Source organism: Chanodichthys erythropterus, chromosome 18 (genome assembly GCF_024489055.1).
Source record: "Chanodichthys erythropterus isolate Z2021 chromosome 18, ASM2448905v1, whole genome shotgun sequence".
Classification (NCBI taxonomy): Eukaryota; Metazoa; Chordata; class Actinopteri; order Cypriniformes; family Xenocyprididae; genus Chanodichthys; species Chanodichthys erythropterus.
The window spans coordinates 36,635,476-36,707,564 of NC_090238.1; the positions used below are offsets into that span (position 1 = coordinate 36,635,476).

Genomic DNA, 72,089 nt, shown 5'->3' on the forward strand with positions numbered 1-72,089 from the left:
AGGAACAGAGTAATGATGAAGAAATTAAAGTGCAGTATTAATGACTCCAGAACAAGGATATGCAAACGAGCTCTTGTTATTGCTCAAGTGACACTCTTCCTCACGGCAACAGCGGCACTTTCATTTCTGCTGCATGTATTTATTTGACCAGGTCCTCAGGCAAGAAAATCTGTGAGGTTTTTGAGATTACATATTACATATTTTGGTTCGTAGATAGGTTTGTTTAAGAGAGCTGGCATTCCCATTCATCTTAATAGCAGTTACATAAGGATGTGCTGGTTTTAAGGCTGAATGGAGAAGAATTGTGTAGTTACAGTATTTAGCAGCAGGGACTAATTGCTTAAAAAATATTTTAATTTAACATGTATATTATTATGATTCATTATTTATTTATTTACAAATATATGCATATATATATATATATATATATATATATATATATATATATATATATATATATATATATATATATATATATATATATATGCATATATTTATGATTATTATTTATGATTATTATTATTTATGCATATTATTATGATTCATTATTTATTTATTTACAAATATATGCATATATATATATATATATATATATATATATATATATATATATATATATATATATATATATATATATATATATATATATAATTAAAAAACGTGAAAAAATTATATATATATATATATATATATATATATATATATATATATATATATATATAATTTAAAAAATGTGAAAAAATTATATATATATATATATATATATATATATATATATATATATATATATATATATATATATATATATATATATATATATATATATATATATATATATATATATATATATATATATATATATATATATATATATATATATTTATTTAATGTGTGTATTATGATTGATTAATTTATTATACATTAATATATATATATATATATATATATATATATATATATATATATATATATATATATATATGCTTTTATAAATTATATACTGTATATAGTTTTTAACATGTATATATTTAATCAAAATAATATAAATAAAAAATTACCTATAATAAATTAATTAATAATATACGTTACATTTTAAAAATATATAATCAATAATTAATCATATATATATATATATATATATATATATATATATATATATATATATATATATAATTGTGATTATTTGTTTATTTATGTATTTATTTATGAATATATACATATATAGAGTATATAATTTATGAAAGAATATTATATATAATAAATTAATTAATCATAATAATACATACATGTTAATAAATTCATAAATAATTTATTATCATATATAATATTACTTCATAATATTATTATTTATTAATGATTATATGCATATATATATATATATATATATATATATATATATATATATATATATATATATATATATATATATATATATATATATATATATATATATATATATAAAAGCATATATATTCATAATAACATATATAATTGTTGAGAACAAGCTGTGAATAACGGCTTCATTTACACTGAGAAAAATATTTTACTTTCATTCTGTTGAGCATGTGATAAATTAATAAGAGAAGTCATATTCACACACACAGAACAGCACTCACACCTGAAGGGCAGAGCAGGAATGAATGATTCTCACATAGACAAATATGAGATGAAGTGATGCCCAGACATTCAGATATACTTTATTATGTTTCATAAATGGCTTGTAAAGAAGAATGTTTGTCATTCTCACAGTGTAAAAGGTTAATGTCCTATAAAACACATAATGAAAGACCTTCAGCATTTACATCGAACTGCTGTTATGCAACGTGACATTAACCATATCGTAAAAATGAGAAAATGAATTCATTTCAGGAAAGGTTGATGGGCTGTTAATTCATCATCAGATGTGATGACATTTCCAGCGGTTTAATGGTTTAACACATACAGATTGTTATTAATTGAAACTGATCAATACATGTGATTTATCATAATAATTACACTTAATATCAAAATTTTTCACTATTTAAATGTAAAAAAAAAAAGAGCTCTGCATTTGTAGGCTACATTTTCTAGTGAACAATTAAAATGTGTGTGTTTTGTCATTTTCCACTAAATTAACCCTTGTGTACAAACCCCACTAAGTGTCTAAATGTGACAGGTGTCTCCAGACATACTGTGAACTCCATGAGGTTCTTCAGACTGACACAGTGTGTTAGTTCACATGAGTGCTTTCACACATGTGAGTTTTATTAATAAATAAAGTCATGACAAGAGCAGCTCGCTGGATGCCTGATGACATACGGGCTAATTGCACCGTAACTCAGCGGAAATGTCACCCGTATCCTGGTGGAGGCGAGTCAGGCGCTCGACTAATAAATGTCACCTGCTTGCTTTGGGTTCAGATTTAACACTCCCGAACCCACCGTATAATATTAGCGAGGTGTGCGTGGGAAATAATAAAAAGCAAATCTATTAGTATCTTCCTGGTATGATGGCGACGCTTTGAAAACAAGCACACAAGAGTCTGTTTAATTGGATTTATTGAGATTAGCTTGAAGAACGTCTGATGTGATTAGTTTTATTCATTTTCACATTACAAAAACAAATCTTTGATGGCTCGCAAAAATTTTAGGATAAAATATTTCATGAAAGATGCATCTTTCACTGTGCGAAAGTATTTGGTCACTTATTCATTTACCACTTTCCACATTTTATTTATTGAAAGTGTGTTAAGTACACTAAATAACAAGTGCCTTGAAAGTGCAATAAATAACAAAATATCAAAGAAATGCTTCAACAGCTTTTAACAGAAATACCTTAACATTTTGAACCTGTCATAAAATGATTAAATAATTTGATATTGTTTTACTTTTAACTTACACACAATCTGTGATGTCATTTCCTGTTGTTTTTTTGTCGTCACATGACAACACAATGGCTTCCTATATGTGAGTTACAACCTTTTGGTATGATTTGGCAGACATTTTAATATTAATATTTCAAAAAAATTTTTGTAAAGAATTACCATAAAAAGATTATGAAAAACTGCTTAAAATAGTTTGATTTTAGCCCTTTAATGAGATTTTTTTCCCATTATGAACTTTAAACTCCACATAAAATATCAAAGTGAGGTGTGTTCAAGTTATTGTCAGTACGAAGTGCACTTTTAATATAATTAAATTTATAATAATATATTTATTAATCAATCAATGGATTTGCATTAAAAATATATGTCAATATTATATAACACTTTTACGACAATGCTCTGTATTTGTATTAAACTGCTATCATAAGATGTACAGTACACTCTAAAAAATGTTGGGTTAAAAACAACCCAAGTTGGGTTGAAAATGGACAAACCCAGCAATTGGGTTGTTTTAACCCAGCAGTTGGGTTAAATGTTTGCCCAACTTGCTGGTTAGTTTTATTTAACTCAACTATTGTTTAAAAATTAATTAAAATGAACCCAAAGTATGTTGGAAATGAACATTTATTAATGTTCAATGAATAATTATTAAACAATAAACATTTATTAAATTGCTTATTAATAAATTTATATTAATAAACTATTAAACTATTAAATTTATATTAATAAAATATTAAAGCTTATGAATAAACATTCACCTTTTGTCTATTATTGTTGCCTATAATTGCATCTGGTTTTTAATTTCCCAACTATTTTGGGTTCATTTTAAGCTAGCCATATAGCAATTTTTAAACAATAGTTGAATTAAATAAAACTACCCAGCAGGTTGGGCAAACATTTAACTCAACCGCTGGGTTAAAACAACCCAATGGCTGGGTTTTTCCATTTTCAACCCAACATGGGATGTTTTTAACCCAGCATTTTTTAGAGTGTAATTAAAACAAGCACCTACAAATTCTATACAGTATGTATTCATAATCACATTAGCTCTTCACAATAATGGCATCTTTGGCATATTGACAGGACATCAAACACACGAGACAGGCAGTTGAAACTGGTTTTCTATCCTAATATTCCAGAGAAAATCACTTACTAGTGAGTCAGTTTGATATGTTTCCAATAAATGATAAAACACCAATCATTAAATATACAAAGGAGGAGATCAAAGTCATATCAACTTCAGAGGAACTTCAGTGAGGTCTTTTCTGGTCAACGGCATCTTTAAATGAGGTCAAAGTGCATCAGTTTTCTCTTTACACACAAGTGTGTGTCTGCATGAGTGATTTTATAGTCTCTTTAATCATAACAACAACCATACCAAAGGTTTTACATATTCTGAGGAAAATATGAGTATTGTTTGTCCATGCAAAACTTATTTAGTGATTTTAAACAATTCAACAACTACCTAGAAACATGATGGTGTGTTTTGAACAGGCAACCGCTCGCATGCGAATGTTCTCACAACTTTACCTAATGAGATTCTTTCAAAGTTTTGAACAAACGTTCTTCCAGTAACATTAATAGAACGTTCGTTCAATATTAGCTGGTCTTTAATAATGTAGCACAAAAACGTTTATGGAACATTTTCTCTGAAGCGCTGGATGTTTGTCTAACATGTTTTAAATGTTACTTCTGTCAGGTATGGAAGGAGGACGAGGACTCAAATGCAGGTTAGAAGGGCATTTATTAAGCAATAAAAAATAAAAACAAAAACACAACAAAAACAACCCCGTGGGGGAAAACAGACTTGACTTGACTTGACTTGACTTGACAAAAGGAAACACCAGGAAAAATATGACAACGAACCAGCACAGGACTGCAAACACAAGGAGAATAAATAGGAGAGCAAACAAGGCAGGTAACAAGGGAGGACAGGTGGGGCAAATCAACCAATAATGAGGTAACAAGGTGGGCGGGGTCAAGACAATAGACGTGAGAGCACATGGCACAAAGAAACACATGACAAGCCATGTGCTCACACCAAAACAAAACAAAGACACAAGCACATGGCCAATGAAGACAAATCACAAGCCATGTGCTTACACAAGACGAGACATGAACACGTGACTATGAAAACTCATAAGCCACGTGTTCACACAAAACAAGACAACATGAGAGCACGCAGCCCGTGAAACACAGACTGCGTGCTGCACAAGACAACACCACAACATGAAAGCACGCGGCAGGTGGAAATCACCGCGTGCTACACAAAACATGAGACAAGAGCGCACGGCAAGTGAACATACACACAAACCGTGCGCTCACAATAAAGACAGGACTGGGAGCGCGAGTGTCCGAATCCCGACACGAAACCGAAACCAAACTAGACACGAGTGCCGGGATCCGAACGCCACGCTCCCAACATGAAACAAGGCACGCAGACAAGAGAGCGCACAGCCCCGAGAACCCTCGAGACCGTACGCTCACACAAAAACACGACAAGAACGGGAGTGTCAGAGCTCTGTCACAAAACCAAGAAATAAACAAGACTGAAGTGACAGAACCCTGACAACTACTTCTTTCAGAATGTTCAGAGAATGTAACATTCCCAGAATGATAAAACAGAATGTTCCCTTAACATTCATATAACCAAGAAAAAAATGGACGTTTTAAACATTCAGAGAACATTCAGAATTAATGTTTTCATAAGTTTAGCAGAATATTCTTAGAACATATTTTTGTTAGCTGGGAATGTCAAAAAAACAGGCTTGTTTGAGATGCATCGGCGCAGACCGATTGGTCACGTGTGCCATCAAAGTACCACAAGAGTAAAATGAGACCAGCCGCCTAAGTCAGGCGCTGCAGTTAAAATGAGCTGTGACAGCCTTGATGGCGACACACTGTATTCTCATTGCTCAGATACTCTGATGACAAGGATGACGTGTGTTGCCTGTTTTTTCATAGTCAAGTTCCTGTATTTAAAGGGTTAGTTCACCCAAAAATGAAAATTATGTCATTAATGATTCACCCTCATGTCGTTCCAAACCCGTAAGACCTCCATTCATCTTCAGATCACAGTTTAAGATATTTTAGATTTAGTCCGAGAGCTTTCTGTCCCTCCATTGAAAATGTATGTACGGTATACTGTCCATGTCCAGAAAGGCAATAAAAACATCATCAAAGTAGTCCATGTGACATCAGAGGGTCAGTTAGAATTTGTTGAAGTATTGAAAATACATTTTGGTCCAAAAATAACAAAATCTACGACTTTATTCAGCATTGTCTTCTCTTCCGGAATCCTTTCCATTGAACTGATTCCATTGAATTGATTCTATTGAACTGATTCAATTGAACTGATTCCATTGAATCCTTTCATCTGTCGGCGTTGGTAATGCACTTTTACGTCGCCGTGGTTGTTTTTGGCGATTAGGACATCCGCGACATTTTGAAGCATCAAAAATAAATTTTGGTCCAAAAATAACAAAAACTACGACTTTATTCAGCATTTTATTCTCTTCCGGGTCTGTTGTCAATCCGCGTTCACGACTCCGCTTCTTCTTCTTCCTCTTTCCTGTTTTACAGTGGTTGGCATCCAGCTTATTGGTGCATTACCGCCCCCTTCTGCTCCGGAGTGTGGTTCACGACTCCACAGTGACGCTGCTGATGTAAGACGCTGCTGACGTGTTATCCGGTGCGCCAGAGCTTCGTTTACAGTCTGAGGGAGACGCACGCTGTATTCAAGCGACTCTACATTGTTTGTATTTTGGCATTGCTATATTTTTTTAAATGGTGCGTAAGTGTGAATGTCACGGATGTCCTAATCGCCAAAAACAACCACAGCGACGTAAAAGTGCATTACCAACGCCGACAGATGAAAGGATTCAATGGAATCAATTCAATGGAATCAATTCAATGGAATCAGTTCAATGGAAAGGATTCCGGAAGAGAAGACAATGCTGAATAAAGTCGTAGATTTTGTTATTTTTGGATCAAAATGTATTTTCGATGCTTCAACAAATTCTAACTAACCCACTGATGTCATATTTTATTACCTTTCTGGACATGGACAGTCTACCGTACAAACATTTTCAATGGAGGGACAGAAAGCTCTCACTAAATCTAAAATATCTTAAACTGTGTTCTGAAGATGAACGGAGGTCTTACGGGTTTGGAACGACATGAGGGTGAGTCATTAATGACATAATTTTTGGGTGAACTAACCCTTTAACCAATCTGATATTCAAAACGTGAATTTCAATCGCATCCACTTCAATGCACAAATCTGCCATGAATGACATTGGTTCAGCACACTACAGAAAACACAAAGTGTCTACTCCTCGCCAGCTGGTGAAAGGCTTGTGTAGTTCATCTCGAACAAGCCTTAACCATGATGATGTGAAGAAAATTGAAAAGTACTGTGTGACATAATCGAGTTCATCTCCCTAAAATACTTAGGCCCTGTTTCCACCTGGTATTAAGATGAATTTTGGTCAATTGGATCACAAGGGGACGATACTAAATACCGATGTAAACTGGGTTTTGAGCTTGTGAATGCTTTTGAACGCATTTGACCGGATTGTGTTTGTAGTGTAAACACTCATGTGGCTGAATGTGTTCGAACAGCCGCTAAAGACTGTCTACTCTCCACCTAATGCGTAAACATTATGGGAAGTGCGTTAGCCAGACGGGACTTTGTCGGCTGAAGATTTGGTTTGAATCATTCCAAGCACAATGTTCTCTCACCATTCCTGATTTCTAAAACACACTCACCGCTTTCGGACAGTTTTGTGGCTGTCAGAGCAGAAATGAAAGCTGCTGGTGATCCGATCGACCAAAATGCATCTCAATACCAGGTGGAAACAGGGCCTGAAATAGTGTATCGAATATTTTGCAATAAACTTAAAATATATTGTTTCTATATATAATGCATTTACCAGCTATTTGCATTTTGGATTTTACTTGCCTAAAGTTTAATCAAAACAAACTGTAAGTAACTTTGCAACTAGATGTCAACTAACTCTCATTAGAGTATTAGTAGACTGTCTGCTTAATATCTGCTAACATTTTGATGTAACTACTCTGCAACTATACATGTCAACATATTACTAACCAGAACCTAAGAGTTTACTAATGCTCTAGTTGACATGAAGTTGTAAAGATGCTTATAGTAGAATGTCTAAAGTGTACCATTGAAATAAGGCGTAATCATTTTTTGTATCTGGCTGCAAATGCACAACAATGTCTCATATGGGATCGATGAAGTACCTCCACACACAGATATGGCTGATACGGAGAGTCCTGACAAAAGTAAACCGGACTTGATGATTGGATATGCTGCTGACATATAATGATAAAGTATAATAATGATGAGTCTGTAGAGTGCAGTTCTACTCCTGACGCTTTTTCAGAGCCGAGAACAAGCAGGCGTTGATTTCAACTCTCCTCTCTAAAGAAAAGATATGAGAACACAGCACTGAATAATTCACACGGTCCAGAGAGCCCGTTCTGATCTGGATTATGAGTAAAACTCATGAAAATACTTGAAATATTTAATAATAAATGGTCAAAGATGATGCAAGACACAGATCTCCACAAGTCTGTTTACAAAGAACAACTTAAACTGAATTATGATTTTAATTTAGGAAATAAATGAATGTCAAATGTAATTGAAACTTATTGTTATTTCATATCAATTAATTTGGATTAAAGAAAAGTTATATAGTATACTATAGTAAAATACAAATGTCATATTTTGTGGATCATGATCATGCATTGCAGAAATATTGCAGTGTGTTTGCCCTGTACTGTTACTAATCACCATGAATAATTGCTTTTAGTCTACTCAGTACCAAAATCTTTATTTTGTGAATTAAAATAAATTGAGTCAGTTTGATGTGTTCTTAAAATGAAAAGACACAAAATAATGTACAAAGGAGGAGATTGAAGTCATATCAACTTCAGAGGATCTTCAGTGAGGTCTGTACTGGTCAACGGCATCTATTAATGAGGTCAAAGTGCATCAGTTTTCTGTGATTTTATAGTCTCTATAAAACTGTATAGTCTCTAGTCTCTAATATTGGTAGCACTTTACAATAAGGTTCATTAGTTAAACATTAGTTAATGTATTACTAACATGAACTAACCATGAGCAATACATTTGTTACTGTATTTACTAATCTTCGTTAACGTTAGTTAATGAATATACAGTTGTTCATCGTTTGTTCATGTTAGTTCACAGTACATTAACTAATGTTAACAAGATTTTAATAATGTATTAGGTAAATGTTGAAATTAACATTAACAAAGATTAATAAATGCTGTAGAAGTGCAGTTCATTATTAGTTCATGTTTACTAATGAACCTGATTCTAAAGCGTTACCCTAATATGAATTATTATAGTCTCTAATATGAATTATATCATTGTTCTAGATTGGAATAAAAGATCAATTGACTTTGTTCAATGGGCTCTTTTATAACTTTGTGCACAGTGCCACCTACTGACCACTTACTATTAAACCACTAAATGTCATTTTTGAAAGTGTTATTTTAGTATCATTAAAACACTATATACTAGATTTTATTCGTATTTTCCATTTTATAGTAATTTTGTTGTCATTTTTATTGTTTTTTTTTAATATGTCTATATAGTTATTAAATGAGAAATGAGAATGAAATTAATTTTTAAATGAAAATGAGAAATCCTGAAATAAAATTATTTACTTTTTTAAACATTTTATTTCAGTTCATGTTTATTAAAGTAAAATGTTTTTTTATGGGTTAGTTGTTAAAGTCCCCATGTAGTCAATAATTTTATCCTTTAAAACTCATCTTTGATCACCAAAATTACATATTTAAATGTTTTTTCCTGTGAAAAAAAATTCTTAATGCCTTAAAATAGCTTGAATGTAACACCCTTGCCTCATTTCATATACACGGATCTATGAATATGTTAATTAGCCCCGCCTCCACTCACTCGCACAAGCTCAGACAAGATCCACTCGGTCAACTTACTGAGGTAAACGCTGTACAATGGTATCGATTACAACATCGATTTTGCTTGACTATGTTATCCACCCAATTATTTATGTTATCATTATCTACCCAATTTTTCATATCAACAGAAAAATATACCGGGATTTCCTTCTTTTGAGACTCCCTTGCACAGTCAGTTAATGATATGCTAAAGCCCGCCGGCACGGTGACGTGATTGGCTACAAGGTAATCTGTGACATCACAAACACCAGCGATTTCAAACTGAGACTATCTTTGGTTTACTGCAGTTTTAAAGAGAAATACTCAGCAATGGTGTTGACATATTAATTTTCACATGGTTTGTCTTAAAGAATGTTAAAAACACCAGATAGACATATAAACAACATTAAAAACTTGATTTACACCACATGGGGACTTTAACTATAATAACTATTGAATAAAATATGAATGAATGCATAAACAATGGATCTTTCCTTCCACTCTGGAATATAAATATTGGTAAACATAGTACACATTAAAGAGTATTTCATCTGTTGGGGTTAAGAACTCAATAAAGACAAAAGGTGCATCCCAATTCGCGTACTTATGCACTATGACATTTTTAAGTATAAATAGTGCTAGTAGTGCATTCACACTGAAATTTCCAAAAAAGAAAAAGTACACTTTAAATATGGGTGATGCACTAAATTAAAGGTCCCGTTCTTCGTGATCCCATGTTTCAAACTTTAGTTAGTGTGTAATGTTGTTGTTAGAGTATAAATAAAATCTGTAAAATTTTAAAGCTCAAAGTTCAATGCCAAGCGAGATATTTTATTTAACAGAAGTTGCCTACATCGACTTGTGGAGATTAAAGAGTTCAGTCTCTCAGGAATTATTGTCTTTTGTGTTCATTCGGCACAACACCACAATAATCCACATGTAAAACTATGTGCAGCACACGTTATGGTTAGAGGCGTGACCTTTCCGGGCAAGAAGTGCTAAGCTGCTGTCGAATCACAACACAGGAACCGCTGGCACAATCAGAACTCGTTACGTATTTCTGCAGGAGGGACCCGTTTTTATGACAGTGGAAAAAGCGGTAAACAGATAAGTAAATTATGTGAAAAATACTGTGTTATATTGCACACTATAAACACAATCAAAGCTTCAAAAAACCACGAAAAACGGGACCTTTAATGGAAAAAAATTAAGTGTGGAATGTTGGACACTTCATGCACTCAACTGTTGCAGTTTAATTACGTAGTGGAGGGGAAGGGGCTGTCAGACTCCGATGTTAAAGGTGCCATAGAATTGAAAATTGAATTTATCTTGGCATAGTTGAATAACAATAGTTCAGTACATGGAAATGACATACAGTGAGTCTCAAACTCCATTGTTTCCTCCTTCTTATGTAAATTTGATTTGTTTAAAGACCTCCGAAGAACAGGCAAATCTCAACATAACACCGACTGTTACGTAACAGTCGGGATCATTAATATGTACAACCCCAATATTTGCATATGCCAGCTCATGTTCAAGGCATTAGACAAGGGCAGCCAGTATTAACGTCTGGATCTGTGCACAGCTGAATCATCAGACTAGGTAGGCAAGCAAGAACAATAGCGAAAAATGGCAGATGGAGCGATAATAACTGACATGATCCATGATAACATGATATTTTAGTGATATTTTTAAATTGTCTTTCTAAATGTCTCGTTAGCATGTTGCTAATGTACTGTTAAATGTGGTTAAAGTTACCATCGTTTATTACTGTATTCACGGAGACAAGAGAGCCGTCGCTATTTTCATTATTAAACACTTGCAGTCTGTATAATTCATAAACACAACTTCATTCTTTATAAATCTCTCCAACTGTGTAATGTTAACCAAAGCCCGTTAGCCACGTAGCATAGCCTCAAATTCATTCAGAATCAAATGTAAACATCCAAATAAATGCTGTTCTCACATGATCCGATGTATGTATGCAGTATGCATGACGAACATTTTGTAAAGATCCATTTTGAGGGTTATATTAGCTGTGTGAACTTTGTTTATGCAATGTATTAGAGTCATGAGCTCGGGGGCGGGGAGCGTGAGGATTTAAAGGGGAAGCAGCCTAAATCTGCGCATATATAATGATGCCCCAAAATAGGCAGTTACAAAAATTAATAAAAAAAAAAATCTATGGGGTATTTTGAGCTGAAACTTCTCAGACACATTCAGGGGACACCTTAGACTTATATTACATCTTGTGAAAAAGCATTCTAGGGCACCTTTAAATGACAAAATACAATTCACGCACTACATGGATAAGCACATAGTGCATAAGTACATAGTGTGTAGTGCGTCATTTGGGACGCAACTAAAATGACTTATTGGTTGTTATATTGTTATGACTGTAATCAAGGTGCAATGAAAGACAAACTGCTACTGTAAGCATTTTGATTGCTTGTGCTGCCAAAAACATTCTTCTTTTATTAATTTATAACCCTGATCTGTGGTTTCAGATTCTTTGAAACCTTTGCATTGAAATTCCACCAGTGTTTATAAGTAACACCTTCCTTGTCTGCAGGATTTATTATGAGGTCATTATATGAGGTTCAGACATATATGATGATGAAATATCATGTGAAGAGGTTTTTCAGCATGCCACTGTGCTGCTCTTTGATCTGTATGTTCTCCATTCAAATAGTGACCTAAAACTCATAAAGTTACATCACACCTGGATGAGTGGGCGGAGTCAGATATTAAAAGGGTTCTTCTGAGACGTTGTCCTGTCAGAAGTCCTCCTGAGTCTTACAAGGGTACTTGTGAACTTACATGGGTAAATAAAGAACTGGTTGTTTCAAGGTATTTCCTTTACTCATTACCTTTTATAGACATTTTTATACATTTTTTAAAGTAAAAATGAATGTATTTGAGGGCTGAGATGTGGGAACAGTGAAGACAGAGAAGGCAAACATTTTGCAGATTAGCTCAGTATTTCCAATAAAATTATATGATGTTCATATATAATGATGATACATCATGTGAAGAGCTTTTTCAGCATGCTACTGTGCTGCTTTTTGATCTGTATGTTCTCCATTCAAATAGTGACCTAAAACTCATAAAGTTACATCACACCTGGATGAGTGGGCGGAGTCAGATATTAAAAGGGTTCTTCTGAGGCTTCGTCCTGCATGCTTTTTTCATCAGAAAAGACTGAATAATCTACCAAATTCAATAAGAGAGAGAGAGACGGTATGATTTATCATGCTATCATTTCAGTTTTGCATGGAATATTCATGCATAGATGCATGAATATACATTCTAAGTGTAATGATGGATCAGTAGACAGTGGATCCATTTGCAGCTTTATTAAAAGGCAATTGTAACAGACAGGGGCAAGACAGTACCGTTAACAGGGACAGGCAAAGGTCGAGGCTGGCAGCAATGGAACAGAGTCGGGTCACAGGCAAGGGTCGAGACAGGCGGCAAACAATCACAGAATCAGAGAACAGGCAGTAATCAAGGCAGGCGGCGGTGGTTCAGCAGAGATAAACAGTCCAGGTGATAACAGAAGATCAATCCACAAAGAAACGCTCAGAAATGATCACTTACAGCAAATCAAGACTTCGCGATGGTGTGTGTGTGTGTGTGTCTTAAATAGTGAGAGTGTGAGTGTGATCGGATGCAGGTGCGGAAGTGATCAGTCCCAGGAATGCGGGCCTATGGGTAATGGAGTCCAGGTAGCTATGAGTCAATATTCGGGTGATGGCTCCCTCCGGTGGCCCGGAGGATGCACCGGGGGAGCTGTATTCGTAACACTAAGATTATTATATACATTTTGCACGTCTGTATATTTTAAACAAACTTTAAGTTTATGTTTAAAGTTAAATAATAATGTATTGCATTAATTTCATTTGCTCTATAATTATGCTTTTCACAATGTAATTCTAATAAAGAATAGATCTGATCCACAATGCCAACACCTGGTGTGTGTTTAAACATTTTGTCAGAGCGTAATGTCAAAGATGGACAGGGATCTCCCGACAATCCGGAAACATTCCTGGATCAGGACTTCCACCGGCTCAAGCAGTTCCGCCTAAAGGAAAAGCTGAGGTTTATAGACAACTTGTTCCCTCCAGAGATGAAATCTCTCGGTCTGGGCTCTCTGACACATGAAGACCTCCAGAGAGTGGTGTGGAGACGACCACATGTACGTATTTCTACTTGATAGCCATTTGTGATCTGCTGTATAGTGTGAAATAAATCATCTCTTTCCTTTTACATTGTTCAAGGAACCTCGAGGTTTGACATCATCCAGGGTGTGTTAGGTAGGTCTGCTGTGCTGTACATTATTAACACAAAATAAACTTTGGAATTGATGCGCTGTACGTGTAGCTTTAATGAGTCTAGAACTAAATACTCTCTAATCTCTTGCATGTATCATTATGTGTCCACAGTAAGCCACTTTATCGATAAAGTGGAAGTGCAATAAAGCAATAAATCAGTCAAACACACTTTAAGTGAATAATTTAGCCACTGAAGTAGAAAAAAAAGTGACTTATGAGGATATTACCCCATGTCCCCATTTTTCAAAAGGCTTATAAATCATACAGAATGAGTTTTTTTGAGAGAGTAAAAATGTGCACAGTTTCCTGTGATGGGTAGGTTTAGGGGTAGTGGTAGTGTAGGCAGATAGAAAATACGGTTTGTACAGTGTGTGTGTGTGTGTGTGTGTGTGTGTGTGTGTGTGTGTGTGTGTGTGTGTGTGTGTGTGTGTGAAGGTAACTGCTGGTTTCTGGCATCGGTTGGAGCTCTTACATCTCAAAAACGAATTATGAAGCAGGTTATCCAGGACGAACAAAATTTCTCTATGGATTATGCTGGAATATTTCCCTTTACAGTAAATGGTGAAACCATTTTTGATTAAACAATTCTTTAAGAGTTGAAGCTTCTGTATATGTTTAATAATAGCTTAACCTCTAACATGTTTTGTTTTCAGTTCTGGAGATTTGGATCATGGGTGGATGTGGTTATCGATGACAAACTACCAACTATTGACGGCAGACTCGTCTTTGTTCGGTCTAAAAGACCAACTGAATTCTGGCCTGCTTTGTTAGAGAAAGCTTATGCTAAGTATGTTTCAGTTTAATATAAGACTGTTTTATATTCTGGAAATGGTGTCTTGATTATTGTCTTTATCTTTTCCAGAGTGAAATCTTATGCGGATATGGACGCAGGAAACATATCAGAAGCTATCATGGACTTCACTGGTGGACCACACATGACCATTAAACTGAGTGAAGCATCAGACAAGCTGTGGGACGCCATGAGACGAGCCAGCCAATCAGAATCCCTGATGGGATGCGGCACTCCTGGAGGGGTAAAGGCTGTGATCCTGAACCTGTATTTAATGTAGTCTTTGTGGTATTTTTGTTCACTTCACAGGGTATATCCGTACTTTCACAACCGTAGAAAAGTAACTGCAACTTTTAACTGCTAAGTGTCACTCTAACCTTAGACTTTCATTAAATGGAAAGTGAACGCGTTAAAGATTCTAGGGTGCTTCTCAAATGGAAGGCTGCAAGTTAGGCCCCGTCCCAAATGGCTCCCTAAATACTCACATTCTTCCTATGAATCCACACTTTTGTGATGTAACGCCGCTTTGACTGTTGGAAGGAAGTCTTCTGCAGGCTTTAGAATTAGTTTAGAATTAGCATTTTTAAAATTAGACTCAAATTAATACATTTCAAAGTAACATTTAATAACCAGAAATGCAATACTTGCTTTTACCAACAGATAAACTTGCACCTGTTTGATTGGTTGCACACTGTCAACCACAAGATTTGTATCCTGCCTTTAAAAAAGTAGTTAAAGGTCCAGTTTTTCATGTTTTTTTGAAGCTTTGATTGTGTTTATAGTGTGCAATATAACATGTGTTTATGTTTCGCGTTTAAAAAAACACAGTATTTTTCACATAATTTACTTATCTGTATACCGCTGTTTCCACTGTCATAAAAACGGGCTGATGACTTCCTTGTTCTATGAAGTCCCTCCTTCAGAAATACGTAACGAGTTCTGATTGTGCCAGCGGTTCCTGTGTTGTGATTTGACAGCAGCTTAGCGCTCCTTGCCCGGAAAGGTCACGCCTCTTACCATAACGTGTGCTGCACATAGTTTTACATGTGGATTATTGTGGTGTTGTGCCGAATGAACACAAAAGACAATAATTCCCGAGAGACTGAACTCTTTAATCTCCACAAGCAGCGACAGAAAATGTACATCGTTAGCACTCACTCAGAAGAGTACCTCATACGGAAAACAGCCATATACATAAACATAGTCCCCTCTTGTGGCCATTATGTGCACTGCAGTCCAACATTAACTGTTGCAGTAAGGATACCACAATTATAATTTTCGGGAACCGAGTTAAACATAAATTGTAACCATTGATCTCTAAGTACAGCGTCCCTGGGAAGGCCAAACAAAGGTGATTGGACTGCGGGATGAAAATAACAGTGTTTCGACGACATGGCGACAAACACACTCTACAAACGCAACTCTTGCTCTTCTCTGTGGGAGCGCAACAAGACCACGCCCCCTTTTTGTGTATTCCTGTGGGCGGAGGTTAGTCAAAAAACTGTTTTAGTGACATCATTAAAGAAGGAAGTAGAGGGATGTAGTCCAAACTGGCCGTTCGATGTAGGCGACTTCTGTTAAATAAAATATCTCGCTTGGCATTGAACTTTGAGATTTAAAATTTTACAGATTTTATTTATACTCTAACAACAACATTACACACTAACTAAAGTTTGAAACATGGGATCACGAAGAACGGGACCTTTAAGCCTTTTTTGATTTTATTATTTGCATTTAGCATAGTTTTTTGTGCATTCAGAACAGACCGGTGACCTACCTGTAAAGGAGCAGTCATACAATATATAATGTACAATAGGCCTACAGAAGTCATAAAATCACTTTGTTCCCTTTAGCAAGCAGGTCTGCTGCAAAATAAAGTGTTACCCAATGGCCTTGTGGAAATGCATGCGTACACGGTCACAGGAGTAGCAGAGGTGAGAACTTTTTATAAAACATTCTGTTGCATCTTGTGAACTTGTGATGTGAACTTTCTTGCTGGATCTTACTCTTCAGCCTGGAAAACTGAAGTGCACAAAGGCCAGTGGGTGATTGGAACAACAGCTGGCGGTTGTTCAAATGACCTAGGTAAACTAACTCATTAAGGGTTCAAGCGTGTAGCTTGAAATTTTAAATTCTCCACGGATCCAAACCATAAGTCATAAAGACTTGAAACTTTGAGGGCTGGTAGTACTCACACCATCTACAACGTCACCAAGGCTCACCCCGATCGACCTGAGGGGGGCGCCACAGCAGTGAAATACGAAATCGCTCATTACTCCTAAACCGTTAAGCGTACTTTGGGCTATATCGTTGGAATCCTTTGCTCAAGACGGACATAATGCATGCCTCGGATTTGAAATTTTGGGGTATTTTGGATTTTTTGAAAAAACCTACTTTTGCGCACGTTTTTTTGGCCCAATCAGAACCAAACCAGAGAAGTGAGATTCTCTGGAGTCTGATTGTCAATAATTATCAAAAAAAAGTTAAAATTTTGATGAATGGTCTCTAAGGGCCAACAAAACGTTTGAAGTGGGCTGAGCCACTTTTACTAAAATGGCTATAACTCGTGAATGGAATGAGATATTTTCACCAAACTTGGAACACGTGTGTACGGGCTCAATCTTTGGTCACCTGAAAAAAAATTGTGGCGACTGGCCACTTGTTGGTGCTATAACTAGAAAAAAAAAAAATTAAAAATGGCTATTATTACTATGCAAACCCTGTCTGATTGACTTGAAAATTGGCATGCAATATCTTTGTCCAAGGTGCCAAGACTGCCTTTGAGGACATTCGCGTATCTCGATAAATGCGTCCGCCATTGGCCAATGAAGTTTGAGCAGCTATCAAACAAGGTTAACGGAGGTCGATCGGAATGAAACTTGCTTGGCCTGTTTGACTCAAGGCCTGTGAGAATTTTTGAAAGAAATCGGCCTCTAGGTGGCGCCAACTAGTTTTACGCATTTATGCGAGTTTCACACATACACACAATATTCATATCATTTAATAGATCTTCTCATGCTGAACAACTTTGCCTCAAGAACCATTGCTGTCAATCAAATTGTTCATTAAATATTTGCGGTTATGTAAAAAAAAAATAAAAATTAAATATCCTAAGTTTTTTGCTCAACCTCAATAAATCCAATCAAGTCAAGTCAAGTTAAATTTTATTTATATAGCACAAATTTAACACAACTGTAGTTTATCCAAAGTGATTTACAGTAAATCAGAAATTAAAATAGAAAAGGAGGGAAAAAATGGAGATAAAAGTCAAATATCAAAGTCAATCAAACAAATTGTATACATACATAACATGGAACACCAACTATATTAAAAAAAATTATATATATATATATATATATATATATATATATATGTGTGTTATTTTTATATAGTTGGTGTTATGCACAGCATCACTCGAATGTTAAAGAGTAAAAATAAGTCTTTAAACTGGTTTTAAAAACATCCAGTGATGGAGAGGCCCTGATACACAAAGGTAGACTGTTCCAGAGCTTTTGGGGCTGCTACAGAGAAAGCTCAATCATCTTTTGTTTTGCAACGAGAACGAGGGACAGATAACAGTAACTGATCATAAGATCTTAATGACCTAACAGCTGTGTATGGCTTAATAAAATCAGAAATATAATCCGGGGCCAAGTTGTGCAATGCTTTGTATGCGAAAAGAAGGATCTTAAAATCAACTCTAAAATGCTCCAATGCAGTACTGGACTCTCTAGGTCAGTAATTATTAAAAGAAAATGTTGATCTTTACCCTTTTGGTAGCTAAAACAGGGTCATTTAGAAAATGGGCGTGGTTAAATGTACAAATAAGCCCGTAATTCCTAATCATAAACTCAGAACTTCACATAACTAGGTGAGCACATGTGACATATGGCTCTAAACAAGCATGCAGACTTTTAGGGAGGTAGGACGATGGGTGGCGCTATAACATTTCCTCCTTAGTAAACTGCCTGTATTGGCTGTAAGTGGTCATTTACATCTCTGGTCTAGGTTATTACAGGCTTGTACAACAACTATTTTTACTGATACTGTTTAAGCATTTTACAAACAGCAATTGCACTTACTGAATATTAAATAGTGTTTATATTACAGCTTTGTCTTTGTTTAAATATCTTAGCCTGGTGAAGAGATTCAGAAGTGTCTCCTTTTTTTTGCATTCGTAGAGAGTTTTTCAAAAAATCCCCAGTTTCGTGTGACTCTAAAGCAGACTGTTGAAGACCCAAGAGATGAAAGCTCTCCAAATCTCCTTGTGTCTCTCATTCAGAAATCTCACAAGAGAAACAGGCACTTGGCAACCAATTTACATATTGGCTTTAAAATATATGAGGTTTGTAAAAAAAGCATTTTGAAAACTTGTAATATCTGTTTTAAGTTTGCAAAAGAACTTCATTTGAATACAATATTGAGTTTTTGAAAATTTATATTTGTTTTCTGTAACTCTTGCAGGTGCCAGCTCATGTACGTATTGAACATGTTCCTGATACATTTAGTTGAATTTTGAGTTTGTTTTGCAAGGACATAATAATGAATGTTTTTGCTTATTCATCAGTTAAAGGACCGGAAGGAAAAATTCCCTGCCTCTTTCTTCAAAACCAATCCTGTTGGAAAAACCAAATCCTACAACAATGCTCAGGAAATCATGGAGTTTTTCAGATTCAAAGCAGGCGACTACGTCATTGTTCCTTCAACTTTCAAGCCAAATGAAGCTTCATCCTTCCTTCTGACAGTCTATTCAAAGCCGTCATTGAGTAAGCCTTCGCATTATTAACATTAAGTGATTGAGATGATGCTCAAACAAACATGTTTATGATGCCTCTGCTTATTAAATTGGGATACGAGAAACCATTTGAACATAAAATCACGCACAGCTGTTTTAAAGTTTTTAGTAGTCTAATATAATGTAATGTTGGACTACAAAGATTTTGATTTTGTGTCTTCAGAGACTCTTCTGGATATGGCATGATAAGAACAAAGGTATATCACATATTATATCATATATTTGTGTGTGCGCATGTGTGTGTGTGTGTTGCACATATATGTGTTCTGAAAGTATAAATATGTTCAAATTTTATCAATTTCTCTCAGTTGATTCCCAGGGATAATGATGATTCCTTCCAGCTCTTTCTACAATATGCTGATAAGGTATAGTTCGGGATTATGAGGGAATATAAATGATTATGATATTTACTGAAATTTTTTTGATCTGTATTCTGATAATTGTCTGTTTCTGTAAGTACGGAGAGGTGGACGCTGAGCAGCTTCAGAGACTTCTGAATGAGAATCTTTATGAAGGTGATGTTTCATCCTTCCAGAGAAAAGCCACAATCAGCTTATAATTTAAAGCACAGATTCCTGTTTTGCTTCCATTTATCTGTGATGTTTTTTGTCTGATCTCTCAGGACATTCACAGAAAACGAAAGGATTCAGCTTGGATTTGTGTAAGAGCATGGTGGCGCTGATGGATGTATCCTCTACTATGAGGGATCAGAGGGAGAAAAGGCTTTCAGACACTTGTGCTTGTTGTTTGCCATTTGTGAATTCTGGAACAAAAATGTAATTGATCACCTTTTATAAGTTGTTTCATGATGCTCTTTAACACAACAGTACAGCTCAGTGTCACTGGAAGGCTCAGGCCTCCGTTTGTGGAAAAGAGCCGTTTTTCTAAAGGTAATAATCCACAAATTTCTACATTTTTTTCTCATTAAATTTTCTACATTATTGGTTGCAATTGCTCTGTTCTCTGGTCTGTTTCTCAGAATATTTTTTATGACATGGATGTTTCTCACACTGGAAGTCTGTCCCTGAATGAACTCCAAAATGCTCTTAAATTTACAGGTAACTTTATTTATTTAAGACTGACTTCAGCTGTTCTCAACTGATCTTAAGGTCATATACTTCCATATGCTGTCATACAATGTAATGATCATACAAACCATCAGAATGAACTTGCTAATATTTTTGATTTCTCAAGAGTTTATATTGAGTGACAGTATGCTGAATCTCATGGCTCTCCGATACGGTGACTCCAGTGGAGAAATTACGCTAGAAAATTTTGTTGTCCTCGTCCTGCGCATGGACTGCATGGCCAGTGAGTCTGAAACTATAGCCTGTTGTGTTTTAGTTGGACATTTGTTGGACATGTTGCTACTTGTTTCAGAACGTTCAGGGAATATTCAAATGTAACATTCCCATAATGTTTGCAAAAATGAAATATTCCTTTAAGGGACAGTTCACCCAAAACTAAAAATTCTGTCATAATTATTTACTCAGCATCAAGTTGTCCTAAACCTGTATGAGTTCCTTTCTTATGTTGGGCACAAAAGAAGATATTTTGAAGAATGTAAGTGTTTCTGATCCCCATTGGCTGTATTATTTTTTCATACTATTCTTCAAAATATCTTATTTTAGGTTTAAAACAACTTGAGGGTGAATAAATGAGAACAGACTTTTTGGGTTAAAGATATAAAGGTTAAATGGTCTTAAATCTTGGTAATAGGTATTTAAACTAATTAATAATAAAACAATGTAGATAAAGAATCCGTTTGGAATTGGATTGAACACAACAAGGTGCCTAAAGATTCTCACCCTTATATCACATCATAGATAGAGAGGGGATAAGAATAAGATAAGAAACAAATTAATTTAATAAGTTATGGATTTTTCATAAAGATAATGCAATGAGAGCATAACATCCACACCTAACTATCTATGAGAATAAACAAACATGCACAGACAAATCCAAATTAAACCCTGCGGCTCGTGACGACACATTGATGTCCTAAGACATGAAACGATCGGTTTCTGCGAGAGCAGTTTGTCCGTTTAGGGCTGCTGTAGAAACATGCTGGCGCAAAATGGCGACTTAACATGGAAGTGGGGTGTATGAGATAGAAATGTGAGGTCTTTATACACCACTGAAAACATAGTTATGTATATTACATTGCATTTCTGTCAATAGATCCTCCTAAAATTTACACATTGCACCTTTAAATATAGAATTAATTGTGTGGAGAGTTGAGATAGTTTGAAGTCAAGTTGCACTACTCTTTTCTTCTCTATTATGATGTATATCTGTATATCCAAGTGAAACGGCTTTTGGAACAAGAACACATGTAGGGCGGGGCTTGATTTTGTCTGTGGGGAGTTGATTGGATGGTTGTGGTTTGCTATTGGTGGATCTCATGTGAGTGACAGGTTGCCCCGCCCTCGTCATCAGAGAAGAGAAGTGATGTCACCACAAGAGTGAGGGGAAGTTATTATGATTCAAGGTTATGAGGAACATGAATTTAAAACAACAATGATGTGCCCGGATAAGTAATTTACTGTATAATAAACACTGCAATATTTAATAAACTAATTCCACACCAAGCTCCGATGGCAACAGATGGAACCAGAAGTTGCATTAGTCTTTTCTTTTCTATTATGATGTATATCTGTATATCCGAGTGAAACGGCTTCTGGAACAAGAACACATGTAGGGCGGGGCTTGGATGATTGGATGGTTGTGGTTTGCTATTGGTGGATCTTATGTGTGAGTGACAGGTTGCCCCGCCCTCGTCATCAGAGAAGAGAAGTTGCCATAAGAGTGAGGGAAAGTTATTCTGATTCAAGATTATAAGGAACATGAATTGAAAACAATGATGTGCACAGATAAGTCATTTATAATAAACACTGCAATATTTCATATACTAATTCCATTTTGATTTCATTGTGACTTTAAATAATGCTTTCATTCAGATGACGCTAATCTAGTATGGCTTTTTAGCTTGAATCACACCTTTTGACACGGATAAACCTCACATTGTTTGCAAATCTTATGCTCTGTGCCCCATGGTTTTTACAATCATTAAAATCAATAATTATATATCCGCATTTACAGTCATTATGCTTTGTATATATATATATATATATATATATATATATATATATATATATATATATATATATATATATATATATATATATATATATAAACACACACACACTTGAGCTCAAAATTATTCATACCCTTAGTAAATACGACCAAAGAAGGCTGTGAAAATAAATCTGCATTGTTAATCATTTTGATCTTTTATTTTAAAAATCTACAAAAATCCAACCTTTCATTGGAGAATAATAATTTTAAATGGGGGGAAAATATCATTATGAGAGAAATGTTTTTTTTTCTCTAATACACACTGCTCACAATTAATCATACCCTTTTATAACAATACTTTTTGCAACCTCCTTTTCCCAAGAAAACAGCTCTGACTCTTCTCCTATAATGCCTGATGAGTTTGGAGAACACCTGAAAAGAGATCAGAGATCATTCCTTCATGCAGAATCTCTCCAGATCCTTCAGATTCCCAGCTCCATGATGGTGCTTCTTCTCTTCAGTTCACTCCTCTCATTCTCTTTAGGGTTCAGGTCGGGGGACTGGGACAGTCATGGCAGAAGCTTGGTTTTGTGCTCAGAGACACATTTTTGTGTTGATTTTGATGATTGTTTTGGATCATTGTCCTGATGGAAGATCCAACCACAGCGCATTATATGACTTCTAACAGGGACAGTCAGGTTTAGATTTTTTATCAATGTTATACAATTCAGTATAACTTTGCTACAATGATGCTCCACATACAGGCTTCCAGCCAAAGGCTAATTTGTAGCCCTCAGCCTCTGGTTAGGCTTTTTTAATAACAGTTAAACAATAATCACACACACACAAAAACTAAATAAAAAAATATAACAATAATAAAAAAGTTGAGACTGTGCATGACCATCAATGTTCACAAACCTGATTTTGTTTGAACCACTTTTTTAAATTTCTTTGAAAAATGTTTAACTCTGTTTTCAGCTGGCAGGCTGTTCCAAAGCAGTGTACCTTGAACTGAGAATGTGGATTATGCAAATTTTTTTCTCTTTAGTATTGTGCATTGTTGCATCCTTTGTAGTCATCCCCTTATTTCTGGAGCAAGATTATGTACACATTTAAACACCATTTTAATAAGAGACAAATTTATAAAATTTTCAAAACTAAGCAAACTATATTTTTGTAAAATAATACAATAATGCCATCTATTTGGTTTATTGTCCAAAATTTGTATTGTTTGTTTATATAGAGCTCTAACATAGAGTCTGAACAGGTTTGATAGTCAGTTGAGAAACCTGACTCCAGACAGTCACACAATAAGATAAATGTGAGAAGACCATTGCATGCATGTATAACATAGCTGCTTTTAGAGATATATGTGGTCTAATCATATAAAACAATTCAGGTTTGTTCTGATTGTTCCACACAGTCTCTTCACATGCACATCCAATTTCAAATGAGAATCTAAAATAACAACTAAATATTATATAAGTTATAAAGTATGTTTTGGACATTTAAAGGTATAGTTTACTGATTAAAGGTGAACTATCCTTTTAACAATTACAGTAAACTGCAGCCTAACACCAAAAATAACGTGAATCAGCGAGTTTTGGACTGAATCCTTCCACAGTACAAGACTTGGCTCATAACATACCATGACATTTGCATACTTAAATATTGACCTGAGAGCCATAAAGTTGCACAACACCTGGAAGAGCAGGCGGAGTCTGACTTTAAAAGGCTTCTCCTCAGTTTTCCTCTTGCTCTTTGCTTAGGAAAGGACAGAATAATCTTCCGGCCACAGTAAGAGACAAAAGGTATGTTTTTAATCATGTCATGTTGTTATCATTTATCATTATCAGTTTTTACATGGAATATTCAATGCATGAGAAAGAAACTGACATGCAAATGAAATAGAATTAGTTCCATCATGCATTTTAAAACAAGTAAATAAATGTTGATCTAATCTAAATCTAGTCTACTGAAGTGTAAAACCTAAGTAAACAGGTTTGTTGCTAATTTCTGTTCAACAGATCTGATCCACAATGCCAGCACCTGGTGTGTGTTTAAACATTTTATCGGAGCGTAATGTCAAAGATGGACTGGGAACTCCCGACAAACCAGAAAGGTTCCTGGATCAGGACTTCCACTGGCTCAAGCAGTTCTGCCTAAAGGAAAAACTGAGGTTTATAGACAACTTGTTCCCTCCAGAGATGAAATCAATTGGTTTTGGTCCTCTGAAGAGTGAAGAGCTCTGGAGAGTTGTGTGGAGACGACCACATGTACGTGAGCATCTGCTGACACAAACACAATTCATTCAGCTGATTAAATAGCAGAAACTCTCAGAAATCAACCTGCTGATCATAATAAATGTGAATGCTAATGCAAATTATGAAGGTTTCAATTGACCGGCATGATGCCTAGGTCATGTTGACTTTAAGGCGTGTGTGGTAGTAAAGTGCACTGTCCACAACAAATGAACTGCAAAGTCATGCATGCTTTACTGTTTACTGTAGTTTATTCTATGACATTTTCAGAAGAGCTTGATTAGGTTGGTCTACTGTTGTTACTTGATAGTGATTTGCACCCTTGTGATTGTGTGTGATCTGCTGTAAAATGTGAAATAAATCATTTGTTTCCTTCAGGAACTGGTGCCAAACCCTGTTTACATTGTTCAAGGAACTTCAAGGTTTGACTTCATTCAGGGTAGATTAGGTAAGTCTGCTGTGCGGTACAAAATACATACTGTGTGATTAAAAGCTACAAGTGTAAATTTGATGAGGGTCATACACAATTATGTGCCATTTAATATAAATAACAGCAATGTCCACACCAAGCTTACAGTACATCCTTGAAGCTAATCAAAAAATGTGCATTTGAAAAATAAATCATAAACACATCAATGCAATGAGCTAAAGTAAAACCGAAATATATTATCATTTAGAGATGGTAAAAATTTCAAAGGTCGCAGTTCTCAACCAGTTAATAGATAAAGCGTCAGTGCAATAGAGCAATAAATCAATCAAACAGGTGTGTACAATATATAATAGATGAATGCAGTGTGAATATAGTGAATATAAACAGAAAGTGCAAAACACATTTTGAGGCGAATAGAATTTAAACTTCAAACTAAATGAGTCATTAGGTCAAATGAAAAAGTTTTTTTTTTTTTTTTTTTGAAGTAGAGAGATAAAAAGCAATAAAAACAAATACAGAATACGCAGCTTTTTCCACTTTATGGAGTTTTAGTGTTTTTGATAGAAGATGACAACCGACTAGTGAGGACACCTCTAATGCGAAAATGTACATATTGTGGCTTTAACATGATATAAAATCAATGGAAGTCTATGCAATATCCTCACTAGTGAAACAATCATGTGTGTGTGTGAAGGTAACTGCTGGTTTCTGGCATCGGTTGGAGCTCTTACATTTCAAAAACGAATTATGAAGCAGGTTATCCAGGATGATCAAAATTTCTCTGTGGATTATGCAGGAATATTTCACTTTAAGGTAAATGTCGAAACCATTTTTGGCTGAACAATTCCTTTAAGAATTGAAGCTTTTATATGTTTAATAATTACTACTTTCTCATCTTTTGTTTTCAGTTCTGGAGATTTGGATCATGGGTGGATGTGGTTATCGATGACAAACTACCAACTATTGACGGCAGACTCGTCTTTGTTCAGTCTAAAACGGCAAATGAATTCTGGCCTGCTTTGTTAGAGAAAGCTTATGCTAAGTATGTTTCAGTTTAATAACAGACTATTTTATATTGTACTATAATTTATTGCTTCATAGGTTGAGCAGTTCTTCAAATATTGTGATATGTACATTAGATCTGGTTAGTTTGGTTCATGGATCAGAAGTCTTCTTTTTTTTTTTTTTTTTAATGCACAGAAATAATAAATGGGAAAAATACTTCTGGAAATGGTGGCTTGATTATTGTCTTTATCTTTTCCAGAGTGTGCGGCTCTTATGCGGATATGGACGCAGGAAACATATCAGAAGCTATCATGGACTTCACTGGTGGACCACACATGACCATTAAACTGAGTGAAGCATCAGACAAGCTGTGGGACGCCATGAGACGAGCCAGCCAATCAGAATCCCTGATGGGATGCGGCACTCCTGGAGGGGTAAAGATTGAGCCTTTAATATTATCCTATTATCAAACAATTAAAATAAAAAAAATAAAAAATCCATTATTATTATTATTATTATTATTATCATGCTTGCTGCAAGTTAACAATTATTCAGTGTAGTCTGGGACATATTTATGCTACTTCAAATAGTTTTATTCATATTTTCTGAGGGATAAGGGCAACTTCTACTCTTGTAATTTCTACTCTTGACCGCTAAGTGTCGCTATAACCTTCGATTTTTAGAAGACAGAAGCTAAATGTGTCAACAGTCTCCTTAAAAATACTATCAACAATATCAAACTCATCAGAATTGATGTTTGATAATCACAGAAGCAAATGAATTAACCATTTAATATATTTGTTTTAAATATATATTTATATATATATATATATATATATATATATATATATGTATGCTTGAATTTAATAACCAGAAATGCCATAGCTTTTGATATCCTGCATTGAGAACAGACCAGCGACCCACCTGCAACAAAGATTTGTCATGATCACATGAAGTCCTAAAATCATTTTGTTCCTTTTAGCAAGCAGGTCTGCTGCAAAATAATGTGTTACCAAATGGCCTTGTGGAAATGCATGCGTACACGGTCACAGGAGTAGCAGAGGTGAGAACTTCTTATATAATTCAAATGTGGTTTACAGTTTTACATTAAGTTTGCATTTAGCAAAAGAGGAGCAAAAGAGGAGCAAAAGCAATTCCTCAAAAAGCAAACAATATTCATAACATACTGTACCATGCCAGATTTATTAGACGAGTTTTGAAGCGTTTAGTATCAGTAAGTTGACAAGAACAGTACAAGTTTTTCCTGTGATCTTATGAGATGTTCACTCAGGTTGTATGTAGAGGTCGTCCAGTGAAGCTGGTGAGGATCTTTAACCCTTGGGGTCAAGGAGAGTGGAACAGGGACTGGAGCGACAGGTGATCTATATAATTCCTACATATCTCTACATCAATTAGGCGTCTGATTTCTTGTTAATCTGGTCTCTTTAGATCCCCTTTGTGGCAACTTGTACGTCCTGAGGACCAAAAATACAAAGTTGTGCTTGACAATGGAGAATTCTGGTGAGCAGAACTATGTACAGTAAACAAAGGGCCAAATGTTTGTCTTTAAAGTTATTTTAGATCAGTGTTTTTATCTATTAATTTTATTTAGTATATTCCACAACCACAGTTCCAAATCACTATTTTCTGTCTCTGCAGGATGTCAATGGAGGATTTCTGCAAGAATTTTTCAGATTTGGATATTTGTTGCTCGGATGTGAACGTTCTTGCTGGATCTCATTCTTCATCCTGGAAAATTGAAGTGCACAAACGCCAGTGGGTGATTGGAACAACAGCTGGCGGTTGTTCAAATGACCTAGGTAAACTAACTCATATTATTCTTACGACAACTATTTTTATTATGACTATGACTACTACTATCTTGTTAAGCATAATGATTCAATTCATATCAGAATGTAGGGCTAATGTAGGACCAGGACTGAGAATTAATTTGTGTACGTCTTTGTTGGTTTTGATTGGTTGACAACAGTGTTGAAAGTAAAAAAAAAAAGCTTTATTTTGAGATGTACATCACTGGAAGTAATGATAAATACAAAGTTCTGTCATGAAATTCTAGATGGTGCAGGTCATTAACTTGAAATCTGCTTGCAAACACATCGTTCTCTATAGGGCACAGCTGATTGCTTCCTGCTATATCAGTAGCCAATGAGCTTGCGTGGTCAAACTCCAAATACTTGGTCAATGTTTACTGTAGACGTTGTAGCACGCTTTCAGAAACTCTCCACCTTCCCCAGCTCCACCTGTATAGATTCATGTAGTTCATGTATGCTATATTGTATGGCAGCAGCATGTCTTACTTGCTCACAGTAGAGTGTTGTGTATGTACTGGCAGTTCTGTCATGTAGCAAGTCCTGTACTTGCTCTGCAGCAGCAGCAGCAATAAACAAACAAACAGCAGCAGCAATAAACAATAGCAGCAGCAATAAACAAACAGCAGCAACAGCAATAAACAAACAGCAGCAGCAGCAATAACAGCAGGAACAGCAACAGTAGCAATAGCCAATAGCAGCAACAATAACAGTAGCAGCAGCAGCAATAACAACAGCAGCAGCAATAAACAAAAAATAGCAGCGGCAATAGTAGCAGCAGCAATAACAGCAACAGCAGCAATAATAACAACAACAGCAGCAATAACCAACAGCAGCAGCAATAAACAAACAGCAGCAGCAATAACCAATAGCAGCAGCAATAAACAAACAGCAGCAGCAATAACTGAAGCAGCAATAACAATAGCAGCAGCAATAAACAAAAAACAGCAGCGGCAATAGTAGCAGCAGCAATAACAGCAACAGCAGCAATAATAACAGCAGCAGCAGCAATAATAACAGCAGCAGCAATAATAACAACAGCAGCAGCAATAACCAATAGCAGCAGCAATAATAACAACAGCAGCAGCAATAACCAATAGCAGCAGCAATAAACAAACAAACAGAAGCAGCAGCAATAACAGCAACAGCAGCAATAACCAATAGCAGCAGCAGCAGTAATAACAACAGCAGCAGCAGCAATAGCAGCAGCAATAAACAAACAGTAGCAGCAGCAGCAGCAGTAATAACAACAGCAGCAATAACCAATAGCAGCAGCAATAAACAAACAAACAGCAGCAGCAATAACCAATAGCAGCAGCATTAAACAAACAGCAGCAGCAGTAATAACAACAGCAGCAGCAGCAATAGCAGCAGCAATAAACAAACAGTAGTAGCAGCAGCAGCAGTAATAACAACAGCAGCAATAACCAATAGCAGCAGCAATAAACAAACAAACAGCAGCAGCAATAACCAATAGCAGCAGCATTAAACAAACAGCAGCAACAGCAATAAACAAACAGCAGCAGCAATAACAGCAGGAACAGCAGCAATAACAAACAGCAGCAATAAACAAACAGCAGCAGCAGCAATAACAGCAGGAGCAGCAACAGTAGCAATAGCCAATAGCAGCAACAATAACAGTAGCAGCAGCTGCAATAACAACAGCAGCAGCAATAAACAAAAAATAGCAGCGGCAATAGTAGCAGCAGCAATAACAGCAACAGCAGCAATAATAACAACAGCAGCAGCAATAAACAAACAGCAGCAGCAATAACCAATAGCAGCAGCAATAAACAAACAGCAGCAGCAATAACTGAAGCAGCAATAACAATAGCAGCAGCAATAAACAAAAAACAGCAGCGGCAATAGTAGCAGCAGCAATAACAGCAACAGCAGCAATAATAACAGCAGCAGCAGCAATAATAACAACAGCAGCAGCAATAATCAATAGAAGCAGCAATAAACAAACAAACAGCAGCAGCAGCAATAACAGCAACAGCAGCAATAACCAATAGCAGCAGCAGCAGCAGCAGTAATAACAACATCAGCAGCAGCAATAGCAGCAGCAATAAACAAACAGTAGCAGCAGCAGCAGTAATAACAACAGCAGCAATAACCAATAGCAGCAGCAATAAACAAACAGTAGCAGCAGCAGCAGTAATAACAACAGCAGCAATAACCAATAGCAGCAGCAATAAACAAACAGCAGCAGCAGTAATAACAACAGCAGCAGCAGCAATAGCAGCAGCAATAAACAAACAGCAACAGCAATAACTGAAGCAGCAATAACAATAGCAGCAGCAATAAAAAAAAAACAGCAGCGGCAATAGTAGCAGCAGCAATAACAGCAACAGCAGCAATAATAACAACAACAGCAGCAATAACCAACAGCAGCAGCAATAAACAAACAGCAGCAGCAATAACCAATAGCAGCAGCAATAAACAAACAGCAGCAGCAATAACTGAACTAGCAATAACAATAGCAGCAGCAATAAACAAAAAACAGCAGCGGCAATAGTAGCAGCAGCAATAACAGCAACAGCAGCAATAATAACAACAGCAGCAGCAATAAACAAACAGCAGCAGCAGCAATAATAACAAACAGCAGCAGCAATAACCAATAGCAGCAGCAATAAACAAACAAACAGCAGCAGCAGCAATAACAGCAACAGCAGCAATAACCAATAGCAGCAGCAGTAATAACAACAGCAGCAGCAGCAATAAACAAACAGCAGCAGCAGCAGTAATAACAACAGCAGCAGCAATAACCAACAGCAGCAGCAATAAACAAACAGCAGCAGCAGCAATAATAACAAACAGCAGCAGCAATAACCAATAGCAGCAGCAATAAACAAACAAACAGCAGCAGCAGCAATAACAGCAACAGCAGCAATAACCAATAGCAGCAGCAGTAATAACAACAGCAGCAGCAGCAATAGCAGCAGCAATAAACAAACGGCAACAGCAGCAGTAATAACAGCAGCAGCAGCAATAACAAACAGCAGCAATAAACAAACAGCAGCAGCAGCAATAACAGCAGGAGCAGCAACAGTAGCAATAGCCAACAGCAGCAACAATAACAGTAGCAACAGCAGTAATAATAGCAGCAGCAATAACTGAAGCAGCAATAACAACAGCAGCAGCAGCAGCAGCAATAAACAAACAGCAGAAGCAGCAATAACCAACAGCAGCAGCAGCAACAGCAATAAACAAACAGCAGCAGCAGCAATAACAGCAGCAGCAATAACCAATAGCAGCAGCAATAAACAAACAGCAGCAGCAGCAATAACAACAGCAGCAATAACCAATAGCAGCAGCAATAAACAAACAGCAGCAGCAGCAATAACAACAGCAGCAATAACCAATAGCAGCAGCAATAAACAAACAGCAGCAGCAGTAATAACAGCAGCAGCAGCAATAAACAAACAGCAGCAGCAGCAATAAACAAACAGCAGCAGCAGCAATAACAACAGCAATAAACAAACAGCAGCAGCAGCAATAACAACAGCAGCAATAACCAATAGCAGCAGCAATAAACAAACAGCAGCAGCAGTAATAACAACAGCAGCAATAACCAATAGCAGCAGCAATAAACAAACAGCAGCAGCAGCAGCAATAACAGCAGCAGCAATAACCAATAGCAGCAGTAATAAACAAACAGCAGAAGCAGCAATAACAGCAGCAGCAGCAATAAACAAACAGCAGCAGCAATAAACAAACAGCAGCAGCAATAAACAAACAGCAGCAGCAGTAATAACAGCAGCAGCAGCAATAAACAAACAGCAGCAGCAGCAATAACCAATAGCAGCAGCAATAAACAAACAGCAGCAGCAGCAATAACAACAGCAGCAATAACCAATAGCAGCAGCAATAAACAAACAGCAGCAGCAGCAATAACAACAGCAGCAATAACCAATAGCAGCAGCAATAAACAAACAGCAGCAGCAGCAGCAATAACAGCAGCAGCAATAACCAATAGCAGCAGTAATAAACAAACAGCAGAAGCAGCAATAACCAACAGCAACAGCAATAAACAAACAGCAGCAGCAGCAATAACAGCAGCAGCAATAACCAATAGCAGCAGCAATAAACAAACAGCAGCAGCAGCAATAACAGCAGCAGCAATAACCAATAGCAGCAGCAATAAACAAACAGCAGCAGCAGCAATAACAACAGCAGCAATAACCAATAGCAGCAGCAATAAACAAACAGCAGCAGCAGCAATAACAGCAGCAGCAATAACCAATAGCAGCAGTAATAAACAAACAGCAGAAGCAGCAATAACCAACAGCAACAGCAATAAACAAACAGCAGCAGCAATAACAACAGCAGCAATAACCAATAGCAGCAGCAATAAACAAACAGCAGCAGCAGCAATAACAGCAGCAGCAATAACCAATAGCAGCAGCAATAAACAAACAGCAGCAGCAGCAATAACAACAGCAGCAATAACCAATAGCAGCAGCAATAAACAAACAGCAGCAGCAGCAATAACAGCAGCAGCAATAACCAACAGCAGCAGCAATAAACAAACAGCAGCAGCAGCAATAACAACAGCAGCAATAACCAATAGCAGCAGCAATAAACAAACAGCAGCAGCAGTAATAACAGCAGCAGCAGCAATAAACAAACAGCAGCAGCAGCAATAACAGCAGCAGCAATAACCAATAGCAGCAGCAATAAACAAACAGCAGCAGCAGTAATAACAGCAGCAGCAGCAATAACCAATAGCAGCAGCAATAAACAAACAGCAACAGCAGTAATAACAGCAGCAGCAGTAATAACAACAGCAGCAGCAATAACCAATAGCAGCAGCAATAAACAAACAGCAACAGCAGCAGCAATAACCAATAACAGCAGCAGCAGCAATAACCAATAGCAGCAGCAATAACAGAAGCAGCAATAACCAGCAGCAATAAACAGACAGCAGCAGCAATAACAGCAGCAGCAGTAATAACCAATAGCAGCAGCAATAAACAAACAGCAGCAGCAGCAGCAATAATAACAGCAACAGCAGTAATAACAACAGCAGCAGCAATAAACAAACAAACAGCAACAGCAGCAATAAACAAACAGCAACAGCAGCAGTAATAACAGAAGCAGCAGCATAGCAGATCTATTCCACCAAGATTAACCATATCAACATTGTCATATCCATTACCATGTCATGACAGAACTTTAGTTCAGAGAGTGAGTCAGATTCACATTCAAAAACAGCTTGGATGGATTTAGTATTTTAATATTTAATAGACCTATATATTACCACACTCTCTCTCTCTATTTTTTCTTTTTTTTTCTTTTGCATTCGTAGAGAGTTTTTCAAAAAATCCCCAGTTTCGTGTGACTCTAAAGCAGACTGTTGAAGACCCAAGAGATGAAAGCTCTCCAAATCTCCTCGTGTCTCTCATTCAGAAATCTCACAAGAGAAACAGGCACTTGGCAACCAATTTTCATATTGGCTTTAACATTTATGAGGTTTGTAAAAAAAAAAAAAAAGCATTTTGAAAACTTGCAAAAGACCTTCTTCACTTGAATACGATATTGAGTATTTGAACATTTATACTTGTTTTCTGTAACTCTTGCAGGTGCCAGCTCATGTACGTATTGAATGTTCCTGAATCATTTAGTTGAATTTGGGGTTTTGCAGAGGTAAAATAATCAATATTTTTCCTTATCTTCAAGTTAAAGGACCAAAGGGAAAAATTCCCTGCCTCTTTCTTCAGAAACACCCGTCTCGTTGGAAAAAATGAATCTTACATCAATGCTCGGGAAATCATGGAGTTTTTTAGATTCAAAGCAGGCGACTACGTCATCGTTCCTTCAACTTTCAAGCCAAATGAAGCTTCATCCTTCCTTCTGACAGTCTATTCAAAGACAGAAGCCGTCATTGAGTAAGCCTTCGCATTATTAACATTAAGTGATTGAGATGATGCTCAAACAAACATGTTTATGATGCCTCTGCTTATTAAGCTACAGAGATTTTGATTTTGTGTCTTCAGAGACTCTTCTGGATATGGCATAACAAGAACAAAGGTATATCACAGCTTGGGCTGTTTTTTACATGTTGCACATATATGTGTTCTGAAAGTATATGTATTTTAAAATGTTATCAATTTCTCTCAGGTGATTCCCAGGGATAATGATGATTCCTTCCAGCTCTTTCTACAATATGCAGATAAGGTACAACAGTTCTGGATTGTGAGGGAATGTGAATGATTATGATCAGATATTTACTGAAAATGCAACAAAAAGACCCCAGATATTTAAACTGAACAGACATTTTTTGATCTGTATTCTGATAATTGTCTGTTTCTGTAAGTACGGAGAGGTGGACGCTGAGCAGCTTCAGAGACTTCTGAATGAGAATCTTTATGAAGGTGATGTTTCATCCTTCCAGAGAAAAGTCACAATCAGCTTATAATTTAAAGCACAGATTCCTGTTTTGCTTCCATTTATCTGTGATTCTGCATGTTTTTTGTCTGATCTCTCAGGGCATTCACAGAAAACGAAAGGATTCAGCTTGGATTTGTGTAAGAGCATGGTGGCGCTGATGGATGTATCCTCTACTATGAGGGATCAGAGGGAGAAAAGGCTTTCAGACACTTGTGCTTGTTGTTTGCCATTTGTGAATTCTGGAACAAAAATGTAATTGATCACCTTTTACAAGTTGTTTCATGATGCTCTTTAACACAACAGTACAGCTCAGTGTCACTGGAAGGCTCAGTGAATTTGAATGCCTCCGTTTGTGGAAAAGAGCCGTTTTTCTAAAGGTAAAGAACCATCGGAAACGCAACACATTTTTGCTAATAGTGACTCAGTATGCAGTAGTCTATATTTTTTCTACATTACACATTACACAAGGTTGCATTTGCTTCTGTGGTCTGTTTCTCAGGATATTTTCTATGGTGTGGATGTGTCACGCACTGGAAGTCTGTCTCTGAATGAACTCAGAAATGTACTTAAAGTTGCAGGTAACTTTATTAAAAGAGTCATAAATGTTACAACAACATATAGAATGAATCTGCTCACGTTTTTCATTTCTCAAGGGTTTATATTGAGTGACAGTATGCTGAATCTCATGGCTCTCCGATACGGTGACTCCAGTGGTGAAATTACACTAGAAAACTTTGTTGTTCTTGTCCTGCGCATGGACTGCATGGCCAGTGAGTCTGAAACTATAGCCTATTATGTTCTAGACAGCCAGTACAGATCTCAATTATTGTGTACAATATAAATCCTAAAAATAGCACTTGAGATATCACGTCTTAGGGATAAGTTAGGATTTAACTACATAAATGATTTGTGATGCATGTTTCATAAATATAATGCAATCACAGCATAACATCCACACCTAACCTCTGTAGTGCATGACATTGTTGTCTGGATGATTGATGTTAATCATTGCTGTCAATCACTGTATGTAAACTCATGATATTATTATCACCAGAAACATTCAAGAGACTCTCTGCTGGAGGGCCAAACATGATGCTGGGAGAAAATGAAGTAATGTTTTTATACAAATATTTCATTCATCGGGATTCATAGTAAGATTAATAAAAATAATAATGCATAACTTTGTTCTTGTAGTGGATGCATCTCACCCTGTACTCATGAGCCAGATGAGACAGAACATGGATCCTTGACATACTTCTGAGACCCAACATCAATACACAAATTTTGACTTAAATTCTGCAACTTTATTTTCATACTTGGTACATTTTGCATAATAGAGGCTTGTTAGCTATTGTGCATATGGTGGGTGATTGATTGGATTGTGCATTTTATATACATAATTAATTGTGTGGAGAGTTTAAGTTTTTTAAATTTGATGACACTAATCTAGTTTTTGCTTCAATAGCACATTTGACTAGAGGAACAAACCTTGCACTGTTTGCAAACCTGAAGATGTGAATCCTAAATAGTTTTTACAATCAATAAATTATGCCTCACAATTCACTGTTTTGTCGTACTTGTGGGCGAATGGGTGACATTTGCTTGTTGAAACTCTTCAAAATGAAACATTATTTTTTATATTTTTTCAACACTGAATCTAATACTACACATATTTAACTATTCAAAATGTGTATTGGTCAATCTCAGGCAACTTTATTTAATTTTTTACAAGGTTTCAAAGCAGAAGACGGATGCACGTTTTCTCAGTCCTGTTACCAAAACTCATGTGCCGTTTAAAAAGCATGTCAGTTAATTCCTTTGTATTCACCTCAAGAAAGTGTTTATTTTAAAGAAATTGATATCTGTGACAAAAAAAAAAAAAAAAAAAAAAATATATAAATTTAAAAATATATATATATATATATATATATTTATATATATATATTTATTCATTTCATTTAGTCATTTAGTCATTTAGCAGACGCTTTTATCCAAAGCGACTTACAAATGAGAGTAGTAGAATCAATCAAATCAACATGAGAACAACAGTATGTAAGTGCTGAGTGAAGTCACAGTTATGTCAGTAAAGTGCTCATGGCGAAATTTTTTTATTTATTTTTTTTTAAATAAATACACAGATAGGAGAAGAATATTAGTCAAGGTAAGTGCTACTACTACTGGGTCAAGTGCTGACGAAAAAGATACGTCTTTAGCATTTTTTTGAAAATGGCTAGAGACTCAGCTGCTCGGATAGAGCGTGGTAGGTCATTCCACCAGCCAGGAACAGTCCCGGAGAAGGTCCGTGAGAGTGATTTTGTGCCCCTATGTGATGGCACCACAAGGCGCCGTTCACTTGCAGAACGCAGGTTTCTGGAGGGCACGTAAGTCTGAAGTAGTGAGTTAAGGTATAGCGGTGCAGAGCCAGCTGTCGTTCTGTAAGCAAACATCAGAGCCTTGAATTGGATGCGAGCAGCTACTGGCAGCCAGTGCAGACTGATGAAGAGAGGAGTGACGTGCGCTCTCTTCGGTTCGTTGAAGACCAGTCTTGCTGCAGCAATTTGGATCAGTTGTAGAGGCTTGATAGTGCATGCTGGAAGGCCAGCCAAGAGAGCATTACAGTAGTCCAGTCTGGATAGAACAAGAGCTTGGACAAGAATTTGTGTGGAATGTTCAGATAGGAAGGGTCTAATCTTCCTGATGTTGTACAAGGCAAATCTGCAGGACCGGGCCGTTGCTGCAACATGATCTGTGAAGGTTAGACCATCATCCATCACCACTCCAAGGTTTCTGGCTGTCCTGGAAGGAGTGATGGTTGAAGACCCAAGTTGAACTGAAAGGTTGTGATGAAGTGTTGGGTTTGCACCGATCACAAGCAGTTCCGTTTTTGCAAGGTTGAGTTGGAGGTGGTGGTCCTTCATCCAGGCAGAAATGGCTGTCAGGCAGGCTGTGATGCGACCAGCAACCGTCGGATCATCTGGTTGGAATGAGAGGTAGAGTTGTGTGTCATCAGCATAACAGTGATGGGAGAAACCATGATCCTGAATGACCGATCCTAGTGATGACGTGTAGATGGAGAAGAGAAGTGGACCAAGCACAGAGCCCTGAGGTACCCCAGTAGCAAGATGATGTGATATATATATATAAAATCACTTTATATTAAGGCAAGGTATATTTTAATAAAAACAACAAAACTACTTTTTCATTTAAAAGAAGACAGAAGTATATAATTTTTTTAATAATTAAATTTATTTAACAGTTGTATAAATGATGGGCCAAACAAAACTGATAAAAAAACAGTGGTTTAACTTTATTTTTTAGAAAAATCAATAAATTTAGTAACAGGAAGGAGCACTTTGTAACAGAGAGAAAGAAGGAGAAAGAGGAAAGGAAAAACAAAAAGGGGGGAAAAGAAAGGGTTGCGGGTGTGTTTCACTCCTTCTCTTGCAGCATGCCACGAATGGGTGTTTCTGGCAACTGCATAGTATAGGTTATCTCCATCTTCTACAAAAGATAAGAAAGACAAAGACAAAAAGGTTAAGTCATGTTGTGGTGAACTGGCTCCCTGCAAGAATGGCATTCACACTGTAAAACTAATCCTAAAAGTCTACAATTTAAGTAATTTCAAATGTAAAACTCATGATACAGGTGAATAGTAATATATATATATATACTAATATTCACATTACTAAATCAACAAAACAGAGGACTCTACTCACTCCTGTTATTTTTCATATGAGTAACAGGACTGAAAGTAACAGGATTGAGTTTTTAAGCAAAAACGATAAAATACATGACATATGGCCACATGGCGTACAATAGCATGAGGACACTGAGCAAATAGTGACTTACCTAAAGTTTTTTTTTTTTTTTAAATAAGCAAATAACATCTAAGAAATAATTTAGGTAACAGGAAAGTATGTTGATATTGACCTTCTCAGTCATAGTTACAATTTCATCAAATATACAGAAATTAAAATGAGAGGACTTACCTTTGGTCTTCTTATGGCCTGCATTAGAACCAGATGATGCAACTTCCTGTTGAAAATGTGTCTTGTGGCATGAAGTTTTTTATAGGGGGAAATGTGTGAGGGTAACAGGACTGAGGGAAAAACCTGGGGACATGTCAAAAATATGTGTTTTATATGATATATTATGGATTGCTCATAAAATTTATTTTTGTTTAGCATAGATGGTATACAGTATGGAGTCACACGACAATACACACAAAAAAAAAAAATTCTGAAAGATTTTAATGATTATACTTCATGATAAAGTTTAGGTTTAGGTAGCGGGGACATGTAACAAATGCTATTTATTAGTGTTCTGAGCAATTTTTAATAATGTTTTAAATGATATATTTAAAATTTGCAGTTAAAGTCATGCTCAGGACATTTTGCTTAATAATAAAATGTATTTTAGAATTAATTTGCATGCATATTTATACATACACTGTCCTGGGGGCAGGAATGTTACTACTCTTGTATGTTTTTGCTACCTTACAATTACATTAATCAATGAAATTTGGACTCCAGTAAATGAATCCTACTATGGTAAAGGCTTTGTTTTATGGCTGCTAATTACATACCGTGACAATCACTAGGCCTCGCTGATTCGCTGAGCGTCAGATGTTGGTAAGCGCGCGCTAGACTGCTGGCCAATGAACGAATCCGTCTACGACGAAGGCTGGACTTATTAATATTAATTAGGAAACGTGACCGTTCTCTCAACAAATCATACCAAAGAAAGTAAGTACTATTCATGTAATATTAATTAGATCGACCATCGCCATAGTGGAATAAGTCAATTTCATTTGCGAGACATCGTCAAGGGGATAAACAAGTAGTTGGCAGTGGCACACGAGGCCAAAATGGTGGGAAACTATTCAGTAAGACTAACGTTTCAGATTCACTATATTCAAATATAGTGAATCTGTTTACTGTAACGACACATTTTCACGCGCAAAAGATTCATTTGGAATTAGCCACATTAACTAAGTAAGTAGAAACACTGAATGTACTACTGTATTGTGTAGCCTGTATTATTATATATAATTTTTAGAAATATGCTTATGAAGGAGTTTTCTGAACTGATCCGAGCAGAAGTCAAATTGAGTAAATTCAAACCGATTCAAACTAAAGGCTTAGTACTTAAAAAGCCATTTTCATTTACCATGGTATTTACATGATACTCCAAGGTACTTGAAAGTACTCATAAATTTCATGTCCAGGGTTGTAATCCTAGTAATAAACCCTGATGTTTTACTTTTGCTTTTAAGAGTGTTGATGTATGCCTAACAAGTTAAATATACAGCGGTTTATGGTTATGACAATCTAGTGTGGGGAATATATGTAATTGATATGAAAATAGTGTCTTGGGCTTAAATATGAATTGGAGTTGTTCTGCAACTTGTGATATTCTCCCATAATTCTTGAGTTGTTTCATTATGGATGCAGTGTTTTTGAAAGCAAATGCATTAAGGTCAGAAAAAGAGGTAAATGAACCTTTGGATTCGTTTACTTCCTTCATCCTGATAGACTCTGTAAATGATATCTGCATTTTGTTTTGACAGTAGCAGACTCGCCCTTGTCTCTGTGTATGTACTCAGGGTGGGACATGCTTGATAACAAAAGTATTAGACTTTACCGTGTCATTGTCAATCAATAGTTTACAAGGGCATTTGATATGACTGAACCATCTATACTGTCCAAACAGAAATTTCAATACCTCTAGCTTTGCTTTTCTCCAGTCTTTCCTTGTAGAGTCATCCAAAACCAGTTATTCTTGCTGTTTAAATTTTCTCTGAATTAAACAGGAAAAGAGCCACACACGAACTTGGCAAACACATCTACTATTCAAACAGAAGCTCTAATCTAATCTGTGTGTGGAGCCATCTGAAACAACTGGTTATTATGTATTACTATTTTTTTTTTTTCTCTGCATTTAGAGAACATGAAGATAAGTCATGTTTATACCGTAGAATTATTCATGATGTGACATTCTTCACTGCCATCTAGAGGCGCATTCTCATAACTGCACACTGGACAGTAACCTCTTTTCACTTTATTCCTTCAGGAAGTGAAATTATTTGGTGTGAAATCAAATGACAAATATTTGTAAATATTATCATTTAATAAGTATTATAATGATTTCTGGGATGTTCTGTGGTGTTAGTTGGTTTGTTTCTCTAAAACATTGATCCTGATCAAAGTAAGAACGAAGTGTAGGCCTATAGATGAAGTTATTTTTGTTTTGTATTTTTTACGGAACCCCGCATATGTCATGCATGAAAAAATAGTAAGCTAAATCCGAGGGAACTAATTAGTAATTTTTGCTTGCGATTTAGCAAATCGAGGGAACAAAATAGTAAATCGTGCTCACGATTTAGCAAATTGAGGGAATGAAATAGTCAATCATGCTCACGATTTAGCAAATCGAGGGAATGAAATAGTAAATCGTGAGCATGATTTAGCAAATTGAGGGAACAAAATAGTAAATTGTGGGCAAGATTTAGCAAATGGAGGGAACGAAATAGTAAATCATCCTCACGATTTAGCAAATCAAGGGAATGAAATACTAAATCGTGAGCATGATTTAGCAAATTGAGGGAATGAAATACTAAATCGTGAGCATGATTTAGCAAATTGAGGGAATGAAATAGTAAATCGTGAGCATGATTTAGCAAATTGAGGGAACAAAATAGTAAATTGTGGGCAAGATTTAGCAAATCGAGGGAACGAAATAGTAAATCATCCTCACGATTTAGCAAATCAAGGGAATGAAATACTAAATCGTGAGCATGATTTAGCAAATTGAGGGAATGAAATAGTAAATCATGAGCATGATTTAGCAAATTGAGGGAACAAAATAGTAAATTGTGGGCAAGATTTAGCAAATCGAGGGAACGAAATAGTAAGTTGTCTGCATGATTTAGCAAATCGAGGGAACGAAATGGTAAATCGTGCTCATGATTTAGCAAATTGAGGGAATGAAATAGTAAATCGTGAGCATGATTTAGCAAATTGAGGGAACAAAATAGTAAATTGTGGGCAAGATTTAGCAAATTGAGGGAACAAAAGAATAAATTTTGCACACGATTTAGCAAATCAAGGGAACAAAATAGTAAGTTGTCTGCATGATTTAGCAAATCGAGGGAATGAAATAGTAAATCGTGGGCACAATTTTCTTTTTTTTCCCCTTTCATGTCATATTTTGTATTTGGACTGGTTCTTCTTTTCTGGCAAGCCACATTTACACACAGCATTTACTCATTTATGTGTGACCACAAGCAGTTTATTCAGTGAGTTTATGTCCATTTAATGTAACAATGTTCATGTTTAATGAGTGCTACATGAAGGCAGCAGTTTAGTTTTTCGTGATATGATGGAATACATTATCTATAGGCAGTATAAAAGTGATAGGATGCAATACTGATAAATGTTTTTGCAACCTTTAGACAACAGATAACATATCAGAGATATACAGGTTGTATATGGATCAACTGCATGAAAGAGATAAAAAAAATGTCTTTGGAAAGATTTAGGCCATTTTTGAGGATCAATACTTTGTTGTTGATGAATGGAGCTTTCATGAAGCTGCACCTTTTAATATTATACACAGTATTGATTATCAAATGGCTGTTAACCAATAAATAAATGCAGAGCTGCATAAAGAAATGTATTTTCCCTCTCTTATACTGTATGTTTACTTGATCTGTTGCATTTGCTCTGATCCACTGCAATTTCCGGCCAAGTAAAATAGCAGTCGCCAGCTATTAAACCCCTAAAACATTCACTAATAGTCAAGCCCGTTCATGTCTGCCTTCACTAAATAATTCAGTCTTTCTTGGATAGTTTGTACACTACATACAAGCGATGTAAAGAAAAGCTTCAACAGTCATACATTCCATTGTAAATTGTATATACGTTTTAAAGGCATAACATACCAGAGGTTAATAGTTGCATAGCCTGAAATGTGTCTCATGGTTTGTGATACGCAGTGTTGCGAACATCGCCATAAAAGTTCATAACCGTACTTGTTCTGCCTGGTGCAGTTAAATCACAATAAAAGTACAAATAACCCATGACATTTTTCTTGTATACATAAGGAGTGTTCATATACCAATGTAAACCATACATTTCATGGTCCAATGGGATCCACTATGTGAGAGAAACAAAGTAACATTCTTTTACAGATGATTTGACTGATGTAACTTCAAGTGCAACATTTAAGAAGGTCCATAAAGGTGAAAAGTTGGTCGTACTTGTAGAAAAAGGACCAGGTTTTTGCTCTGTAGATGTGGCAATTGTTCTTTATAGCAGTCAAGAACATACAAACAAAAACAGCCCGTTTTTCCTCTCCTAGATAGCAAGTTGATTAAAATTATTACTTGTACCAAGAACTCCAATGCTTTGTTTTCCTTATTGCTATAAATGTGTATTATTGGAGTAGTATAGGAATTGCTCTGTCCATTGTTGTAAGCATACAGTGTTGTGGGCCAATAAATATTCCAATAAATGATTCCTGAGTAACAGGACATGTCGAATATTGAGGATTGTTCAAAAGGCTCTCAAGTCTCACGTTTTGATGTTCTTCCACTTCTTTCAGTGGTCAGGTAGGTAAAGCGGTCCATCATAATGATGTTTCAACGCATGAGCCATTCCTATGGAAGGAGCGGTGATTGGGGCAACTCTCACTACAATGGACGATAAGCACCGGGAAGTATAGCGCATCTTGGTAGGGTGGTGGGTCTTCCTCATCAGCGTTGATCCGTCCGGACAGGCATCGCGTGTTCTCGCTGGGGCTCTCGGGTTCATCCAGACTGCCGCTCCCACTTCTCCAGAAGCAGCTTCGGCGAGAACCGTACAGTCTTCCCAAGGAGAAGCGACTCCCGCTGAAGGGGATGCGAGGACTGCCGTTGCAGATGCTGAGGGCGCTGCGGGAAAATACAGAGGAACTGCTTATGGCGCGGTGGCAGCGTTCGCAGTTCTGCCTGACCCCTCCTGAGCGTTGCGCCAGGTCCATCAGACCCGCCTCGGAGTAACTGGGCACCAGCTGCTGGTTGGAGCGAATGTGCCACTCCAGTTCGGTGCTGTCGATGGTGTTGACTCTTGGGATGCGTCTACAGTAAGGTCTCTCGTCGCAGGGTGTCACAGGTATGTAGTCTGCACCAAAGAGCTTTTCTACACGGTAATGGACGTAAGCCGTGCGGTACTCCGTCAGCACCCGTAACGGCCAGGATAAGGTAAGAAAGGCCGCAGTCCAGAAGACGTAGTTGGAAACGTACCAGGGATGGTGGTCTGGGTTGGAGAAGGCAATCATGTACTCTTTGAAGTCTACGTTTTTCAGGTGCATCCCCTCCCGGGCCTCCATGTAATCATCCAGTCCTTCGTTGTCAGTGAAGAACCTTGCCCGTTGGGTCAAATAGGAGTTTTCAGACTCCACGTTGGCGAAGCTAAAGCACTTAGTGAACCTCAGTTTGGTGATGGCTGACTTTTCCAAACCAACTAGCTGCTTGGAGACGTCCTTGACTCCACAGTGGCCATAGTCGAACTCTGCCTCGGCTACATGGGTGTTCACCCTCTCGTGATACACCTGCGTGGTGGTGTAAGCATCTCCGTTGCGGTACCTTGTGACTTGTCGCGTCCGCCGGACATAGTGGTAGCTGATGGCCTTCCACCAGATGCAAGGCTTGGCCTGCTGCATCCTCTGGACCCTTTCGTAAATTCCCTCCATGTGCACCTTGTACTGAAGCTCATTTCTGGCATGGCAGTGCCAGCACTCCACCAGGTAAACGACATAAAGCATGATGAGGAAGGCCAGTGGGATGTAAATGTAGCCATCTGAGCAGGGACTGTCATGATACATCATGGACTTCCCTTTATAGGCACTGTCAAAGGTCAACCGAGTGACCTTGGTGACGTGGCACCACACCATGGCTCCCATGCAGCCGTACATGAGCATAGACAGCAGCAGGCATTTCCAGAACACCTCTCTGCACATGGACTTGCTCAGTGACTGATTCATGGGCCTCTGCTGCTCGTCAAGCACAAAAGAGAACAATGGAGATGAGTTAAAAAGGCCATGGAAAAAACGGTGAGTACAGTGAATTATGCAAATGACATGTCATGCATGTTGTTGCTGTTTGAAAGCAAGATGTGAATATATGCGCTAATGTATTCATTTACTGGTTAATATTCATGCAAAATCACATTATTATCTTACCAAGAGAAGCACTAACATATTCATAATTTTCTAACGGCTAGTAGTTCTTGAACATATGCTTGTTTAAAGGATTAGTTCACTTCATAATTAAAATTTTACTGATAATTTACTCACCCCCATGTCATCCAAAATGTTTGTTTTTCTTTCTTCAGTCGAAAATAAATTAAGGATTTTTCTCCATATAGACTTCAACAGTTACCAACGGGTTGAAGGTCCAAATGTCAGTTTCAGTTCAACTTCAAAGACCTCTACACGATCCCAGATGAGGAATAAGGGTCTTATCTAGCGAAAAAATAAAATAAAAATTATATACTTTTTAACCACAAATGCTCATCTTTCACTAGCCTTGCGATGCACCATGCATTAAGTAATCACGTTGGAAAGGTCACACATGACGTAGGCGGAAGTACCGAGCAAGTGTTTTTAAAGCAAACATGCAAAGACTAAGTCAAACGCCCTCTACCACCAAAAAATAAAAGAAAGGTAAAACAATGATGTTGGACGATTTTGAATTTGGAGGAGAAAATTAGATGGTTTTTGTCGCCCTACCGTGGTTCTTCCGCCTGTCACGTGTGACCTTTCCAACGTGATTATGTAATGCATGGTGCATCACAGAGAAGTGCAAGATGAGCATTTGTGTTTAAAAAGTATGTGTGTATATATATATATATATATATATATATATATATATATAATTTTTTTTTTTTTTTTTTTTTTAGAAAATTACCAATTATTTTGCTAGATAATTCCTAATTCCTCATCTGGGATCGTGGAGAGTCCTTTGAAGCTGCACTGAAACTGACATTTGGACCTTTAACCCGTTGGTAGCCAGTGAAGTCCACTATATGGAGAAAAATCCTGGAATGTTTTCCTCAAAAACCTTAATTTCTTTTTGACTGAAGAAAGAAAGATATGAAGATCTTGGATGACATGGGGGTGAGTAAATTTTCAGGAAATTTGAATTCTGAAGTGAACTAATCCTTTAATTATAAAGAGATGGCAGAGATAACGTTGACATCATAGCAAACGCATGTAATGTGATGCATTCCCGATGATCAAACACTGAAGATAGCCTGTAATGGACTAAAGCATTTTTATGCACATTCACTTTTTTGGGTGCATTTTGTGTGTGTGTTTCTGTACTTTTTGTCATCCAAGTACATTGGTATCTGATTGGATGGTTTTTTAATTATTTTTTAATTAAAGCTGCAGTCCGTGATTTTTCCTCTTTGTCGCCATCTCTTATTTGAAACCTGCAATTGCAGTCTTATGCAGAACAGTTATCTGTACGTGTGTTGTGCATCGGCACAGCTCGTCAGCGCGGATGAATCTAATGTTTGCTGTCAGTCACCGCACCGGTGGATACTGAACTTCAGAATCACAGATTCTACGTTTTGAAAGTGCGACCAAAGAATTTTCACGGGAAAATATCATCTGAACAAGTAAGTAACATTTCAGCCACTTTTGTTCTGACCAACTGAGGAAAAAAGTATTAGGCCTACAATAAATCGCGCTGCCAATGATGATTAAATCTAACGATCGCTTAGCTCTGATCACGTCAAACCGTGCAAATTATTATTATTACTGTTATATTGTTCTCAAATTGTTAATGTTAACAACATCAGCATTACTATGACTATGTGTATACTAGTGTTACCCGTAGATTTCAATTTCTGTATCCACTCAACAGGCCAAATTCTTTTGCTTTTGACTACTGGTGAATCTCCAGTTGTCACTGATGATTGTTATTTGGATCTTTCTGGATTACAGTCCGCCATCAAAATGATAAGTTTAATTATTTCAGCTGCTGTGAGAAAAGGCTATAAATGATCCGCTACCTGCAGTATCCTCACGTGATAAAACCGACTAGCCTGGACGGGACTCCTCCTTTCTGTTTAAGGACGTGACGTAATGACGCACAGAAGAACTGCTGCGTGCTCGAATTTCCCGCGGAAATCCACCATGTCGCTCTTTTTATAAAACATTATTACAAGCTTACCGTTGTGAATCGAGACAAGATAATGAGATAGTTTTGAACACTGGCTGGTTATGTACTTGCTCTAAATTGATTTTTAACCAAAAAAAATTTACGGACTGCAGCTTTAAATAAACAATTATTTTAAACAATATTTACTGTAATATTTACTTAAATAATACAAAAATCCCTAAAAGAAATTCAAAATCATTTGGATCTTGGACAGTTGGCCTCCATACTTTATCAATCTAAATTAGTTTGGTGAAATTAAACGAACACTTATGGTGATTTTGAACTTGATGTAACCTTGCTGAAAAAAGCCTGAGCTGATTTGCTGATTTCCCAGCCTGGTGTTAGCTGTTAGTTTGTTTTTTGCACACTTTTCATCTGTGCAGGCTGGAAGACCATCTTACCAACCAGCAAACCATTTTAGGCTGGTTTAGTCTGCACTACTACGGTAATCCACCAAGTGAGCATGGCCAAATATTGGCCTATCACTATCAATGGTTGAATATGTGATCAATACAGTATTGTTTGTCTGACTTGACTTTAGGTGTCAAACTGGGGGCCATTTGTTATATAGTATCATGCATTAGTGGATTTTACCTCTATTGCTTAAAATAACAAAGACTGTTCGGCTGTTTGTTATTTGATAAAGCCAATCTCTGCTCATGCATTCTCACTGCAGTGATGTGTACACACACTTGCATGCTTCCTTCCATGTTGTGCATATCGATGCTCGTGTTTACATAGGGGGATCTTTAGTTTGTTTGAGTTATCACGCGCTATTCACGCATCGTCATGACTGCAAAATGAAAACAGCGTCAGTAATCGAGTACCTCCTCTCTAGTTCCGTCCGTGTCTTCCTCGAACACAGTGGTGGTGGTGCTGCTCTCACTGGCTGTCGCAGCGGATGCTGGAGGGGACATGGCTGGAACAATGACGGGGTGTGGACCACCTCAATCTCTCCCCTGACTGTTCAGCATCCAGTAATCACAAACGCACACCAATGCAACCAGCGCTTTCAAATTAGCCTGTCCATCCGCCATGCATTTTGAAATTGAATTTCATCGTTTACTCCCGTTTGCAACAACGATTTGATTAGGCAATTTATGCGCGCGTGTGCATCTTTCAAATGACAAATAAAGATCAGCAGTATCATTAGATATGCTTAAATGATCGTAGTACAATAACATTAAGCACATGCATTGAAAACCTGACTGATACAGATTCACAGCGCGTCTGATTAGCCGCCATACCTCCTGTACGATAACGCGAGTGTGAGACGCGTTTCTGACGCCATTTAAGAAAGAATGTGGTTTATGCCGCTCAAATTGGCTCCTTTTGGCGATGATTTGCAATTCCAAATTGGGAATGTTAAGAGCTGGATATTGTCGTTCCCGCAGGGAGAGGTTGAGGGGTGGGGATGATGATGATGATGGTGGTGGTGGTGGTGCTCGTGAAGCTCCTGACAGCAGATGTCGACAACTGAGCGCAGTGAAATTCACACGCTTCTAGTGAGATGCACACATGCAATCACATAAATCTAATATCTAAAAAAAAAAAAAAAAAAACATGTTTTTTAAAACAGTTTAAAAATGAATGCGAGTTATTTTAAGACTGTCACAATTTTTTTTTTTTTTTGCACTGTCACCAAAATTTGAATTTATTTATTAATGAAAAAACTGTTGTGAGAAGTTGAATGAATAGAATCAAGACTGTGTAAGTTATTGTTTTTGTTGTATTTTTGTTGTTTTTACAGTAGAATCATGGTGATTTATTAGCTGCTGCTATTTATTGCAAGTGTTACATTAAAACTGATATATATATATATATATATATATATATATATATATATATATATATATATATATATATATATATATATATATATATTCACGATTACAATAATCGTGTTGGTAGTAATTGTGATAAAATGTATATTTTGCATGCAATGTCTGTGAATGTAAAATGATTGACAGCTGTCCATCTGATCCATTTTAGATTCAGCACCGCAGACAGTGACACGCTGAAGCAGCAGAACATTGAAAATATAAAGTCATATGAAAAAAAGATAGTGTTGTCATTCAACCTTACATCATCTTTTATGCTTCACAGAAAAATAGAAAGATATACAAGTTTGGAACAACTTTAGGGTGAGAAAATTACAGTATTTTCATTTCTGGCTCAACTATTTCTAGTTTATTGACTAGTATACTGATTGAGATTTTAGCTGAATAGATATCAGTTTATCAGATGATCAGTTGTTAGAATATTCAGTGATTTACAGTTGTCCTAACTTATATTGTGCATACTTATAGTGCCTTTAAATATGCATATAAATACCATAAATATGAGGTGCATGCACTGTAAATTGGTCAATGAAAGGTTACCAGCTTGTAATTCTTTGACTGTAAAAAATATTTTTAGGATTTGTTATCACAACATTTTTTTTTATTTATTTTTTTTTTATTTTGTCAAATCAACTTCAATAATGTGGTTCAGATAACATAATATTTGGAGTTTCTGCTGATTAAACCAATGACCTTCATTGTATTAACTCAAATTTTTTATTTCAATGAACTCAAAATTGTAAGGCAACCATTAACTTATTTTTTAAGTTAAACCAACAATTTTTTTTTTTCTTCTTCTTCTTTTACAGTGTACAGCTATTTGTAATTCGACATCCAACAGCTATATGCAATTTACCAAATGTCCACCAGATAGAGCTATAGTATTTCCCTTTTTCTCAATGCCAAAGTCTGCACATTTTGTTGCCTATAATCTGTTGGTTGTAGATTCAGCTTTATTCATAATGACATTTCTTAATTAATGTCTTTGTATTATTAGTGTTGCAGTGTATGTATGTATGTATGTATGTATATATATATATATATATATATATATATATATATATATATATATATATATATATATATAGGCCTATCCTGGTGACATTTTACTCAACAAACAGCAGCTGTTTTGGGTATTTATTATTTCATAGCTAATACAGTCAAGAAATTTACATAGTGTCATAAAGTTCACCAATATGTCCATTTATAGATTGTAAAAACAGTTTTAGCGTAATAAATTCTTATCACTGGCAGCTTCATGTGCTGGACTCTTTCTAAATGTATTATGACATCACAAATATTATGTGGTTTTCTTAGATTAAGGTATATGTATTTCACTCCTTTAAACTCGTAATATCCTCAGGTGTCATGTTTTCACAGCTGGATTATAATCGTGTTGTTTTTATGAGTATCTAAAGACTGAACTTCACAAAAAGCATGCAAGAAGAAGAAACTTGCTCAAATAGACCAAATAAGCATGTTTACAGGGAGGTTTTGTTTATGGTTAAACATGAAAGCCGCATCTGATGTTCTGTGGCTTGTGAATCTCTGCGATAGTGTAACAGAAACAAACACAGTTCGTTAGAATCAGAGAGACGATATCTGGAGGAAATCCACAGGAAAGAGCCAGAGCTGATGTGAGAATTAAAGCAGTTTGACTTCTGCCTAGTACTGAAGGATTTTGAGGTTTCAGCTAAATTAGATTCTTTACTTACTTTATCATAATTGCACATTAATGAGCCTTTAAGTGGCTCTGTGTGGCACTGTCTTAATTTTTTAATTAAAGCTACAGTAAAGTTGCCTGTAATTTTGTCACAATGGGAACATGCATCAAAATAAATTTCTGAAATCAGGTTTAAAGTAATATTTATGTGTGACATGATGTGTAATTTATCAGTCAAATGCTTTTGCAGAAAATTACCTCAATTAAGAGATATTTTAAACTAATACTTTATTTGTGGGAGCTAAACATGCTGCAGTTTTTTGGAATATAACTATGACATATATTAACAAAGACCTGTGCTGTGTGACTATAAAAATGCATTGCAAATGCACTCTTAAAAATAACGGTTCTTTATTGGCATCGATGGTTCCATGAGGAACCTTTAACATCCATGGAACATTTCCATTCCACAAAAGATTCTTTATAGTGGATAAAGGTTTTTTAGATTTTTAACATGTTCTGAACACTATAAAAACATGGCTCTTTCAAGAGCTGATCACTGAACGATACATTGTTTTCTTTGGAACCCTTTAGGAACCTTTACAAGTATACATGTATGCAGTTTGGGCACAACTGACCCTTGCAGTGTTTGGCACTGATGCACACAAGCGAGCAGGATTACAGCCGCCTCACACTTCAGACCTTTAATTAGCTCTCTGACATGGTTTTGACTGCTTGTTTGCTGGGCTTCAGGCTGTATTTTTGGCTCAACACTATGGAGTTGATGCAATGAAATTTTTCTCTTTTACCAGCAGATGTTTTCTTTAACTGGAACATGTCAGTGCAGGGCCTAAAGTTATCAGTCAGCAAGCGCCAAATGTGAGTAAAAATTATAGAGTATATAAAAATGTGTCAATCGGCAGTTGGCCGGTAATATTTCTATGAATTCTAACAATGCAATGTTGTTAGAACATGAACGTGACTGATGCTTTGGGGCAAGTACTCATCACAAGAGTTTAAGTATTGGTAATTTAAATATTCAGGTGCAAGAAGACGCGATAGGGAACTCTGTTCATTACTCACACACTGTGTGGGAAGTTTTCTACATCCGAAGTGTGTGCATAGAAAGCTGCGTCTCAGACAGTACGCAAATACTGAAATGAGCTTTTTTTCTTAAATGGACAAATTCACACACACACAAAAAAATAAAAAATGTCAAAAAATGTCCATAGTGAACGTAAACAGTAGAAAAAGATGTTAATCAGTATATTGGATCAGTGCATCGTCTTAAAGTGGCAGCAGCCTAATATTTCTGCTGCTGTCTGTTTTTAATATTAATCAAACAACAAAAGACAAAGAAAAAATCACTCACTGCTCTTGACTGAACAACTTTTTCATTAATCTATGTTGAAGTTATACAGTGAAGACTATATTCAATGTCTCCATCTGAAAACTAGTGTTACTTGTCTTTAATAATGTTTTAAATATGTTAGTTAGGCTAGTAGCTTTAGCTGTGGAATTGAAATTGGAATAAAGAATTGTTTTGTTTTGTTTTTTTCACTGGTATCTAAAAAGTCAGTGTCATAACGGGTAAAAGAAAATGTCTAGTAAATTTTCCTAAAGGGATAGTTCACTCAAAAATGAAAATTCTGTCATTATTCACTCACCCTCAAGTTGTTTCAAACCTGCATGAAGTTCTTTCTTCTGCTGAACATAAAGAAATATATTTTGAAGAATGCCTATAACCAAACAGTTGCTGGTCCCCACTGACTTACAAAAAATACTATGGGAGTCAATGGGGACCAGAAACTAGTCACCAACATTCTTCAAAATATCTTATTTTGTATTCAACACAATAAGGAAACTCATACAGGTTTGTAACTACTCGAGAGTGAGTAAATGATGACAGAATTTTCATTTTTGGGTGAACTATCATCAGCCATTGGCAGGTGTGGCAAAAAGTTAGTTTTAGGCCCCGTGTCAGTGTCTACAAGTCAATATATGGGTGAAGCTCAAGACAAATATGTCAAGGTCACATTTTTAATGCATTAAAAAAACAAACAACAACAACAACAACAAAACAGCATAAAGACAACACAACAAATACTACTAATGTGGATAATAAGCTTTTTTTCTTTTCTTTTTTCATTACAGTAATGATTATTATTTGTGTGGTTAATTAGCATAATCCTTATGGTCCAAAATAGGCTATTTTATGTAAAGGATTTGTTCACTTTCAAATGAAAATTTCCTGATAATTTACTCACTCCGGTGTCATCCAAGATGTTCATGTCTTTCTTTCTTCAGTTGAAAAGAAATTAAGGTTTTTGATGAAAACATTCCAGGATTTTTCTCCATATAGTGGACTTCAATGGACCCCAAACTGTTGAAGGACAAAATTAGTTTCAGTGCAGCTTCAAGACGTTCTGCATGATCCAAGACAAGGAATAAGGGTCTTCTAGAAAAAAACATCACTCAGTTTCTAAAAAAAAAACATGAACATCTTGGATGACATGGGGGTGAGTAAATCATCAGGAAATTTTCATTTGAAAGTGAACTAATCCTTTAAGCAAAATATAATTTCTCATTTTTTCCCTTTCGGATGAAATAATACCCGGATATGTTCTCTTGTGAGATTCATTATCCTCTATTTGTCTAAGGCATTTTCCAACATTGAGTAACAGGTGCAATACTGCACGCATACAAAATAATGTACAGTTTTTCTATATTATATGCAGCTCACACTGTAAAATGTGCAGTATCTGTCTCCAGTAATCCTCAAATGTTTTACTGTATATTTTTTTTTTTATCATAATACAAACCCATTCAAGCCTCTCCACATTATTCAAATTGAATTCATGCATTAACATACAAATTAAATAATGTTTTGAGGGTTTTTTTATTGACATTGACAATAACTCTGTGTCAGGAATACTATTGAAGTTTCCTTTTGAAATGCCTCGCCTGACACTCAAGATAATAATCTCAACGTCAGGTGAAAACTTCCCTGCCACGCAACAGTGACTGTGAAATTAGACTCGTGGCAAATTAGGTGCACTGCATGAGGAGAATGAAGGATGTCTCTGAATATCACAGATTTTGGGCTGAGATGCGACCTGGAAGTGTTTTTGTGCGATTCGCCCAATGAGAAAAGGCTATGTTTACTCTCTTCAAGGTTTTAATTGTTATAGAAGGCAGTTAATCAATAACACTGCAGTGAATGTAACAATAGTAATAGATTCACAGCAGTGGATTTTCACGGCTCACTTGTTCCACACTGAATTCCCTGCAAAAACACTGATGTCAGAAGAGGAGGGAAGGTTTGCCTGTATTGAATTAGGTCAGAATTGAAATGGATTGGTACATATTACAGTTGGGGATTTGTCCAAAAAAAAAAAAATAAATAAAATAAAATATGTGTGCAATATAACAAAAAATCATCATGCAATCATTAGCACAGCATTTGTGGCCAAAATGATGAATTGCCTCACTCTGAGTGTTGCATCAGTAATGGTTTACTAGTCCCACTGCAGTGGTTCTGTTTGATCTGACGTGTTGTGTGTTTGTAAGCCTTTGTTTTAGGAGTCATGAGGTTTAAAGTTCCTGCCTACAGACTGCGATGGTGCCGTGGGATCTCACTAATGTCAGGTTGGGAACCTCATCTCGATTGCTTTGCAGTTCCCATGGAAACAGGGCTCTTCGCAGTTTTAGGAGATGCTATAAATTTTCCCTAAACTTTGAGTCTCTTTGGTGATGCCTGTAACGAAGATGAACATTTTACGCCTTTCTTAATGTGAATCTTTGTTTCTCCCACACCCCCCCATTTTGACAAGGGAACATAAATGACACCCAAAATAAAAAGGTTGCTGCTCATAAGTCATTCTGAATAGACACATAACCAACATAGAAAGCACTTGAGAGTTTACAGTTCAAGACTCAGAATTACTCTGACTGCTATTAATATGGAGATATATAATCTAAAAATAAAAATATTAGAAACACAATGAAGCTAAAGCCACAAGTGTGGTCATGCTTAATTTCAAATCTGAGGTTGTTGTCTCTAAAAATATGAATTTTATGAAACATTTTCTAAGACCATGTCATGTGTGTATTTGAGCGGGCTAATAAAAAAATATATATTGCCCCTTGCCCCATTAATGTTTCTTTTGTTATATTTCAAACTTTTCACACCTTTGCCGGGTATGAGAACTAATCTTCATTATTCTTTTATCATTATTCTTTTGTTTTTATTCAACCGCTATTAGCCTTTATTCTTGCAATACATGGCATCCCCATCCACATCGCTTTGATGCCAATATACATTTATTCACCTATAGTCTCTAATTGTTCACGCAGATCGCACATGCGCATTGAAATTTTTTTGCAGTAATTAATTTATCCACAAGGTGGCAACCGTGCCCTGGGGGTGCTGATTCACAAGGTAGTCAAAGAAAAACTGCATAAACAGAACAGACCGCAAAGCATGCAAGCTACAAGGATGATGGAGGCCTATAGACGAGAGATTGTGTGAAGAGGTTAGAAAGTACCTTCATTTGGACACATCTAGCATGAAAGAATACAAAGATGTTTACATGGGTTGTAACTCGTGGTGAGAGATTGCTCAAAACTGTGCATGCGTCGGACACCTGTGCACGTACACTAGCATATGCATAAAAAAATGAAGTATACCCAGGGCCCGGTTTTTCAAAAGGTTTAATCCGGATAAAATTGATCCGGATTTAGTAATCCTTTTTTTTCACGTAATCCAGCTTACTTTTGGAGCCAGTTTTTTTAAAGAAACATCAGATTGGATCAATCTGATCCGGATAGGAACTTTTCATGATCACCAAATCTGGATTTCCAGTGCTCTACGGAAGCCCTAAAGGGACATGTTGATAGAAAGAATATGGGTTTTGAATTAAATATATTTTTGTTGGATATTTACAGCTGTTTAGGAATTGTTTTATGGCACCAAAATTTCTTTTTACTTTAGAGTAGGTTACCGAAAAGTTAAATATGTAGACTAATGTCTGCATTTAATTTATTACTTTAACAGTTAAACTAATCAAGAGCAAGATAAAAATGTGTATGTATATTACATGATAAAAATGTTGTATTTTTTGACTAGTTTTAAAGTTTTACTACATTTTCCTCCTGGAATCCACCTTGAAATCTTACCCTCTGTTGGGATCAGGATAATCCTGTTTTTTTGGATCAAAGTGATCCAAATCTTACAAAAAATTTCTGAAAAACCCAAACTAAAGGTTTGATCCGGATCAAAGCCAAGATTGGATTACGTGATCTAATCCGATTATGTAATCCGTTTTTTCTTTTGAAAAACACATTTTCAAGATTTGATCCAATCCGTTATCCAAAATCCTAGTGGATTACTTTTGAAAAACCGGCCCAGGACTTAATGGTTAGAGAGTCAGACTGGTAATCTGAAGTTTGTGGGTTCGAGTCTCAATACATAATATAAGAAATTAATGTCACTGCAACCTAGTTCTGTCATAAACAGTGGTCAAATATCGAAGTGTATTAAATCTTTATCATACTGAGTTTGTCCAGATCAAGTAAGAATGTGGTGTTTTAAAGTGCAGTGAATGTTGAACAACAATAATCTGGGGCCGCCGGTGATCTTTGCGCGTAAAGGGGTCAAGATAAATATAATTCTATATTTACAGTATACTTAACTCTTAAAATAAAGGTTCATTATTGGCATTGATGGTTCCATGAAGAACATCCACAGAATCTTTTCATTCCATAAAAGGTTCTTTATAGTGGAAAACAAACTTTTTTAAATCTTCCTCACTCTAAGAAAAATACGGTTCTTTCACTGAAAGATTCTTTGGGGAACAAAAAAATGTTTCTTCTATTGCATTGCTGTGGGAAAAAAAACCCTTTTGGAAACTTTATTTTTAAGAGTGGTATTAATTTCTTTTTGTTAGTGACCTTGACTGATTTTCTGAAATTTACCCTATTACATGATCTATTGTACCTTAAACTTCTTATCAAGGTTATTTTGACCAAACATGCATTCATGATGTTTTTTGAGATATTTTATAAAGTCTTTGCACTTCACAGTCAAAGCATTACTTTTGAATAGAGAAACTTCACAGGACTTTTAATGTTTGCAATTTTCTGAGTATAATGAAATGCAGGTTCTTAAAGAAAACACCTAGTCAACCAATTAACCATGCTGACCCCTAGTTTAGATTGTACTTAAAGGTGGTGATGTGTCATTTTTTTAAAATATTAAAATACGCAGGCCTTTCGTTTCCTAGCTTAAAGTGAAAAATGGGCAATTCTTGCATCTTTTTTATAGAATATTGCAGCATTTATTATAAATGATTTATCCGTGCACATCTTTTCCTCATAATCTTGAATCAGAATAACTTCCCCTCCCTCTTGCAGCAACATCTCTTCTCTTGTCTGATGACGAGGGCGGGGCAACCTGTCACTCACATGAAATCCACCAATAGCAAACCACAACCAATGAATTCCCCATGGACAAAATTAAACCCCGCCCTACATTTGTTTTTGTTCCAAAAGCCGTTTCACTCATGTCACAATAGGAAGGAAAAGACGAGCACAGCTTCCGTTTCATGCCAACTTTAAAAGAAGTCCAAAAGAAGTCATTGCTTCCTAGAAAGTGTAAGAATCCCAAAACCGCAACACTGGTTTAACTAATTTTGAGAACTACTGTAGCTGAAATAAAATGTTTTTTTTTTTTTTTCCATTAATTTATTTTATTTCAGTTAACATTTAAAGTAGCACAAAAAAAGTTTTCTTTATATAATGGTTTTAGGTTTAGTTAACTATAATAACCCTGTATCCAACAAATGGCAGACAAGCTAAAATGACACACTTTAAAGCAAACACTTCAGTAAAATTAATAGAAACGCCATCCATTTCCCCAGCAGAGCGCATGACTCGGTCAGGTCACGTAACTGCTAGTTTTTCAGAGCAAGGCTTCACCGGGGCAAAAAATTGGGCCTGCGAGAGCCGAACGCAAAGCTGCAAATGGACAGTGAGCGTGAAGAAGGAAGAAGCCAGTGAAGTGCTTCGGCAGAAGCTGAAGTGGAACGGGACATGTTGGGCTGCCTGTACTGATAAAACACACACAGCCGCTCTCACAGCATACAAACCCCAATCACTGCTAATAGTCCCACTCTTCTGTTGATAAGCGCTGAGGATTTGCATTAGCCTGAGAGCGCTCTGAAGCCCTGTCCATGTGTGCTGCACGGCATATGGGCTCTCTAGCCTTTGGCCCAAGCCTGAATTCTGGCGGCCAAAACCTCCTGTGAACGCCACACAGGCAACACCTCCCAAATCTTCACGGCATGTTTGGCCATGATAGGAGCAGGGACAGAGAAGCAGGGCTGCATGGGAGTAACTAACAATATGTAGTGACTACTAACCTAACTGCATTTTACAATAAAACTAGCATTATTGACTTTTTCCAGCTAACAGTGGTGTGGATCGCTGTTTTTAATGCTGGATTGTGCACACATGAGTCAATAATCAAACATGCTCTCCTAAACTGTTTTCTCATTTTTAACATTAGAAAGTTAAATTCATTCTTGTGAATCAGTGTGTTTTTCGCTTTCAGAAAACGCTCATTTCAAATTGCTTCTGCTCACCAAGGTTGCATTTTTTGCATCAAAAATACAGTAAAAACAGTGAAATATTATTACAATTTAAAATAACTATGTACTATGTGAATATATTGTAAAATATCATTTATTTCTGTGATCAAAGCTGCATCATCATTTCAGCATCATTACTCCAGTCTTCAGTGTCACGTGATCCTTCAGAAATCATTCAATCATGAATCATATCATCATCATATCAATCATGAATAGAAAAGAAAAGCATCAATTTAAAACAGAATCTTTTATGTCTTTACTGTCATTTTTGATACATTTAATGAATCCTTCCTAGATAAAAGTATTATTTTCCTTTAATATTTTTAATTATAAATTCTTAAGTCATATTTAGGGGCCAAACACCGAAGGTACGTAGGCACCTATTGTATCCATTTGCCTTCTTATTATTCTTCCGTTTCTTCTTCTTCTTCCACTCTTGAAGTCTATGGCAGAACCACTTGCGGGACAGTTATGAAATTTAACACACATAGAGAGGACAGTCTGAACTGTCAACATAGCAAATTTGGAGTCTCTAACTCAATCCCTCTAGCGCCACCAGCTGTCCGACTTTTCACTCACGTTTATGCTAATATCTTTTGAACCGTAAGGGCTAGAAACAAAATTATTCGATTCTTTGGCTCAAGACGATTCGATTGCATGATATGATATCTTCTGTCATGAAAATTTTCCATTTTCACCATTTGGAATTTTCCGAAAAACCTACTTTTTCGAATTCCTCCTAGGTTGTTGCTCCAATTTTCATGAAAATTGAATCAGATCATCTTTGAACCATTCTGACAAAAAGTTATGGGATTCAAGTCGATTTGTCAAACCGTTTTCAAAAAAACGCACAATCGAATTTTATGTAGCGCATAGACTTGTGCCAATATTCGGTAATGCGATAAATCGCGTTAATGAATATGCACGATATTGTAATCGTGGGCACTTCAGAATATCGTAAATAATAATTTATTACCAATTATTAATTTTTTATAAGGCAATTAAGAATACTATACCCATCAATCGTATAAAATGCACAACACCGCTGTATTCTGCGTCAAAAGGACACGCGCTCAGATGTAAACAATCCCAACGTGCACAAGAAGCACATGGCGGAACGAGTGAAGGAGACGAGCTGAATGAAAGTGCGCGTTCACTCTCTGACAGCAGAGGGCGCTGATGAACAGCAGTGTGCAGCGGTTACCACGGAAGTAACTGTGCTAGTGAAGTTTTTAAAATGCTTCAAACAGTCATTCATTTTTTTGTAATCTCAGTGTTGTTCATCACAGCACCAAATACTGAATACTTAAAAAAAAAATTAAAAGGATATTTATTTTCAAACCTAAACATTTTTATATTTTAATCTGGACTACAGCATGCCCTAATGATTAGAAATGTTCTGATTATTTGTTATTGTTCAGTAAAACTTTGAAAACATACAGCTTCATTAGTTAACATGTTAATTCATTATCACTAAACGAACAATAAAAATAATTATAATTATTATTATTAATTAATGTTAATTTCTTAGTTACTGTTTAATAACATTACTAAAATCAAAATAACTTATTTAATGGACCTGAGATAAAACTAACAATGATCAGTTGTGTTTCTAAACTAACATTAACAAAAAATAACACTTTCTGTAACAAATGTAGCTATTGCTCAATCTTAGTTAAATAGAGTAAAGTGTTATCTGTTGTTCTTTATAGCCTAATTCTTTTGCATTTTAATCTGTTTGAAAATTTCAGTCAGAGTTGTTTTTGTTTTATTTCAAAAAGAGTTCTTAAACCTGTTAAACTATGACAAAAATGGTTTTGCAACTTATTTTAATAACATGATAATACCGTATACCGTGATAAAAGCTTCATCTATTAATCGCAACAGCATGACCTGAGGTTACATGCTGCGTTTTGGGGCAGCGCCACCTACTGGTCCGGAGATGTGAAAAATATTTTTGCTTATAACTTCTGAACGGTTTATGCAGAAATCATATCGATTAGATCATATCTCAATCATATCAATTAGATTTGGGGCATCATGCCGAGTCGAATGATATACATATTTCCAATATCGGACATTTTGGGTGTCGGACATTTTGAATTTTGTAGTAAAATGCTATATTTTGTGAACGCATTAGTGTATCGTAACAAAGCTCGGTATGGGTCATCAGCACGATGCCCTGAATAAGCCTGAGATGTTTTGGACCGGCGCCACCTAGTGTAGAAAAAAAATATTATATGCTTATAACTTCAAATGTGGTTGAATTATTTTCACAGGAGTCATCTCCTTAGACTCCTGAATCCTTGCCAAATCCAACGATACCAAACATACTAGGTTTTGCCTTATGGTTTGTGCAACATGGTGACTTAGTGCTTAAATTACTTTTGTGAATAACTTCGAAACCGTTAGTCTGATCAAGACGAAACCACTGTGGGGAATTCGGAAACATAGATCGCTGGCTAAATGTTAATGTCCAAATGTCAAAACTTCATAGTAAGTGGCAAAAACAAATCCAATCAAGGCCGCCACCTATTAGTCAAAAATGTTAAACCATTAAATCATTATTATTGACTGTATTTATGATTTTTCTGCTATTTTGCTAAAATGATCTTAATAGGTCTTAATATGTTCATTGTTGCAGTTGGTCTTCATTCATTATTAATTCATTGTTCCCCCCAAACACTGGCTATTAACTTATATTTTATATGATGAGATACTTAAATTGTTGATTTGACTTCTTGTTGATGTATTTCCTATTGAAACATGAAGATGGGGCAGGACATATCAAAAGCATATGGAACGACACAAGCATGAGTAAATGTTGGCAATCTTAATTTTTAGGTGCACATAGATGAGTTCAAAGCTAAGAGACACAAGCCTAAAAAAACTCCCATTGTGTTTGGGGTTTTTAAGTAGCTTCAATGTAGTTAGTGTCTTTATTAGTAGCTTCTAGTGCAGCCGTCTACTTTTTTAAATGGGCAGCTGGACTGCAGTTTAACTACTTTAAATTGAGTAGCTTGTAACTTGACAGGCTACAATCTCAAAAGTAGCTTCCCACCGCTAAATTGAAGGTGATCTGCTTCACATAGCTGCTGGTTTTTCCCCACAGCCTCCTCATTGCTTGGGAATGAAGGAGGTGACGTGCTATTAATGTTAATCAGCTCTCTCCTGCAGCCAGCCACATCATCTCATTTATTGGAGAAAATAACCCACTGTTTTTGTTTTAAATAATAATGTGTGGCCCGAAAACCATGCACACTGTCCTTGAGGCGTGATTTATGCGGGCGAATATTTCTAATGGAACGCCATTTCACTTAGTCTCACTCCTGATGGAAGTGGAAAGGCTTTGCTCAAATGAAACATTTATGTAATGATAATCAGGATTAAAGCGAAGCTTTGATAAAAGGAAGCGAACTAGGTGGGGATCCACTTCAACACATTTTAATAGGTGTTCCATTTGGCAGGATATTCTTTTTCATCCTTTTCTTTTTTGGGCTTTGCTGAAGTTCATTTGTGCTGTCAGACTTTACGCTGTGAAAGAAGAACTCCCCATCATGCTGTGAAAACCATCTCAACTTCAAACGGTCAGTCCACTTTGGCAGGAGCTTGACATTGGATTTCAACTCTCAATGCTTTATAATCAGTGTAAATTGACTCAAAGGTTCAAAGCAATTGCTCCATGCAAACTCAAGAATTTATGATGCTTCCTTTCTTTAGTATGGTTAAAATCTGTCATGCATGCTTATAATGCATCATGCCTGTGTAATATGTGATACAGATCATTTGATGCTGTTTTTTTTTTTAGTTTGTATTAACTTTGAGCTGAATATTGACACTGTCTTCTGTAGAGCTGAATTGAACTCTTCATAATTGTCTACTATTTAGTCTTTAGTCACTATTGTCTTTTTAGAGCTGCTTTACAGCAGAATTTAAATTGGTCTCATAATTGATGAAGTTTGCATATTTTCCTGTTTATTTCCGTGAAGCTTCTTAGAAACCATCTGTATTGAATAAAGCGCTGTGTAAATAACGGTGACTTAACTTGACTTATTCCAATTACATAAAAGAGTAAAGATATTCGGAACAACACAAGTGTGCTTTAAAGGGGCTATATTTAAGAATTTTATGTATTAATTATTTTTGTTGCCAATGTGTGAACAGCTTGTAACGAGACTTAAAAAACAAGACCTTACCCAACTTTTTAGGTTGTCTATGGAAGCCTATTGATTTTCATGTGAAGGATTCGGGACGTTTCTGCCGTGAAAATCAAAAGGATGTGACGGTTACGGGCGCTCCCAAGAGCCTCTCTTCCATTACATTCTCTACTGTAATATCAATGTGTCATGCAAAATAAAGGTAGGCTATTAATTTAAACTAGTCAGATATATAATCTATAGTCTCAAATACACTACTTAATAATCAAACATAATCATAACAGTGTAATTTGAATTGCCTCATCTGTCGACATGATGCCGGTGAATTGCTGACCTGCTGAAAACATATTCACATTGTTATGATCCGATGTTTTCATAATTTTGCTTTCTCACTGCTCTCGCACAGAACATATTTACATATTCATCTAAACGTCACTCTCAGCAGCTCAGACGGCGTCTGAATGTTCGTTAACAACAGTATATCACTGCAATGGTATTTCCAACTTCTTTTTACTTCTAAGCGAAAAACGGAAAAGAAATTGCCGCGAGGTTTCTTGTACTTTACGTGTGCACGAGTGTGATCACGAGCAGTAAGTTGCTGGCTGCAGTTCACTTAACGGCCACAGGTGTCACTAAAAACCAGGGTTTCTGAATTCTACATAGAGCCCCTTTAAAGGGAACCCCTGGTGTTAAGACTTGTATGGCTTAATATAACGTACATTATGTCTCTTATTGAAATATGTAGTTGAAAACCCATGAAAGATTTACGTTATTTAAAAAATCCATGACATATTTGGACCGATTTGGACAATAGGCAGCGCCATTTTGTTTGCGTTCTCTGTCGGTGACGTCAAATGGTTACACTCACTGAGCTACTGACATTGTCCTATTGCTATTTTTAATGCAACTCTGAATATAATATATGATGCCACATTGTGCAGCTTTTGGTTGTAATTTTCAGTCGATGAGCCACAAGAGAAGCGATGGAAGTCGTTACTGCTTTACTAGCGATAAGAGGAGAAAAGAATAGGAAGTTGTGCACAATGTGGACGAATAAAACTTACAAACGAAATGGCGCCGCCCATTGTCCAAATCAGCCCAAATATGTTTTATATCTTTATTTTTTAAATAACGTTTTTCTACTGCATATTTTAGTAAGAGACATCATTTACGTTATATTAAGCCATACAAGTCTTAACACCAGGGGATCCCTTTAAGGTTTCTTTACTTTTTTCCAGAAAGGACTACCTGCTTTTTAAAAAGGAAGATCAAACACATCATTGGAAGAACATCATGAAGCTTGAAGTACAGTATTCAAAGACTAGTAGTTCGTCCTTGGAGAAGAATGTAAGAAGAACATCACATGAGAACCTCAGACTTCAGCTAACAGACCAGTATTCATTTTTTTCTGGGTATAAACACTTATAAATCAGGTCAAAGTGAAGTTTGACTCCTGGAACAATTAAGACAGCAGTATATGCAAACACGGCACACAAAGAGCTGTGATTAAAAGCCTGAGGAGCTGAGAGAAAGCGATTACTCCTCTCCGAGCTTGCTGACTTCTCAGATTGCACTTGAGAGTGAGTCACGATGTTGGATTTTTCATATTACAGCTGTTCTACTTCTCATTTAAAGCAATATTCATAGTTACTTTCAGCTTGATGCATCTGTAACATGCTGTCAAGATGTTCATTTTGACTTTCTCTCATTTGTATGAAGGAACAGGAGGCATGTGTATAATTATAGAAGGCTAGGCTGGAGGGTTTAAAGGGTTAGTTCACCCAAAAATGACATTTCTGTCATTTATTACTCAGCCTCATGTCGTTCCACACTCGTAAGACCTTCGTTCATCTTCAGAACACAAATTAAGATATTTAACATAAAATCTAATAGCTCAGTGAGGCCTCTATTGCAGAGGTGTAAAGAGTACCTGAAAACCATACAAGTAAAATTACTGATTCCTGACATCGAAAATGACTCCAGTACAAGTTACAAGTAACCAATTCCAATACGACTTGAGTAAAAGTCTTAAAGTATCTGATTTTAACAGTACTTAAGTATTTTACTCGTGCCGAATGTAGGCTCAGAGATGCACTAGTACTGAGAGATTGCCGGTGAAAATAAGAAACAATTGATTTGTGAGATGGGAAATCAAGTTTATTTTCTAAAATCAAAATAAAACTGAAACACCTCAGTGTTGCAATAAATCAAGGTCAACACAACAAACTTTTAAAAGTCTACAAACTTTCAAGTCCCAGTTGAGCTCAAGTGCACAGAAAGTAAACCAATATCCTTCAAAACGGTCTTGTCGATATAGCGGCTAAATAAAACAATGTTAAGTAAAATGAAATAGTCAAAGTCTACTGTATGTGCTGGTTTGAGCCTCATCACCAGCTGCAGTCATTTCCTCATCTAATGAATCAAACATCTGCTAATGCACTCACATTCACGTAAAGTGTCCTTGTTGACAAGTTTGGGTGAGTAAAGGCAAAATGCACAAGATAGAGTACCTTCAATGCCCTTAGATGGCGATATTGCTTCTTTATAGCAGAAATAAACTGCTGCAGGATGTAATTTGTAATTGCATTACTCATCACAAATGTATTGGAGTAAAAAGTACATTTACTTGCTCAAACATGTAGTCAAGTAGAGAGTAAAAGTTGCCAATATCTTTGATACTCAGTACAACTACAAAGAAGCCAAAAAGATACTCAAGTACAGTAACTAATTACATTTACTCTAGTACTTTACACCTCTGCTCCACTGACAGCAAGATAATTAACACTTCAGATACCCAGAAAGCTACTAAAGACATATTTAAAACAGTTCATGTGACTCAAATCAAACTTGACTGTTTAATTCATGTTCCCGTTCATATTGTGAATGATTGATCAGTGCACATTATTATAAAGGAAAACATGTTTGTCTTCATACTCTTAAAAACTTTCTCCACCTCTGAAACGACTTTCTTAGCTGACCTCATCATCTGTCTATCTCTTGGATATCCTGTTTTTACTGAGATGTAAGTCACGCTACGTAAGTATAATGGTTTCATGAATATTGTATCTTCATGTAGATGCAAAACGGTGGATGAAAATGGTCAAAATAAACTTAAGCATTCAGCAACTAAAATATACACATTCATCTTGATGTTTTTAAGATACTTGTGGATAAAGTTGCATTTTGCAGATGAACTGCAAAAAAAGTGGTTGAAAATGGTAAAAAATAAACTTAAGCATGCACTTAAAATATTCACTTTCCCTTTTTCATTCATGCAAATGTAAAATCTAGAAATTTTCAGTGAAGTTAGCATATATGTATAGTATAAATGAGTATATGTAAGCCTTTAAACTGTGCTGTCAGACTGAGGATGAAGAATATTGCACACACACACACTCACTCAAGTACATTTCCAGAATCCTAATGCTTGAATGACCTGAAAATGAAGATGTATTCTGGATGCAATCTCTCTCTCTCTCTGATGTCATGAGCGTGTGCCGGCGTCACTCATGCATGCAGATCAGAGGTAACCCGGGCTGCAGAGATGGCTTGAGCTCCAGCGCATAGTTTTATTAGATTGCTGTGCACAGGGAAAGTGAAATGTGGGCTAATTGCAAAGGAACAAGACTAATCTCAACTTTATATAGGCCACAGCGGGAGGCATGGCTTGATCTCACAGCTACCTGACTTCACTGACAATAGGAAGAGCAGTCGAGCGTCTCTGGAGGCTCATCTCTTATTGCCTTTAAAATGCTCCGGCTCTGTTTTTTTGGTCCCTCATTGACAGGCTTCATTCAGTTCTTTAGAAATACAGTATGTTTTTATTAATATCTTGACAAGTGGCCTTAAGTCAAGTCAGCTTTTTTTCTATAGAGCTTTAGATGCTTTCAAAGCAGCTTCACCGTGATAAACAGGAACAGGAGTCAGTCATGCAATTTGCATCAAATATGAAACAGAAATATTCTATTTACATGTACATTTTAATTTTAGTTGAAGTTTTCATGATATTGTGTTTTTTGTCATTTTTTTAGTTTTATGTCGTTTTTTTTAATTATTATTAAGCTTTAGTTTTTAGTTAGGAAATTAAATAAGCTATATTAAAATAAGTTTAGGGTTTTTTATATTTTATTTTATTTCAAGTGAGATTAGAAGTAAAATTGTCTGTGAAAGCAAAATGACCAAATATCAGCTTGATTCCTCTCTAATGTACATCTGAAGGTCATGTATAGACTGTAATGTTCACTCAGAAGGTGTCTGTGTCGCTCTGGGCGTTATGCTACTAGTGTGAACAGCATGTTAACGCTCATGTTTTCCGCTGTTCTCTAGAGCCGTCAGATGCTATATGAGCATTTCAACAGGGCAGTCATGTGCAGTGGCACAAAAACAGAACATATCATTTCTAGTGAATGAACAAACACACCTGTGAAGCTGCTGAGATGAAGCTTGAATGAAGAAAACTGCTGTTCAGTTCAATTACAGAATCATTTACCAAAAAGTATCATTTGAATAATGCATGATAGTATTCTGTTATGAATTTCGTGCTCAAAAATTTGGGGTCATTTTTTTTTTTTTTTTTATGCTGTTGCAAGAAGTCTAATCTGCTCTCCAAGGCTGCATTTATTTGATCAAAAATACAGTAAAAATTGTGAAAAAATTTTACAATGTAAAATAGCTGTTTTCTATGAGAATATAATTGTAAACTGTAATTTATTCCTGTGATCAAATCTGAATTTTCAGCATCATTACTCCAGTCTTCAGTCACATGATCCTTCAGAAATCATTCTAATATGATGATTTGCTGCTCAAGAAACATTACTGATTATTTTTATTAATGAAAAAGTTGTTTTTGTATTGCTGATGTTATAGTTTTTGATAATATTTTTAAAAGATATGTATTAATAGATGTTTTTTTTTTTGTCTCTGTTTTTTTTTTATTAAGTTTTAGTTTTTAGTTCTAGTTAGTTTTAGTTATTTTAGTTCTTAAACTAAACAAAAATGATAAATGTTGCTTTGGCAACCAGCTAAAATATAGCTAAAGGCCTAAGTTTAAGATATGTTTATATATTATTTTATTTCAAGTAATAAATGTTTTGCTCTTATTTTTGTGAAAACCGTGCTATATTTTTACATTCTTTGATGAATAGAACGTTCAAAAGAACAGCATTTATGTGAAATAGGAATATTTTGTAACATTATAATTGTTTGATCAGTTTAATGCATTCTTGCTGAATAAAAGTGTCCATTTCTTTAAAGGGAGGTCCTACCCATGAAACTTTTTTTGTTCAAAATTAACAAAATTTAAATAATGCGTCAATAAATCATCAATCCTACTTCCAAAACGTGTTGTTGTCTTACCCTGATTCACTATGGTAAGCCTATAGGTGTTTATATTTTAGACCTGTCGGGATGGTTTTCGCGGGAAATTGCATTCATACGTCACTCGTCTCGTCATATAGGTTAGTTGTAACAACGAGCGCGAAATGTCGATTTGGAGCTCGTTAAATGTCGAACCTGCAGTGAATCATCCGTTTTAAACAAACGCCGAACAGAGGAGAGTACTGACCAAAAGAGAAGGCAACAAAGCTCTTAATACAGCTAGAATCAAAGCCGGTTTGGCTTTTCGGAGATGGCAAGAACTGAGGGATTTGAAATGTTGTAAAAGCAACGTTTTTATTACTCAACTGGTGAGTAAAGTATTTTATTGAACAGATAAATTCTCATTGTAAAGCATTATCTACTGCGAAAGATCATATTCATCCGCAAAATCATGCAGAGCTGAAGCACAACTAGCCTAAAACAATGTTCTTCCGCAAAATGCATGCGGTTTTTGTTTTTTAACCATTAGATGGCCAAAATTCACATATTGTAGCCTACTTTTAAAAATACTGACCTCAAACCGTTAAACAGTAGTATTTATAAATATAGTATCTTACAGTACCACGGTATTAAAGTAGCGTTCCCATCTTAGATGTGGGCAGGATGTCCATCAGGAATTGATTGAGGCTGAAAAGTGACTTTTTGACCACCAGATCGATGATTTCAGCTGAAATAGAAAGTCATTTCAGAAGTGGAATGAGTTAATTCATTTTGATGAAAGATTAAAGGTAAGAAGGCATTTTTTATGTAATAACATAAACCATTCACAGTATGTAAATTAAAAAAGTAATTAATTAATTGCACGTTTGACTTAAAAGTGGATGCATGATGAAGATCATGCGATCGAAACGTTGCTAAGAAAATATTTCTTATACGGTTTTGCAAGTATTGATGGTGTGCGGGATTCTTTTTGTTTTTTCTGATTTAAATCCATATTGATGACAAATTATCATGGTTGTCACACATTTTAATAACACAAAACTAGTGAGATTAGTGATTCACACTCTAAAGTTTGTTGCCTTTCATATAAATGCAGCTGTGCACCTGATGTGGTTTTGCTGTTCGAATGAGAATCATTAAATCTAAATAAGCATGTGGACTCAGGTGTAGGTAATCTCCAGCCCATCCTGTTTAGGACAAAAACATGGCACGGAGGAGAAAAAAAAACAGCCCTGTCTGAAACACCTCTATTTTTAGTCATTTTGAGGTGTTTCAGTCTGCACAGCACCATAAGTGCCTCTTTTTTCCCCTCACCTTAAGGTCCTGAAAAGCCAATAGAAGCAAAAATATGAAATAAAAGAGCAAAGTGAAGACAGGACATTTTCAGTGAAGATCCCTGGAGTAATAATGCACATGCACTGTGCCACAAAAAGGATTTACAGATGGAAAGAAAGGCCACATAATACAAATACAAACTTTTTAAAGTGTTTTTCTCAGTCGGACTTACTTTTGAAGTGTTTTTAGGTCAAGTAATTAGTATTAATTATGTCCAGCTTGGATTTGAGTACATTTAGCAATTTAAAAAACTGAAATTTTGTGTAGTGAGGATACAGAAGGAGGAAATGGCAGTCTAGTGCACAATGATTTCCCAAGGCTGTTCTGTTTCGGCTTGCGTGGTTGTCTTCATACATAATGGATCACACTAGAATCGGAGCTCTGGCGTTTTAAAAGGCTTTTCTGTGTCCCCTACACGCTACACTTAGATGATACACACATGCAAGGTGTCATCAACATGCTTCATTAGAGGAAAAAATCTCCTATAATCACAGAATAATGCTAATTAAAGAGTTCACACCAACAGCATTTGCACAAAATGGCTACTTCTTGCTTTGTAGATAAGTTTGGGGTGATACGATTTTTTAAATGTTTTTGAAAGTCTCATCAAGGCTGCATTTATTAGATAAAAAAATATGGTAAAATGTTATAAAACTGTGAAATATTATTGCAATTCAAATTACCTGTTTTCTAAATGAATATATGTTAAAATGTAATATATTCCTGTGATCAAAGCTGAATTTTCAGCATCATTACTCCAGTCTTCAGGGTCAGATGATCCTTCAGAAATCATTCTAATATACTGATTTGCTGCTCAAGAAAAATGTATGATTATTATCAATGTTAAAAAACAGTTGTGCTGCTTCATATTTGTGTGGAAACTGATACAGTATCTGTTTTTCAGGATTCTTTGATGAATACAAAGTTCTAAAGAACAGCATTTATTTGAAATAGGAAATTTTGTAATATTATAAATGTCTTTGCTGTCACTTTTGATACATTTTCAGCATGTTTGCTGAATAAAACACTTAATTTCTTTCCAAAAAAAAAAAAAAACAACATTTTTACTTAATATATAATATTTTATCTTATTTTCAATAACTTATATTTTATAATAAATATTCTACTGTTGTTTTTATTCATTATTTGCAATGCATATTTAGATTAGAAGTTTATTTTCCCATGAAAATATATTAAATAAACTGATTTGTATCTTTCTCTCTTGTTTGGTTCAAGAACAGTTTCCTTGAAATCAAGTCTGCTGAAAAAGTGTCTGGTTACTTTTGCGCTTTAATGGTATTATATTATATTATATTATATTATATTATATTATATTATATTATATTATATTATATTATATTATATTATATTATATTATATTATATTATATTATATTATATTATTGTTTAAGCAACTTCTATACTCTAAAAAGTAATTCAGAGGAGCTGTTACCACAACTTAAATAATGCATTTTAATTTTAATTAAACCTTTTCAGTTGCAAACATTATTTTGTAGAGTTCTTTTGACATAATAATGTTGATCAACTTAATATCATCTGCAACTTAAACTCAAATTTCTGTGTTAATTGGCTTCCTTTTTTTTAATAGGTTGTAGTAACTTAATGGAATTGTCTTGATAACTTCAGAAATTAGACAGTGGATTTCTTGTTCCCAGCATGCTTTGCATAGGAGAACAAATGTTGAAATGAAGTGTAAATTTACAGTATTTGTTTTTAGTGAACGGAAAGACCTGTTAGTGTTTAATACTGTTGTGTTTGACATTTAAGAGTTTCTGTAATGCTGAAGTTTTTGTAGTTATCATTGTGCATAAGGTAAACACTACATTGACTCTATAAGCAATGACTGTGCTAATGCCAGTGACAAGTAATATCTTGTTCATTAAATATACATGTTAAATAATTTGTGCTAGCTTGTGCTATGATAGCTGTTGATTCGAACTGAAATAGATCAGATTAATTGGTTCCAGCTAACTCTGGTAGTTGGAGTGACTTGAGTAATCAACTTAAAAAATTGTGTTTATGCTACAAATTATTAAGTTCCTCCAACTCAATGTACCTTGTTGGTTGAACATAAAAATTAATTCAAAGTTGTCATAACTCAAAAAAAATTGAGGCAAACTGTTGCATTAGTTTTTTTGTTGAGCCAACACATTATTTTTTAGAGTGTATGTTAGTGATGAGATTTTCAACTTTTGTGATTAAATTTTTATTATTAAGGTTAAAATTAACATATTAGTGGTTAAATTTTACATTGAGAATGCTTTTTTCTGTTGACCCATGGCTTTTGTTTAACGTCTGCTCCTTTATGCCGTAACACTCTTGGTTTCGCCACCCACAGTCAACACAATGACAACTACACTGGAAATTGATATTCATCCCCTCGCTGCTTGACTGAACATTTTATATCAAAGAGAAACCAGACTTTGATGTGTTACTGTGGCTGGAGATCTAAGACTGGAAAGTGTCAAATGAGTCCAATCGTGCAGAGACGTTACGAGCAGGCTGTGATGGCGGATGATGTTTGTGACGGGGCCGTTGAGAAGCATATCATGCATCTTTCCTTGTTTGCCGTTTGCTAATGGTGAAGATCCTTCGGTGTCCCTTTGCATTGAACTTTGAGCGTCGTAACATCGCAGATGTTGTTTATGCTCAAACAGCAACATTACACACTAACTAAAGTTAAAAAAGTGAAATCATAATCAAGGACCCCTTGCATCTAACATGCAATAAATTGCCCAGATTGATGAAGTGGAGCAAGTTATGACATTATGATGGTATTATAAAGACAAAGATTTTCCTTTGAAATAGTGTGCATTAATATTAAAGTAAATGGGGATTTTCCTTTCATGTTCACTTTGCCTAAAAATATCAGAATGTCATTGGTTTAGATAACAAAATATCAAAGTGAGTGTCATTTTATCATCTCATGCAGTGACATTCAGACATTAAATGCGGCTTAATGTCCAAATACTTAATGTCTTCACACAAACACTGGAAAAGGAAAAAAAAAACTATTGCAAAACCATAAAAAGAAATGAAAATGTGACGAGATTGTCATTAATACAGAATGCGTTTATGAAGTTGTTTCACATCAGATCTGCTCGTAGCCAGAAGAGAGAAGTCATAAACCTCAGTCTTTCCACTTGAATC

The 72,089-nt window shown here is 35.9% G+C and overlaps 3 protein-coding genes across 4 annotated transcripts; 2 read left to right on the forward strand and 1 right to left on the reverse strand.

Annotated features, from left to right (window-relative positions):
• The first annotated feature begins 12,637 nt into the window (after positions 1–12,637).
• Positions 12,638–22,801, forward strand: LOC137006299 (calpain-1 catalytic subunit-like). The gene is made up of 17 exons (XM_067366931.1): positions 12,638–12,685; positions 13,834–14,033; positions 14,116–14,142; positions 14,823–14,956; positions 15,032–15,203; positions 16,813–16,899; positions 16,942–17,044; positions 19,141–19,304; positions 19,424–19,435; positions 19,527–19,725; positions 19,920–19,951; positions 20,063–20,119; positions 20,212–20,269; positions 20,377–20,441; positions 20,582–20,644; positions 20,734–20,812; positions 20,949–22,801. Exons 2-17 carry the CDS (start codon positions 13,965–13,967, stop codon positions 21,158–21,160), a joined length of 1,533 nt encoding a protein of 510 aa, XP_067223032.1. The 5' UTR covers positions 12,638–12,685; positions 13,834–13,964; the 3' UTR covers positions 21,161–22,801.
• Positions 22,802–24,601: 1,800 nt separating this feature from the next.
• On the forward strand, positions 24,602–36,301 carry LOC137006561 (calpain-1 catalytic subunit-like). 2 transcript variants are annotated; one of them, XM_067367417.1, is made up of 22 exons: positions 24,602–24,643; positions 24,860–25,108; positions 25,472–25,541; positions 26,218–26,336; positions 26,432–26,565; positions 26,788–26,962; positions 27,511–27,591; positions 27,820–27,905; positions 27,978–28,049; positions 28,188–28,348; positions 33,669–33,832; positions 33,943–33,954; positions 34,040–34,248; positions 34,357–34,390; positions 34,481–34,537; positions 34,677–34,734; positions 34,849–34,913; positions 35,059–35,127; positions 35,250–35,328; positions 35,404–35,520; positions 35,805–35,860; positions 35,945–36,301. In XM_067367417.1, the coding sequence occupies exons 2-22, from the start codon at positions 24,872–24,874 to the stop codon at positions 35,969–35,971; spliced, it is 2,082 nt and encodes a 693-aa protein (XP_067223518.1). In that variant the 5' UTR covers positions 24,602–24,643; positions 24,860–24,871; the 3' UTR covers positions 35,972–36,301. The 2 variants fall into 2 exon arrangements, 1 of the variants encoding a protein (XP_067223518.1); XR_010892519.1 differs by lacking the exon at positions 35,945–36,301 and having other exon boundaries at positions 35,250–35,312.
• A 6,925-nt stretch (positions 36,302–43,226) lies between these two features.
• On the reverse strand, positions 43,227–47,875 carry tmem151bb (transmembrane protein 151Bb). Its single transcript, XM_067368264.1, has 2 exons — positions 47,786–47,875; positions 43,227–44,782 (listed from the first exon to the last, which is right to left on the reverse strand). Exons 1-2 carry the CDS (start codon positions 47,873–47,875, stop codon positions 43,379–43,381), a joined length of 1,494 nt encoding a protein of 497 aa, XP_067224365.1. The 3' UTR covers positions 43,227–43,378.
• Positions 47,876–72,089: the final 24,214 nt, after the last annotated feature.

What these genes read in the sequence shown, in the direction of transcription:
- LOC137006561 (XM_067367417.1), top strand. Translation starts at nt 24,872, where the DNA reads ATGCCAGCACCTGGTGTGTGTTTAAACATTTTATCGGAGCGTAATGTC. An exon ending in CGGTCACAGGAGTAGCAGAG is followed by an intron (nt 27,592 to 27,819) that starts GTGAGAACTTCT and finishes ATGTTCACTCAG; the next exon opens with GTTGTATGTAGAGGTCGTCC. An exon ending in AACAGGGACTGGAGCGACAG is followed by an intron (nt 27,906 to 27,977) that starts GTGATCTATATA and finishes TGGTCTCTTTAG; the next exon opens with ATCCCCTTTGTGGCAACTTG.
- tmem151bb (XM_067368264.1), bottom strand. Translation starts at nt 47,875, where the DNA reads ATGTCCCCTCCAGCATCCGCTGCGACAGCCAGTGAGAGCAGCACCACC. An exon ending in CGGACGGAACTAGAGAGGAG is followed by an intron (nt 44,783 to 47,785) that starts GTACTCGATTAC and finishes CTTGACGAGCAG; the next exon opens with CAGAGGCCCATGAATCAGTC.
- LOC137006299 (XM_067366931.1), top strand. Translation starts at nt 13,965, where the DNA reads ATGAAATCTCTCGGTCTGGGCTCTCTGACACATGAAGACCTCCAGAGA. An exon ending in TGGTGTGGAGACGACCACAT is followed by an intron (nt 14,034 to 14,115) that starts GTACGTATTTCT and finishes ACATTGTTCAAG; the next exon opens with GAACCTCGAGGTTTGACATC. An exon ending in AAAGAGCCGTTTTTCTAAAG is followed by an intron (nt 20,645 to 20,733) that starts GTAATAATCCAC and finishes TCTGTTTCTCAG; the next exon opens with AATATTTTTTATGACATGGA.